The sequence below is a fragment of the Thamnophis elegans genome, chromosome 2 (genome assembly GCF_009769535.1).
Source record: "Thamnophis elegans isolate rThaEle1 chromosome 2, rThaEle1.pri, whole genome shotgun sequence".
NCBI classification, from domain to species: domain Eukaryota; kingdom Metazoa; phylum Chordata; class Lepidosauria; order Squamata; family Colubridae; genus Thamnophis; species Thamnophis elegans.
Genome location: NC_045542.1, coordinates 26,599,942 through 26,672,030, shown reverse-complemented (window position 1 = coordinate 26,672,030; position 72,089 = coordinate 26,599,942). Strand labels below are relative to the sequence as shown.

Below are 72,089 nucleotides of genomic sequence, written 5' to 3'. Positions count from 1 at the left end.
TCCCGACTTCTCAAATTTTAAGGGCCAAAGAGAGGAATAAAATGGCAAGGAATCTCCAATGGACTTCAGTTTAAGTGTGTATTGGTGGGGAAGGGGGGTATTGCTGATTTAGTAACAGTAACAAGAAAATCTCACCCTATTTAGAAAAATCAGTTTTTCAAAGAGGGAATTAGCCCAAAGCTTGTCTGGCCTCTGATACTCCAAAGTATGATCTCTTCTTCAAATCTGAAATGGAACATTCCTCTTCCTTCTTCATTGTAATATAAAGGTTGGCTCTTCTCTATCTCTTTACCAATGGTGGGGTGGGGACAGGAGTGGGGAAATTATATTTCTGCAATGGAGATTGTTCTGCGCATGCGCAGAAGCAAAAGTAAAGATGCCGCTGCCGACAATAGAACCGGTTTGGGTGCGTGGGCAGCCGAGTTACTACCTACTCGGACAAACTGGGCTGAACTGGTAGGAACCCACCTCTGGGTGGGGAAATGCGGGCTTTGGTCAGGTGCAGCTTATAATGGAGAAATGAAATGGAGAACAAGATGGCCCTTGCATTTCTGTCTGGCTGTGCTGGCAATCAAATCTTTCCTGGATGCTGACAGGAAGAAAATGGCCTCCACCATCCTTAATGGCAGCAGGCTAGTTTTAGGAGTGCAACAGAGGGGGGTTCCTACAGGTTTGGCCCGGTTCGGCCGAGTAGATAGTAACTCGGAGGAGATAGAAGAATCTTGTTTCATTAAGTTTGATTGATAAAAATCAAGATGGAGTTCATTTGGATTCTCAGATAACTTTAATATTTAGCCAGAGGATTTCTATCGCAGTGCCACGCACGCATGTCTCACTTTACTTGTGACTGGCACTAGGTGGCACTACAGGTGTGCTTAGAAGTACAAAGGGAATAGAGTTATATTGGAGTCTCTGGCTAGAAATAAACATAAGATAGTCATGCCAGTGTTGACAGGTCTGGGTCTACATGTTCTCTGAATTATTTTTCAGCAAGTGGTGTTTGGTATCATGGATATTTTCTTTAAGAAGACTTGCTTTACTTCACCTCAGTCCCTGGGCTGCAAATATAATCCATGCTTTGTAATCTCACATGTAAGCTCCTTTCCTGTATTTTCATATAAACCTTCTTTCCCAGTTTTTTTTTTTAAATTTTCCTGAAGAAAACAATCCCCTACCAGTCATGGTTATAGTTTGAAAATACCCTCCATGTAGTGGTGGGATTCAAATAATTTAACAACCATTTTTCCTAGGGTCAGTTTGGCTGTTGTGGGAAGCGTGGCCCATCCATGTCCTCCGGCTCTGCCACAGATGTGGGATGAGCCTCCTGCAATGGCCAACCTGACCCTGGGTGAACCGGTTGTTAAATTACAGCCCCCCCCCAATTATCAAAGTGGAGCCTGGATATTGTGCTGCAATGGAGAAATGGGAAACAGAGTGGCCGGTACGAGGGAAGTAGAAGGAGCAGGGAGAAGAAAGAGGGAAAGCGGCCTTCCTCTTCCCTCATGCCAGCTGCTCTGTTGCCCATTTCTCCATTGCAGCCCTGCGCCCAGGATCCACTTTGATAGTGTGTGTGTGTGTGTGGGGGGGAGGGATTTAACAACCAGTTTGCCCGAATGGTGTTAACCACCTGAATCCCACCACTGCCTCCATTGTTAGAAAGTCTTCTGGAGACATGGCCACACAAGAAATACTGAAACCTTGCAGGATAAGATAATTGTATCAGCCTTTTAGCCATTTTATTGGCGTTGAGGTTTACTGATGCCATTCAGGGATGTTGTGGATGCCCTGATCATTGATTCACCATCCCTGCCAATGTTTTCCTATGTGCCATTTGAGACAATAGAAATATGTCTTTCCAAACACCTTTTCTTATTGTGTCCTAATCCTGTTGCTGTCATCTCATCCCTGTTTTATGAAAGAAGCAAACTTAAGATGACCTTAATGATACTGGGCCAAAAGTAATGACTTTTCTCATTCTGATACTATCTAAAGGAGCCTCAGGTTATATAAAATAGGTCCGAGCGGACAATCAACTTCACAGTGCATATATATTACTATACACATAGTACTTATTAGGTATATTTTAAAACAACACTGGTTTTTCATGGAATTCAACCGCTGCCCTGCACAGCTGCTTGCAAATTTTGGGAAAGATGCATATTTGGCTTAGCATATTCCTGACACACTTCAGATCACATTTTGCCCTGTAAATCTGAATTTTTATAAAACTGTAGTATGGAATCTGTCAGGGGGACTGGACTGAATGGGAACAGAGGCATGATTAGAGTTAATTGCATTCTAATGTTGTTTTTTGCTACTCAGTTGATTGCAACAAGAATAGGCTCTGAAATTCTGTAAGAACATCTGCTTTCTAAGTGTCTTCAGCTGGTGTTTCCAGTTCAAAGAATGCTAGGTTATCAGCCATGATATAATTCCCAGAGAAAAACTATCAGAGTGGGTAGTAGTTAGTCAGATAGAAGAATTAATTTGATCTGTGGAGTAGGATGTTGATCATTCTCTTGAGTCTGCCATATTGACTTTTCAACACTTCCTCTTGGATGCCTAAGTCAGAGTTTTAGGTATTGCATGAGATGCCTTATAATCCTTAACTATTTTATTAAATTGCCTTCAGAATACATGATCCCATGGAGTAACACTGAAGTCTTATTTTAGCCTTGAAAAAACACTCAACTGCCTGTTTGGTCACTTTCTGTGTAAAATCATACCATCCTTTTTTTTTTTTTAAACCTCCAGCGAATGAATGTCTTGGGATTTGCCCTGATCGTATGGAAGAATCAAACTTTCCTCTCGCGGCTAAATTTATCTTTCCACAGGACTCCATCTTAGTTTTAACTCATTGAAAGTTTGGGGAATCCTATGCACAGTTGTTTCCCCAATATGCATTTCTTTCCTGCAAAATCCTGCATCGTCCAATGCAGTGCAATAGCTGGAGTGAGAAGAATAAGTTTGGATGAATGAATGAATGAATGAATGAATGAATGAATGAATGAATGAATAAATAAATAAATAAATAAATAAATAAATAAATAAATAAATAAATAAATAAATAAATATGTTTAGTGTGAATCTTTGGAGCTGTCCCACCCATGCCACAACTCCAAAAGATTCTGTCTTTGTTTGATCTGCTGCTGAAGCAGAATTTCTCTCTCCCCACCCTTTGGTCTACAAGGGATGTTATTCAAAGCTTAGTTACTAATCCTTTTGGATTTTTCACGACTCTTTCATTTTGGAATGCAGTTCAGCAATACAAGTCTGGCATTGTTCTTTGTAGAAAGGAAGAGATGTCCCACCTGAACGCTAGGGGGCACTATATACACATGTAAAGGTGTGCTTAGGGATGGTTTTGTCTGCCACACCTTCTCCCACTTGTGGAAGAGGCCAAGAGACAAAATAGTTACTTCAAAGATTATTGAATGCTCCTTTGTTTTCCCCTTGTAATCCTTCCTGGATGTGGCTGTTAGCAAGCAATGGAGAAATCTTTCAATTTTGGTTTGGCTCCATTTCTTGATTTTTCTTTAAACTTGATTACTGAAAAAGGAGAATTCAATTAAATACAATTCAATTTATTAGATTTATAGGCTGCCCAATCCCGGAGGACTCAGGGCGGCTTACACAGAACAAGAAAAGAAAACAAACAAAATAAAAATAAAAAATAAAAAAAATTTAAAAATTCTCCAACACGCATACATTCTGATTGGGGCTGGACCCTACATAATAAGGTCAACAGCCCCAGACCTGCCGGAACAGCCAGGTCTTAACAGCTTTTCTGAAGGCCATGAGGGTGAGTGAGGTCCGGACCTCTGGGGGTAGCTGATTCCACAGGGTCGGAGCAGCCACAGAGAAGCTCTCCTCCGAGGCCCCGCCAGCTGACACTGTCCGGCTGACGGTGTCCTAAGGAGGCCCACCCAGTGGGATCTTATCGGCGGTTGGGAGGTATGTGGCAGTAGGCGGTCTCGCAAATACGCTGGTCCTGAGCCATGTAGGGCTTTAAAGGTAATGACCAACACCTTGAATTGCGTTCGGAGACCAATTGGCAGCCAGTGCAGCTCGCGGAGGATAGGTGAAATATGGGTGTATCTGGGTACACCCAATATCACTCGCGCGGCTGCATTCTGGACTAGCTGTAGTCTCCGAATGCTTTTCAGGGGTAGCCCCATGTAGAGAAGGGGAAACATGTCATCTAGAAATGCCCCTTAAAAATGTCCCTAATTTCTTTATAAGAAATTTCTTTATAACAGCTGAATACTGATTTCCAACATGGGGCCCACACTCCACAGGGAGGGCAATTTGATTTTTAATGGGGGCAATTTGAACCTTGTTTAAACCAAGTTAATGGCCTTTTAGGCTTCCTCTGTGTAAGTAGAGTTCACTTTTTGAGTAAAATAAAAATTATATATCACTGGAGAGGCATCAGGATTTTAGAGATGCTTAGATGGGGCATGGCCAAAAAAAGATTGGGAACCACTAGTCTAATGTTTTGGGTTGCTCGTATAGATTGTTATTTGGCATAAACACTCAATTCAATTGGAGGAGAGCAGTGGTAAAATTCAATTTTTTTTTTACTAACAGTTCTGTGGGTGTGGCTTGGTGGATGTGGCAGGGGAAGGATACTGCAAAATCAACATTCCTTTCCCATTCCTGGAGGAAGGATATTGCAAAATTTCCATTCCCACCCCACTCTGGGGGCAGCCAGAGGTGGTATTTGCCTGTCCTCTGAACTACTCAAATTTTCTGCTACCGGTTCTCCAGAACCTGCTGAATTTCACCACTGGAGGAGAGGAATTATTTTACTTCCCTCCGCTAGTTCCAAGTTTACTGCTTGATTTGACTGCACATAAATAACTAGTAGCCATTCTATTCCCTACATTTTTCCCCTGTATAATTTAGTGAAAGCTTCTGATTTTTGTAGGGTGCAATAAATATTAAGTTTTTGTGTGAGTCTAGGAAATCTTTTTAGGCACAAAATACTATTTGGCATTATTTCTCCTTTGGCTTCTTTTTGTGTGCTTCAGTTCTTTTTCTTTAAATGTGGCCCATTTTGAACAGGACTGGCAAATCTGTGACAAGTTAGTTTCAGACCTTTAAAAAGTTTGCTTTCTTTCACAACCCTCCCTCTGCTGCCTTTCCCCTCCCTCCCCCCAAAATATTACATGTTATCATAAGGTGTTCGTTTGCCTCTCTTGTATTTCCTTTCCAGGAGCTTCCAGGACCCCTGCCTCTTCTTTTCCTCTTCTTGCCTATTGCTTTGAGCATAGTGTGCAGCTCCCACACTGATCCCCACTGTTAAACCCTTTGCAGATTCCACTCTTCAACAGCCATGAGTTTGACACCTCTGACCTAGACCAGAGGTGGGTTGCTGCTGGTTCAGCCAGGATGAGGCGAACTGGTAGTAGCGGTGGCGTGAGGCTTCGCCTACCCACCTGGACACTCCTGTGCATGCACAGAAGCTTCTGCGCATGCGTAGAAATGTTGCACACACGTGCAAGTGTGTGTGAGCACATTCAAATCGGTAGTAAAACAATTGACAACCCACCTCTGACCTAGACATTCACTAGCTCGCAACCAAGGCATTGGTATTTCTTGCCAGGTCTAGGATGGGAACACATTAAAGTAATTATATGGATATTGCCAGTGTAGTTTAATGGAATACCTATTGTTGCTGGTTTTGGTTTCACAACATCAGGAAATTTATATGGTGATTGGGCTTATTCATCTACTTTTTAAAAAATCTCTTGAGTTCCACCCATTGGAACCTGGGACACCCATATAGCACTCAAGAATTCAGAGCTTAGGAATGTATTTTGTATAGCAGAATTGAATGCAGCTCATGAGAATCCACTCATTAATCCATTAATTTTCATTTTCATTTTAGTAATGTAATTGGGGCAACTGGTGAGTGAGCCATACTGTTAGTATTACTTAAACTATTGGGAAGCAAACTGCTCTCCACTATGATTAATTTCTGGTTTTCCCTAGTTTCTTCTGTGTCTGATTTAAAATTATATTGCATTAGGATGTTTTTCAACAGAAGTTTCAATAATGTTATCCAACTCTTTCTCTGGAAGGTATGCTTACCTTTCCTGAATGGAATGCAGCCCATCCAGGTTAAGCTGTTCATTGACTTGAAACCTTTCTCAATCAACAGTGACTGAAATATCGAAGTAACAGCACAGTGTTGCCGGAGCAACATTTCTTTTGTTTGGCTGGTGTTTGCAATCACATAAATAGTAAAGGCAACTTGGGAAAGCAACATAACAAGCACCTAAGTAGTTTTCTGGCAAATCACTTTAAGAGCTTCTTGTACCTTTTATCACACATATCTGGAATATTTTTCCCCAAATTGGAAACACTCCTGCTGCACCCAATATATTATCTATGGAAGAACAGCATGCAACTAGCTTGATGGCTTCATTATGGACAATGGTTTTGCCTAAGTTGAGAAATCCTTGGGCTAAATCCCAGAGACTTTCTATGTAAACGTTGGCCATTCCATGCTTTCTCTCCCTCCTACCTACAAATGTCTCTTTCTCGAGGAGAATAAGTTAGGTAGTCCAGGGTGAAGGAAAGCAGGTTCTCAGATAATTATACCCCACACCCAATAAAAGATTTTCGTTCCTTGGATTTGTGTTTTATTAACTAAAACCATGCCCATTGATGATTACCTCTGGTTTCTTAAAGACAGACAAAAGTGATGTCATTAGTTCGCCACAAAGTGCTATGGCTGCAAAGAAATTGATGTTTTGATTTGTATTGGACTGTATGAGATAATAAATTAGCAAAATGTCCACTATTCTGTGGGGTGATTTGGTATGTAGAGAGGATGGATTTGCATTTGTGGGGGATTCCATGAAGGTTCATGACACTAGTCCTTATCTATGCAGTTCCATTCTGCACTCTGTTTATTGGGGTTATCAGCCTCCAATGAAGGGTGCAAGCTCAGACAAGTGGTTGGGGAGAGAAAATTGGGACACATTATTCCAACCTGAAAGGCAAGGTTTCGAGATGAATGAATGACATTTTTTTCCAGTTATTTTTTTAATTGTTTCCTTTTTAAATAGCTTAAGACTTTATTTAGCACAGCTGTATTTTAATACAATGCACATACACATACACAAGGATATTGCATTCAATGCCATCAAATGAGTTGATTCTCACTGAATGGCTATTTGAGCCACAGAAAGTGAGCAAAATGAACACTATGAGTACAGAAACAGAGAGCTAGGACTTTACTCAGATTTAGTATCTAGTTATTGTGAAGATCTTTGAGATCCCATCTGATAATTGCAGAGAAGCCACCCCCATAGATCAGATGACAATGTAAGTAACAGTGCAGATAATGTCTCATAAATGACTCATTGCTTGTTTCTTTTGTCACTTAGGAACAGCAACACAAAGGCAGTGAAAATTATAATCCTAACACTTCCTACCAAGGGGAGAGGACCTCTGTACTCTCAGTGGTAGAGTCCAGTTTGTTCACCTCCCTGCAATAGTATAATACATTAGCTTGTAAAAGAACCCCACGCAGAAGGCAACCAAATACAGGTGGTTGTCAACGTACAAACACAATTGACCCCCAAATTTCTGTTGCTAAGCAAGAGTGAGTTTTGTCCCATTTTATGATCCTTCTTGCTACGGTTCTTAGCTCAATCACTGCAGTTGTTAAATTAGTAAAACGGTTGTTAAGTGACTCTGGCTTCCTCATTGACTTTGTCAGAAGGTCACATAAGGTGATCACATGGCCCTGGGACACTGCAACGCATCTGAATTTTGATCATAAGGCCATGGGGATGCTGCAACGATCATAAGTGTGGGGAAAAAAATCACTTTTTTCAGTGCTGTTGTAACTTTGAATGGTCACTAAATGAACTGTTATAAGTGGAGGATTACTTGTATTTTTGTTGAAAATGGGGGAAGAAGAAATACGTGGAAGATATTCTCAGCAAACGGAATCATGCCCATCCTCATAATAACCATATTTTTGTAATGGTGAGAACAGCCCGGAAATATCACATGTCCTTTTAAACCATAACTGGAAGGGTTTGTTAACAGAAAACCTCATTGTTTAGAAGTGCCCTTGATTGTTATGGGGATGAAGACCTATTTAATCATCTTATTTTAATAAAACCAGTCACCTGGGCATCTCTAATATTTAAATAACAGTACAGTAGCACGAATGTCTGATCCCAGTGCATAGACATGTTAGCTAAGGCTTTTATTTTAATGCAAGAATGAAAGCATTGTATTTCAGTAAGAGCAAAATAAGGGCTATAAATATATTATTTCGCCAAATGCCACAAATATACTCAGACAATAATTTCTGATTTTTCATTTACTACTTCCTTCTTAGCACAATATCTGATTTTCAATGGCAGTGTTTGCATAGGTGTTAAAACCTTTGCTTTAGAAACGGGTGAACACAACACTATGGATCCTTATAATAAAGGCAACTTTAAACATCCCACTTACTGTTTTCATTATCAAGATCAATGGTTATTTAATAACCATTGTTAGAATAATCACTCAACTGTTTTGGCCTTTTTCTCTCCTAATTTTCCACCTGGCTTTCTGCTTCTTCGGTGTAGTTTCCTGACTTCACGTTGCATAAAGTTACAAGGTAAGTTGCACAAAATGCCCTTCCCTCATCATATTTGTGTCGGAAGCATCCTTCCCCTTCTTTGGCTTGTTTCTGTACTGCATTTTTGTTCAGGGACAAGTTACAGTGAATTCATTTGATCTCTAGGAGTCAAAAACTACTTGACGGCACATAAACAAACAACCAATCAGTCCTATATATCTATGCATTAAATTGCAGTTGCTTGTTATTAGTTCCCATCATTTGATCTAGCTTCATCTATGACATTAGGGCTGTTCAGGTTGTAAAGTTCTGTGTCTCTATTACCCACACCTAATACCGGGAATTGCATTCCCTTCCATGGCACATAAGACAAACTATAGAAAGCGAAGATATCAATTAGAGGTTTGTGGAATTGTAGGAAGAGAATGCTGCTAATTTATAGTAGCAAAAAACTCAGTAGTTGTCAAAGGGCCTAGTGCAAAAGAAGCCAATTATTCAGCCATTTTGTTCAGCAATTGAAACTTTCTCCTTTTCACAGATTCTACATGTTTCCTATTAATTGGCCTTGTTGCAGAGGTGGGTTGCTCCTGGTTTGGCCCGGATCGGCAAAACTGGTAGTGGCAGTGGTGGGAAGCTCCGCCCACCCACCCGGACACTTCTGCACATGCTCAGAAGTGTCACACGCATACGAGCAAACCAGTAGCGTCTTGTTACATTTATTCGAAGCTCCAGTTATCTTCAGGCACCCTTAATCTAACTGTCTGTACTGCATTGGGACACAGCCCCATACTCTCTATAACATCTGACTTTGCCATCTTCATTTTTAAAGATGGTAGTTTGCTCTTAATGATTTTTCTGAAATAGCAATAGCATTTTTAGACTTATATACCACTTCACAATGGTTTACAGCTCTAAGTGATGTACAGAGTCAGCATATTTTCCCCCAAAATCTGGGTCTTCTTTTTACCCAACTCGGAAAGATGGAAGGCTGAGTCAACCTTGAGCCTGGTGAGATTTGAAGTGTCAAATTGCAGTCAGCTGGCAGTCACCAAATGTAGCCTTCAATACTGCACTCTAACCACTGCGCCACTATGGCTCAAAAGAAATGGCCAAAAGGTCATTTAATTCCTGTTCACGTCCGAAATAATGAATGGCTGATTAATTGATGGAGAACAGAGAGACAAATGACATTAATACAGAGAGACAAATGACATTAATACAACACCTGGAATTAAATATAAATATCCTGTTTTGGAAGTGGTGCATTTTCATACTTATCAAATTCAGTCCTACAACTCGGGCCCTTAACTTTTGTACCATCACAGATAGGAATAAGAGAATGAAGATATGTAACTTCTCATCCAACCAGCTCAACCAATTAGTCTATGGTTAAGCTGTACTTTTAATTTCTTATCAATTGTTTTTTTTAGCTCTGATCACCAGATTCCTAATTTCAGTTTTATAATTCTGGTTATAGTTTGAAAATACAAGAAAAGGCATATGCCACTATCTAGGTTTATATAAATATAGAAAAAAAAATTCACCCACCTGTTGCCATGTCCCCAGAATTACAACATGCTAGCATAAACATAATGTGGTTATGTTTTGATAGAGAATATGAGCGAAATTGGGGCAAAGCGTCATTAGCTTGTTTTCAACTATACTTTTCACATTTTCCCTCTCCTCCTTCTTCTGCCTGCAAATTGCTATACAAAACTATGAGTTAAATGATAGTTACTAATATTTCTACCCATTCCTAGCCACAAGTTCACCTCACTGAAAAGCAAGCATTAGATCTATTTTCAATTATCTGCAGCTGAATTGCTGTCTGTTCAAAGGCTTGAGTGAAGATTTAAATTTGAGACTGTGCTCAGAGCTTACAATCAAAGATAAAAGGATGCATGGCATTGGGTTCTACAATGGCCAGGCAATGTACGAAGCCTTTGCATTGTGCTTATCCATCTGCATAGGTGTGCAAATAATAGAAATGAAGCAACCTAAGAGAATGCTGAGGCATACAAAACAAAACAGATTAATAACAGACTCAGCTAAAAACAGCGCCTTTAAGAACTGGCTGGTGAGTTTTCATTAAGCATACCTGTGTCCATTAAGGTTCATGAAAGCCTTCTAAGCAAATGAAAAAATTTTTTTTTTGGCCTTTAAGAATGCAGTGGGTTAACTCAAGAGAGAATTCCTGAAATCAGCCCAAAGATCCCAATGAAGTAGACTAACTGGCTTCCATCTAATATGCTTTCTTGCAAAGCCTCATGCAATTTGCTTTAATGCATATTTAAACTTTGGTATATATGTAAATAACAGAAAAGGTACAACAAACAACATATAGTAAATAATACTGGTTAAAAATTATATACTGTTGGCTTATGTTTTGTAGCAGTTAACATCTGTACTATAACTGCAATATTAGTCCCCTCACCATAAAGTATAGCATTAAAAAATGTTCTGAACATGACTCACAAATTATAATAGGCAAAGAAGATTGGGTAAGCATCTTCAAGCCTGCAGAATTCTGTGTCTTATCGTTATGTTGATAACAGAAACTTTTTTATGGATTCCCCATCCACAATCCATCAGTCTTTAGATGAACTTAAGCTTCTAGAATGTGGAATCTGAGTCCTATTCATGTGTTTGTGAGACACTTACTTTGTGAATGGTTGTAATATAACAACATTTCACCAGAAGAGGTGATACACATCAGAGCAAGGTAATGGGATCTGAGGATGCTGGCCTTTCTCTCATTTCTGTTGTCATGGCTTATACGTGGATTTTTCATTGCAACTTCATCTGCGTTGCTGTAGCTTCTGGAAACTTCAGACTGATTTTCTCTTTCACCACTTTGGCCTATATAAATTCCAGATGGGGAATGCCTTCTGCTTTCAGAACTGGCCGCTTTCTAGAACGTCTTCAGCCTTGCTGCTTTCAGTTCTAGGGTGTGAGGTAACTGCACATTTATAACTGTAGTTTCTAGAAATCATGCCCTCTGTACATTTTTCATTTTCTTTGTCACAACTAGTAGAAATATTGGCCTCTTCGATATCTCTGCTTTCTTCGTTGGAGCTTCTTGATAAGAAATCAGCTGCTTTAAAGCTCCCACTTTCTTCACTGTGACTTCTAGAAAAGCTATGTTCAGCAGTGTCTTCCTTCTTTCTGTGAACCTGAATAGGAGTGGAGGTTTCTACAGGACTTATACTATCATTGAGATTTCTAGAAAAGCTGACTGCTTGTTCATGTTTGATTCTGGAACGACCACACGGTAAGACACCTTCATTTGTCTCATTTGCACTTCTGACATCATAATCTGGACATCTTTTATCCCCATGATTTTCTTTGATTTCTTTACTCTGGTCTTTCATAAGGTCAACATCCAGAAATCCTCCTCTTGTGCTGCTTTGACCTCTGGAGGAATCACCTTCCAAAATGCCTCTGTTGATTCTAGAAACCACAGCTTTGACGAAACCTTCACTTCCATCAGTCAGATTGCTAGAGTAGTCAGTTTTATCTGGAACACTGTGAGGTCTGGCAAAAACACCTTGAGTTAAGCCTCCTTTTCTGTTGGCGTAGTTTTTAGAAAAACCACTCTCTGATTTGCTTTTTCTCCCATACATAAAAAGGCCAGGATTGTTACCTGGGATGTCTCTGTTCTCTGTTGTGTGGAGTCTAGGAAGTTCAGGCAGTGAAAGCTCTTCACTTCTGGGACTAGGATCTCCTGAAATATTACTTTCCAAAGCACTTTTTCTTGCATTACTATGAATTTTTAAATCCATTTCCTCACACAGACCTTCATCTATACTAGTAGGACTTCTGATAAACACACTGTCACTTAATGTTGTACTTCTTATACTTGGGGTTCTAAAGCCACCATCCTTTGAGACAGATTTTTTCTCATCACTAAGACTCTCAGAAACACTACCCTCTACATAGGCTGTGTTACTATTGCTGGGGTAATTATGAAGGTTGCTCTCCTGTGTACCTTCAGTGTGGCCTTGACTAAAGATGGCATCTGTAGAGTCTTGACTTTGATCTCTTTGTATTTTAGAAAAGTCATCCAGTGAACTATTTCTGCTGGCCTTGCTGTTGCTTTCTGAAAGGCCACCTACAGGGACTCCACCATCTTCAGTGCTTCTTCTTCTAGAAAGCATAGGTTCAGCAAATTCTTCAGGGATGTCTCTAGATTCAGGTTCATCGTTCTGGCTTCTAGATAGGCTGACCTGTGAGTTATCCCTGTTTATCTCACTGTGAGTTCCAGAAATGCCACCTTCACAGATCCCATCATCTTCAGCATTTGGTATTGTGGAAACAGGTTCGGCATATCCTTCATTTTCATGAACATTTCTGCATTCATTTTCATTACTCTGGCTTCTAGAAAGCCAGCCTTCTACATAGGATGCGCTAGTCCCACTATAACTTCTAAAAAGGCTGTCTTCTGAGATATCACCACTGAGACTTCTAGGCAAAGCATTCTCTGTAAACTCTCTGCTGCCTTGGCTTTGAGACCGGTAACCAACTGGCACACTTTCTTTTCTGCAACTATGGTACCTACGTCCAGAGGAATTACTGCTTTCCCCACTTTGAGTTCTGGAAAATTCTGCACTTCTAGGACTTGGACTTCCAAAATCAGAGCTCTCTTGGATATTGTCACGCGTCTCACTGGGGGCTCTGGCAAATAGAGTCTCAGTCAGGGCTTCATTTTCATTGTGACTTCTAGAAAGTCCAGTTATCAAACTGCTTCCACTATGGATCATTTTATTTGTCAAATCTTTTGCTCCTGATGCCACATGTGGGACATTTGGGATGCCAGAGTCGGGTAAAACTGCAAAGGCAAAATACAAAACACAGGTTTTTTTTCTACTTTTTAATGTTATTTTCTATCTTACTTTTGCTTTCAATACTCATACACCTGAATTAACATAATTTTGAAGAGCATTCCACAAGTTTTTGATGTTGCATTCCACTAGCTTTGTATAATCTCAACCCATTCAGTTCTTCAACATTTGGGTAAGCAAATGAAATTTGAGCAAATGGTTTGTTTTTTAAATGATCATTTCAAAGAAATATTAAAGAACAAACTTACAGCACTTTGGTCTGGAGTAGATTTTGCTAATGAATGCAGGTGATGGAGACTCCATGCTGTGATTAAAACAAAAACAAATTAGTTTAGTTTACTTTATTGTCATTGCACATTGTACAATGAAATTAAATGCCATCTTCATTGTACATTAAAAAAATAAAAATACAAACACACATCCTTCACATTCTATATAATTAAAATTGAAAACCCAATATTGCATTAATATTGCACTATACTGTAGAATTTAATATAGTAACTGCCCTGGGATAGAAGCTATTTTTCAGCCTATTTGTCCTTGTTTTTATTGTTCTGTACAGATGGTAATAGTGCAAAAAAAAGGGTGCCCAAGATGAGATGGATCTTTAAGAATGTTTTGAACTTTCTTAAGGCAGCGGGAGGTATAAAGCTCTTCCAAGGAGGGGAGAGAGCAACCAATGATCCTCTGGGCAATGACGTTGACCCTCTTGAGTGCTGTCCTATCTGCCACTGTGCAATTGGCAAACCAGACACAGGTGCAATGTATGGTTTGCCAATTATGGTTAGCTCAGTTTTACTATAAAATACCAGTTTTTGGAAGAAGCATATAGCAATATAAGCAAGACTTAAAAATAAGGAACTTAGGAACCTTCTTAAGTTCTTGAAACTTTGAGGATTCTCATTCTAGAAAACTAAACACTTTCTAGAATAACAGAGGCCTGCTGCCAGGATGGAAAACTCTATTTCTTACACCGATATATCCTTAAGAATTGCAGATATATGTAAAGAATATTTGTCACTGGTGCTTCCTCCTTTTTCTTTTTAGCACTTAATAAAATAGGTGATAGTAAATACAAAGGTATTTGCAACTCTTGAATCTTTAGAATTCCAATGAACAGGCATCTCTGGAATTCTAAGCACCAGACGATTCTATGGCATATTTTGTTAATATCTGTTAAATGTGTTAACTATCAAACCTGTGCAAATTCAAAGACCTCTCTTCACACTAAAACCACACAAACTCTAATATTCATCCTTGACTTAGAAGGAACCTGGATTGGATTAGATTGCCATGTGACCTGAAATGGTGGTGAACAGCTTCATTATGTAGATGCCCACACTATGAGTGGGAGCAATGCTGAAGAACAGGGGTCCCCAATTTCTGGTCCACAGCCTGGTGCTGGCCCCTAGCCCATTTGGAACTGAGCCTCAGAAGAAGTGGGTGAGGACGCATGTGCGCATGCACGCTGAAAGCTGCATTTGTGAAAGTGCTGCATGCGTGCACGCAAAACCATCCGCTTTCCTTCCCTCACACCACTGCCACCATGACTGCCTCCATTGGTCCACCGAGCCTAAAAGATTGGAGGCTGCTGCTATGAAAGACATACAATAATAAACATCTGGATATCTTCAAAACATGAAGACAACCAAAGGGGGGGGGATCTGTATTTTGGAAATCAATTTTGAACTAATCTTTGGCTTTAGTGTTAAGCCATGTTAGTCTCTGATAAAAATAAAATAAAAAAACAGTATGGTCAAAGCTTTTCCGACTAACATTTATTACATCTGATCATTTGAGCTATAGCTGCAAATTTTAATTAAAAAAAATAATGTTATTTGGACAAAGTGCTACCAGACTTTAGATTTAGTGACCAAGGATTTTAGGATTCAGAACATTAACTGTATCTAGTGTCAGTATCTAATGCTAGAACATGCAGGATCTAGAATGCAGGATCAGGGGTATCAAACTCGCAATGACACATCATTACGTGACATATCACAACTTTTCCCCCCTTCATTAAAACAGGGGTGGGTGTGGCCAGCACGTGACACATCCAGCCTGCAGGATGCAAGTTTGATACCCCTGATCTAGAATGTTAGTTCTTCAGGCAGAAGTAACTAACTCTACATCGTAGTGTCTGTATCAAAGAAACTATAGTTTTTTTCAGAACAAAAAGTATGGAAATATAAATCTGCTAAATGTTTCAATTTTCCTATTCAAAATCTGAATTTGATGTTTGAAATGCAAAGTTATATTCTGAATAGTTTTTCCTTTAGATTTTGACATTCATGCAGCACAACATTTCCTGATTTTTTAAATTTTATTTTGATGTTGAAAAAAACTTTCCCGGTATGACTTGCTGTAGGCATCAGATGTTTGGAAATGAAATAATTTCTGAAGGAAGTTCAATATCTCTCTTGAACAGATATTTTGGAGGCAAATTAACCTAAGTTCTACTTTCTTTTCAGGCTATATATCCAGAAGCTTCAAATAAACAATCTTACCTGATTTCTTCTCCTTCTACTAGTTTCCTGTAAGTGAGAATCTCAATGTCCAAAGCCAGCTTGGTATTCATCAGCTCTTGGTACTCCTTAACCAGCTGAGCCAAGTCTTGCCTGGCATTATAAAGGGCATCTTCCAATTTTGCAAGTTTTGCTTTGGCATCGTGGAGGGCCGTTTCTCCTTGTAGACCAACATCTTTGATGTTATCTTCTAAATGTAGACACTGGGTAGACAGAACATCACAAGTAAGGAAAACCGCTTGGTGATTTCTCAAGCCCCCTATTTCACCTCCATCTTCCCATTTGAAATAAATACAAAGTTGAACTGGGAAGGAGACAAAAATGTCTGCATGTCAATACTTTTCAATAGTAGATGCAAATTATGGCAAGTCTCCAAGCACACAGACAATCATAGAGAAATGTCTGCTCGTGTATCTTCACCAGCTCATTTTCCTTTACCACTTGCAATTTTCCTTTATTACCCCATAAACTTTAATATACAGGAACAGTTTGGTTGTTGCGATTAGCTTGGATAACCATCATATTTGAATACCTCTAAGCCACACAGGAAAAGGAAAAACATATGTAATTATATTTCTTAATCAGATACTACATCAACCACACCAAGTAAATAAACAAAGCTGAGTGGGCAAATATGGTCAGATGAGCTTCCTGGACTTAAATTCTCCATTAGTAATTTTTCTCTCCTTTGTTCTTTGAGATATTAATATTCAAAACTTCTGTCATAAGTGCAGACATTCCTGCAGACCATCTCTCCCAGCCTGGTTTCTGCCAAATGTTTTGGGCCACATTTCTCTTCAGTTCCAGCACATCTGGCTGGGGATGATGGAAGCTGATAGTTATAATATGTGGCGACTCACTGACGGAGAAGTAAATTTACTAAGACAACAACAAGGTACTTAACTATATCATGGCACTCTCAACATGCATAATGAGATCCACACAAACCCAAATTAAACATATTTATACCTATTCCTATACCTATTTATTTATATTTCATATTTCTGAACCACCCATCTCTCTCAGATATACCTATACTTATACGCATGTGAGCGTACACACAGACACTCTTCTGAGAGCCAGTTTGATCTAGTGGTCAAGACTTCAGACTAGAAGTCAGGAGACTCTTAGTTTCAATCCTGCCTTAGGCACAAAGCCAGCTGGGTGATTTCGGGCCATCCACTCACTCTCACCCCTAGGAAGAAAGCAAGGGCAAGTCACTTCCAAAATCTTGCCCAGAAAATTACAGGGACTGAGCCAGGCCAGGAGTCAACATTGACTTGAAGGAAGTAAAACAACAACAACAAATATATTCTCATGTGATCACAAACACTTTCGTGTTGAAAACTTAAAATGAGATAAAATAACCAGAACCTCATATAATGTATAACATTATAGGATTTTGGTCATGTTTTATTTTATTTTAGGTCTTTTTTTTTTCATACCCCAGACCAGTAGTGGCAAACCTTTTAGGTACACAGTACCCAAACTGGAAGGCGCATGTATTGGAGCGCTGGAAACCCGATGACCAGTTTGGTGAGGTGGAGTGGTGGCATGTGTGCCCACAAAGAGGGCTCTGCATGCCACTTCTGGCACGTGTGGCATAGGTTCGCCATCCTGGCCTTAGACTATTGCCAAGAGCATAGATTTCATTTGTATAATGCATTTGCACATTTCTATGTATTTGGGGAGGATTATGATTTTGCAATATTCTACCAGTCACGTTCTTACCTGGCTTTTCAGAGAGACAATGCAAGACCTCAGTTTTTGGATCTGTATATTTAATTCAGCAATCAACCTCCGATCATTAAGGAGATGGTCCCCATACTTAGCACATAACACTTCCCTTTCATTCAGCTGAAGGCGAGAATTAAAAGAATATTACACACAGTAAGGCTTCCTGCCCCACCCTCTTGCAACACCCACAGCATGGAATATAAAGACACCCCTCCCCACAACTATTACTTTGTTATCCTTAAGGGCCATATTCACTAAAGTCAAAATCTCTCTGCCTCAAACATCTGGAGCTCTAGACTCAACATGCCCAGACCATATACAGCAGTGGTGGGTTGCAGGCAGTATAGGTGTATCGGAGCCTGCCCGGAGCACCGGGTACCGTTCCGGTATGGTGCTCCGGAGGGCCCATCCGCCTGCCTGAGCTCCTTACCTGTCCTTTAAGCCTTTGGCACTTCTGTGCACATGCATAGCATGTACAGCACCTGCGTGATGCTCCGCCGAGCAGCTGGAACATCATGGAGGCTTGCGAAGGCATCGCTGGCAGGTACAACGCATGCACGGACTGCGCATGTGTGTGCGCGCACCTTGCACGTCCATGTGGGCAACACCAGGCCCATTCCAACTGTACCACTTGGAATGGGATCCGGAACCCACCACTGATATACAGTAACATTAGATTTGTGACTAAAACAGTATATTGAAATGCTTTATATCTGAATATTAATCTATTTTCTGCTTTCTTGTTAGCATTCATATGAATTCTCTTATTTTCTTCTCTGTTCCCATTTTTTGCCTCATCACTATATTTGATCCAGATATTTTTTTACACCAGATTTTATTTCTTTCTTGATGTAGTTGAAGCTCATTATCATATTTTCTGTCGACCTCCATTTTCTATTTCTTTGTGCCATGGTTTTAAGTTCAGTTAGGCATGAAGAGCTGTGGCAAAACCAAGGATCTGTAAATTATTCTCCTTTTGCCATGGTATTCATTACAATTAAGGTTCAGAAGAAGCACTTAGGACAATTTTAAATGGTACGTGAATGTATACCTTGAGTCGGGTAAGCGCCTCCAATTCTTCCCAGCTTTTCATAGCCAGATCTTCATACTGAGCTCTCACATCCTCCACAATTTGTTGGGGGTCAGGAATGTATCTGTTGTTGTCAATCCCCAGCACAACTGAAACATCTTTGACCTGGGACATGACTTCCTCAAGCTCCTAGATCAAAAGGACATGGGCTGAGATTAATATGCAAATCATACATTAAATTTACAGTGGTTAAATCTGGCAACTCAGCACTGGAAGCTCAGCTATGAATTGGATATACTGTTAATTAATATTATGCATCCATTTTTTTGTGTTTAGTGTGCCTCATACATTATCATTAGTAATATATGATGGTAGATATGGTAGGTCAGTATTATTACCCAAAAGGCAGGTGTGAAATTCTATAATGGAGATCTACAAAGAAATTATTTTCTGGTTAAGGAAGAAAGCTCAGGAAGAGTAGATTTCCAGCTCATATTCCTACAGCAGCATAAGAAAAGCAAGCAAGCGAATAAAGATCAGATTTAACACAATTTTAAAAGATTACTGCTAGATTGTTTTATTTATTTATTTTTTGAAAACGAAAAACTTCTCCAGAGTGAGCCCTGAAAACAACTTTCCCGAAAGAAAGGAATGGGAATTGAAAAGTGACATGGAATTGGCCATTGTGGTAAGGAGTTTAAAGTCCTAAGTTGGAAAAAAAGGTGGAGAACAATTTGAAGCAGGTTCTATAACTTTGAAGCCACTCTACTCCTGTGACATGAATTATAATACCACAAAACTGACACATATATGACAGCAATGCTTGGAAACTGCAGTCATCCCCCAAGTTATCTTATCAACCATTCTTAGAACAAATAGAACATCATTCAAAATTTATTTATGACCCAAGACTGGTATACAATGCAAAAACTATAAAAAGAAATGCAAATGTATCTTCTTCCCTTGCCTTCCTTCCGTGTTATCTTTTTTTTAAAAACAGAATAAAGCAACTCTCTTATCTCTGGCGGATATTCAGAGTGGCTGATGTTATCACGATAAAGGGGAAAGAGGCTTCAAGGTCACTTCCAAAGAAGGCAGATTTTCCAGCATAGAAGCTTTCACAGGAAATGTCGCAGTGATTAAACCACACAGACACATCCTTGTATCACGAACAGGCAGGCAAGACCCTGCATGAGAGTTCTGAAATCAGAACCCTTTGAATGTTTGGCTAGTCCTAATGTCCTACTTTCTTGAGTTTTTACTTGCCTCCAGTCAAAATTATTTATGATCGCAAAGGTCCACAGGGTTTACACTCCTGATCTCAGGGAAAAGCAAAACAAAGCAGCAACGTTATAACTTTTTTGTAGTGATTCTCAGCCTGCTTGGAATGGCCAAAACTAGGAATGGAAGGCACTGTTTATCATTTGACAACAGCATTCTGGCCACAGGGTTTATTGCCTTTGAAGCAATTAAGATTGTCAACTTTGGGAAGTAGCTGAGGGATGATGTCAAGGCAGAGGCAGGGTAGGTTCATGAGGACGTGTGTTAGAATCTGGTTTATGATGATTGGAGCTGGAAAAGTGGCTTGTCAGCAACTAGGGTATTTATTGCCTAATGTTGTTTACTAAAAGGAATCAGCAAAATGCTTGCTGGGTGATTTGCTGTTGCAAGAGCTATTGGTTACATGACTCAATCATCTCATATGATAAAGGAGAGGAGAAAATGCTTAAAGTTCATAAGCATAATCACAGTTTTACTTAATGACAACTTCACTTAAGGTCCAGGTTGTGGTCACTAAGTGAGGGCTATCTGTACTCAGGCACTCAAGTACTTCATTCCTACAACTAAAAATCTAAGATGTCTATCCCAAAATTTCTTTCCTTTTCCTGATAGATTGAAATTGCTTTTGTTTATTAATTAAGCCCAAAGCAGTAAGTCATAAGGCCCACAAGACACATTACCTGTTGCATTTTATCTATCAAGACTAATTCATCAATCCAGCTGCATCCATTTTAGATGCATGCAACAGAAATACATGCCAGCAATGGAAGTTGATTGACCTCTGGGTGAGATCCTATGGTAGATTAGGTTTTCCCTGCAACCCGGACCAAGATCAGTACCACAAGTGCCATCGTACCAAATTGCAGCCAGCAAATGGGTTCTGGGTGATGAGAATCTCCAGAAGGAAAGAATGATCAGGGGATTGCCCATTTTGACTCTGGATAGCTGCTCCTCACAGGGAGACTACAAGAATTAAGTTTCTTGTGCTCATCCATTAGTTGAGCAGCTTGGGAGTTAAGAGGATATCAATCTGCCCAGAACTACGATGCAGCCTTTATGGATGTATAACTGGCAAGAAACCTCACTTTCTTAAACTCTCTGGATATAATTAATTTACAACCTAAAGGAAATATTCCAAATGGCAGAAAAGAACTAAGACACTCAAGTGAGTTGCATTCTGTTTGGAATTAAGAAAACAATATTATCTTAAAGGATTTAATTTAAAAGTAAAAAGCTTAGTAAGATTTTAATTCAAGAAAGTTTTAAATGGATAAAGAGGATAGTAATTTCAGAAAACAGAAGAATTTTTTTTCAAAGGCATTTCAAAATGCCTTTGAAAACAGTAACATTAATTAAAAGGACCTTAGTGGGAATGCTGATTGCTTATTTTTAAGGAAAGTAGATTGTTGGATTTTACAAAACAAACAGGATAGTATGAGCCAGACTGGGTAATGTAACAACAGAGAGTTAATTGGGACTAAATGGCTAAACAGAGAAAAGCCATGCAGAAAAAAAGGAAAAGCTTATCTTTTGCCTTCACTCTAGTAATTCACATACTTTCACTTTCTCATATAGCAAGTACAAGAAAAGAAGCAAATTTGGAGAATGAAGGAGAGGTTCACTACAGCCCAGTGGTGGGTTACAGGAGGTACGCCCTCATATGGGCGTGCCGGAGCCTGCCCGGAGGACTGGATACCGTTCCGGTACAGTGCTCCAGAAGGCCCACCTGCCTGCCCGAGCTCCTTACCTGTCCTTTAAAGCCTTCAACACTTCCGCGTACGTGTATGGTGCGTACAATGCCTGTGCAACACTCCGCCGAGCAGCTGGAGCATCGCGGAGGCTTGTGGAGGCGTCACTGGCAGATAAAATGCGTGCGCATGTGCTGGGCGCATCTATGTGGGCGACGCCGGGCCTGTTCCAACCATACTGGTTGGAACAGGATCCGGAACCCACCACTGCTACAGCCATACATTTTTGCAGATTTCTTACAGAAAATGTTTGAGGCAAGAAGATAACTGCAATGGATGGATGCCAATTGTTTGGATGTTTTTAAAAAAGGAAACGGGAGAAGGATTTGCAGGAATGAAAGTGGATATGAAAGAGGAAGTTAAGAAGATTGAAGAATCTGTATGACAATTAACTGGAGATCTAAAATAAATTAATGACAAGGTGGAAGATTTGGAAAGTAAAATAAAAGTTATAAATAGAGAGATGGAGAAAGATTTGGACAATTTGGCTTTACTGGAACTAAGAGAAAAAGAATTTAGAGTGCATCCAAAAAAATATTGAGAGGATATCAGAGAAAATATCGATAAGTCCCTGTTTAATTTCCTGTGATGTTGAGGCAGAGATTGGTAAAGTTTTCAGGATTAATACATGATTTGCAAAATTAAGAAATTTTCCATGGGATTCCTTGTCCACTTTGTCAGGACTAGAGAAGAGTTTTGAAATAGTATTTTAAGCTTGAAGAAGCTTATTGGATGAGAAGCAAAATGTCCTCAAAGAAAAAACAGAAAGTCCAGTTGCCTCTTGAAAAAGCACCTTTGGGACAAAGAACTGGATACATTGAGAAAGGACAGCAAATTACCTCTGCCAGTAGTGCTTTTCATTCTAGCAATTGAATTGGATAAGAATAAGGAAACCCTTTAATGCGACATAAAATGGAAAAAAAGAAGGGTTAGAAACAAGTATAGAAGGCAGCCCACATGTACTTCTTAGACAAGCAATCAACCAGCATGCCTCCACCTCTTTCCCTTTATTGTATTTAATACAATAAAGCTTAAGTGAATGGAAATGAGCTCAGAGGCCAAGGCAGGGCAGGTGAGCTATTCTTGACAGAGATAAGAAGGCTGTAAAAATGGGGGATTTCATAACGGCTTGTTTTATGAAGCATATGCTCAAGGCTATGAGAAAGATGAATGCCAGTCTGATTATGTATATGTATCTAGATCAGTGAAGAGGCTGAGCGAGTAGCAGGGGTTTCTTTATTGAACCAGGTGAAAATAATTAGGATGAGTAACAGATGTACGTAATTGCACACTAGGTGCACTCAGGAATGCCCCTGATTGACACAGATTACTGCGTCTGCTTCTTGGGTGCCACCATAACTGCTTCACGTAACCTAGAATTAAGTTAAGATACGTGTACAAGATATTGCAGGTTACAATTGATCTGGCATGCGATGAAGCTAATGATTAGCAGAAAGGAGGACAGCAGTCCAATGTAAACATAATAAAAGAGTGGGAGTTGATTCACTTTGCACATGCTCCAAGGCACAAAGCCTGAGGAGCATTATGCAGATATGAAAGTTTTCAAGTCCATCTCTGAAAATCTGTATAATGGTCACTTTATACTTTGCCTCCTTATTATTTCAGCCATCTTTCCAAGCTTCAAATTTGGTTCAAATATTTATGGTAAGCTGCTTGTGACAGTACAAGAAAGGGAGGAGATAAAATTGGTGTGGGGGCGGGGGGAGAGTAGATCTGCTGTTTAATTTCCCAAGATAGGTCAGTTCCACCTATTTTTAAGCCTGATGTTCCTTGCATCTAGTAATACAAGCATCATCCATGTGCAAACATATATTTGGCCTTCATGAAGTAAATGTCCTTTTCTTTGGGGCACTTCCAAAATTCAAATAAGCAGTAGTAGTCTTTAAATGATGATCATACTAGCTGTTATTAAACGTAGATGTTGGATATTTATTATAAACTAACACCACTGCAGGACATTCCTTCTCTCTCTCTCTCTCTCTCTCTCTCTCTCTCTCCCTCCCTCCCTCCCTCCCTCTCTCTCTCTTTCTCTCTCTCTCTCTCTCCCCTTCCTCCCTCCTCCTCTCTCCTTCTCCCCCTTCCTCCTTCTTCCTCTCCCTCCCTCTCTCTGTCTGTTCCTCCCTCCCTCTCTCTCGGTCTCCCCTCTCTCTCCCCTCTCCCTCCCTCCCTCTCCCTCCTTCTCCTTCTCCCTCTTCCCCCTTCTTCCTCTCCCTCCCTCTCTCTATCTGTCCCTCCCTCCTTCTCTCTCGGTCTCCCCTCTCTCTCCCCTCTCCCTCCCTCCCTCTCTCTCGGTTTCCCCTCTCTCTCCCCTCTCCCTCCCTCCCTCTCCCTCCCTCTCCCTCTTCCCCCTTCTTCCTCTCCCACCCTCTCCCTCCTCTCTCCCCCTCTTTCTGTCTCCTCCCTCTCCCCCTCCCTCTCTCCCCCTCCTTCTCCCTCTCCCTCCCTCCCCATCCCTCACTCTCTTCTCCTCCCTCCCCCCTCTTTCCTACCTGCTCATGGATGGTACTCATTAACTCCACCCAAGCATGAAGTCCACTCAGTTTTGTTTCCAATTCTGTTTTGTGGAGAAAGCCATTGTCCAGGTCCTGTGGATTAACAGAGAAAAAGAGTTTGAGACTTTTCACTTTAATTGGAACTTTTGACACAAATTTCAGTCCCAAGCAAAGGAAGGAGAGATTGTTCTTTGCAGGATTAGCATTCTGCCACTGCCCTTTGAAAATAGCATTTGGTCAGAACTTTTGATTTTAATTCGGAAAAATCTCTGCCAATTTCCCTGAAATATCTTCCCAAAATTTTCCCCGTTGGTGACATGAATCCAGCAATTATACAATTTCGAAACAAAAAAAATAATATAAATGACCCAAGTCTTCTTTTTCTATAATTGACATTCAGGTGACTTAGATATAACTGAGCATGGAATTCTGATCGTAAGTCGTAAGAGGGGTCATCACAAGACCAACCCAATTTTACAAATTTTTGCCGCAGTTGATAAACAAATATGCAGTTGTTAAACAAATCCAGCATTTTTTGTTAGAAATTTGAAGTTAAATACCATAAATTGCAGTCATGTGACCATGGGACACTGCAATTAGTCATATATGCAGCCCATTTGCTGATTGGCAAAAATGCAATCACATGACTGGGGGGGGGGGCTGTTGGAACTTCAAACCATCACTAAACAACTGTCATAAGTCACCACTTATACTGATGTCTGAGAGGTTAGAGGTTGTGGACTGGATTTATTATTATTATTATTCTGATGTTCTGACCTAGGCTTCCCCAAAAAGCCCTTTTATTAAACAAAAACCCCTTTTATTAAACAAAAACCCCTTTTATTAAACAAAAACCCCTTTTATTAAACAAAAACCCCTTTTATTAAACAAATGTGAATTCCTCTCATTCACATTCAGCAAGGCCTAGCAAACAGTCTTTCAAAGGAATATTTATGACTACAGACTTTATCTATCTTGGAAAGCTGCCATGTAAACATTTTCCAAATGAGGTGCTGTGCAAGGAAAGACTGGGCATAGAGTCTCTAAGATTCACGGACAGATCTTCACACTCCTGAAATGAATCTAATGAGCAAATGAAGGTTTCCTGCAAAAGCCCACTTCCCTTTTGTTCTTCTTTATTTCCTATGGGAGGGGCCAATCACCTTCTACCTATGACTTTACTCCCAAGCTTACCCTAATTTCTGAGTTGTTCTTTTCTTCTGGCAGCTCTGCACATGCGTACACTGGGAACAGGCTCTAGCTCAGTGATGGGTTCTGGATCCCATCGCAACCGGTATGGTGCGACGGGGCTGGATGTCCACCACGGGCAAGCCACCCCCCTGTGATGCCCCAGCTGCTCGGCAAGGTCGCGCAGACGCCATACATTGTGCGCGCATATGCAAGTGGCCCATTTCCCTCAAATAGAGGTAAGGAATGCGGGCAGGTTGGTGGGCCCACCAAAACACCGTTCCGGTAAGGCCCTTGTCCAAGTCTTCCCCAGCCTCCAGGACTGGCCCATGCTCCTCCCCAACCTCCTCACTGTTCGACTCTGCTGCTAGCTCTGCTGGCTGCTGGCGGGCCACAACATCTGAATAGTTTCTTGGGGCATATTTGCTAGAGAGATTCTAAGGCATTCCCTACAGCAATTTATTAATACAGTACTTTAATCTGTAAAAATAAATTGTAATTGACAAACACAATAACATTAACAAGGAATAAGCAGCACTTGCTGATGTAATAAAGGAGAAGTGGCACAGATATTGTTCGGCACAATCTTGTTCCTAGTGTATCATTCAGGGGGTGCCTTGTTCAAAAAGGGGCATGATCCCACCCAGATTGTTACCACTAATGCAGTCAGGGTGGAGGGTAAGATTTGTCTGCCTTGCCTTTCTAAGTTTCAAATTTTGGATTCTAGATTTAGGGAATTTAGGGAATTCAGGTTATGCACATCCCTCTACAGATCTCATTTTCTACCATATGTATGATTTCCACAATATTTTAATAACACTGGAAATTAAAAAAGGAATTTGGCTTGGCTCACTAGTCATCCCTTAGTCATAAGTAAAAGACATCAGGGGAATAAACAAGGCAACTATGTTTAATACAGGATGAACACAATTAAAAGAAATTTACAGTTAATAATAGCAGCCTGCCCTAATAAGAATTTTTGATGCCTAAGCACCACATAAATCACCCCAACTAACATTTAGCGCCAGCCTAAGTGAATTTTGTACTGGGACATGGATCTTTAGAAAGTTTAGAATTGGTAATGCTGGAAAATTCTCCATTATATATTAAATATATTCAATATAATTACATGCTTGATTTAAAAAACCATAAGTGAATGCTAGATTATTCCAAACAGGACCTGAATTCCTTTCTTTTAAATTGCTTTTTGGAGGAAAAGTTACAATCAAGCAAAACTTTTTAAGAATTCATGACCAAGGTCCCAAACCAGCACATCTATGATTATTACCTGTAAGGAACACTATAAAAATCATCTAGTATTATTGCTTTCTGGATTACACTTGCTTTCTAAGTGGCAGTGAAAAAGTTGTGGTAACGATAAAAGCTTTTAAAAGGTGAAAATTAAAGCTAAACTTTGAAAATGTAAAAACGGAATTACCAGACAATGTGAATCCAATTCAAACAAAACTACTTTTTTTAAAAATGCGCAATTCTGTATAAAAGCCCAAATCAAACCTACAGATGATTTATCTACCCAGAGCCTTGAACTGCTGTTCTCTGCTTGGATCTGAAGAATGCTTCTCTGCCTACCTTTTTGAGTGTTGTGAAGGTGAATTCCATCCCAGTGCGTTTGTTTATTTCTTCTTCGTATCTAAATGAAAGAGGGTTGGTTGGTATGAATGAAATGCCGAAAAGATATCATTAAAAGAGACTGTATAATTTGTTTTCTACGTTAACTCCCTTTATGTTTAGGAAATAAAATCAGTGATCTCAATGCAGACACACAAACATCCCACAAAAACCCTACACCTGGCCATCTGTTCATGTAATTGTGAATTATTATAACTCTTAGAACAGTGTTTCTCAACCTTGGCAACTTTAAGTCCTGTGGACTTCAACTCCCAGAATTCCCCAGCCACAGGACTTAAAGTCGCCAAGGTTGAGAAACACTGTCTTAGAAACACCAACATATGGTTCTATTATACTAGTTGCTGTGTAGGTGCACACTCAAGAGAGACTAGCTCTACCCTGAAGAGTTACCAAAGCAGCTATACAATGTCTGGGGAAATAATATACAAAATAATAATTTTGGAAATAATAGCAGAAAAAAAGTAATGACCACATAACTAAGTTTAGAACAAACGACAATTAGTGTGACTTCATACTTGACTGCCTCAAGGAACAAAAGACATTTCTTTCCAATAATTTGTCCCATTTCCTTCCCTGGTACACAACATTTGTGATTTGAAAGCCACAGACTGGCCATCTCAATAGAGGTAGTTCTCAACTTACAACTGTTCATTTAGTGACCATTCAAAGTTACAATGGCTCTGAAAAAAAGTGCCTTAAGACCATTTTTCACACTTGTGACAGTTGAAGCATCCCCATAATCAAAATTCAGATGGTTGGCAAGTGGTTCATATTTATGCCAGTTGCTGTTCCTGGGTCAGGTGATCCGCTTTTGCGACCTTCTGACAAGCGAAGTCAATGGGGAAGTCAGATTCACTTAACAACTGTGTTACTAACTTAACAAATGCAATGATTCACTTAACAACTGTGACCAGAAAAGTCTTAAAATGGGGCAAACTCAACAAATGTTTCACTTAGCAACGTAACATTTGGGCTCAATTGTGGTCGTAACTCGAGGACTGCTGTATCATAATTCCGTATGACCCTTAAATCAATTAATATCAGTTGCTCATGTTTTACATACCCACCTGTAGGGATTGCTAGCAGAAGGGACACAGGAATTGCTCATACAATCTAAACAAACTTCATAAAATATTAACATTCTTGGCATTGCTATCAGAGTGACGGGGGAATTGAAGCATGTTTAGCCAGGATATATTGCTGGCTCTTATGCCAATGTTTGCCTTTACAAGGTGCCACTAATGTTGTCATGGAATACACAAATTACATCTGAGGAAATCACAAAGGATTTTTCATTGGATTTGAACAAATAACAAAATGTACATCTGGCTTTTGAAATCATGTCATGGGCACTCTCACAAAATGGCTGTCATATTAGGTAGCCTAATATGAATGATATTATCATTCATCAATTTGCTCCCTGTCCTACAAATCCCCTAAAATGCCTTTACACCCCAGGGGGAGATACACTTCAAGTAAAGCTTTGGGATGCACTCACTCAGCACTTTTTCTAAAAATGCTTATGAGGTCTTTTCATTTTTAAACATTAAGGGATGCTATTTGTCATAACTCATGTTGGCCAGCTTTCTTCTTATGAGTCAATCCCTGCCCAAAGGTTTGGAAATAATAACAATAATTAACAATTCAAGCAGGGCAGCGAAACAACTGTGGGCACAACTGTTACGGACACCCAAATATTTGTAGGGCAGAATAGATGAATTGCTCTATATATGATCATTTCCGTCCAGACCAAATTGCTGCTTTTCCTGATCTCACATAATGTCATTGCCATTATCACAACTTGCCTCCAGAAGTTGTAAATGCTTCAACATTGGAAGTTTTAAAGAAGTGATTGGATAACCATTTGTCTGAAATGGTAGGGGGTTGGACTAGAAGACCTCCAACTCTGTTATTCTGTTCTGTTCTATTCTATTTTTCTATTCTATTCTATTCTATTCTATTCTTACCACTGATGGTAGTGTTTTATACAAGTGTCTTAGCAACAGCAGTCCCAAACTGGACCCTCAACTCAAATATAAATGGTTTTATTACCCCCGCCCCCTTATACCCAAGTTACCCTCAATTTAAGGACCACTAATTTAAACAATATTTACTATAAATATGTATTTGGAAAATAGTGTTTCAAAAATATTTTAATGGGTTTTGACATATTTTTGTCACTATTATCAATCCTGGATAAATTACAGCAAATTCCACAAATTCAGAAGAATAAAAACATAGTCACCAATTAAGATCCTATGAAGCAGGACCCTGATTTTAAATGTGGTCTATGGCACAGATCACACTTGCTCTTTGAATGGCAGGCTGAAAATTCTGCAGAGGATGGGACAACTTTCATCTAATTAAAACCTCATTAAATCCCAATTTAATTAAGTACAATTAAGATATTGCTCTCTGTGTAGTCAATACTTTCCTGTTTCTATCACATTAAAAAAAATTACCTACTTGAAAACAATCTTTGGAGGAGCTGTTGTGGTTTCATGTATTGCTGCCTCTCCCCCACCAAAAAAACCCCACTTTTACTCAGGGGTGGGCTTCAAACATTTTGGCCATGGTGGGTGTGGCCTAGTCGGCCTCCTGCATCAGAGCTGGGTGGGTGGGGTGTTTTTGTCCTCCCCGTGCTCTGGAGGTTTTCCTCAAGCCTCTGGGAGGATGAAAATGGCCTCCCCAGGCCCTTGGGAGGCTGGAAACGGGCCCTGTTTCTGGCATTCTCGAACTTCCAGAGACCTTTTTTTCACCCTCCCCGAGCCTCTACGTGCACCCTGCACTTACCTATATCCAAAACAGGCTGTGTGGGGACTCCTGGGAGGGGCGAGGAGTGGCGGGTGAGGTCGGTGGGGCAAGCTAGGAGTGGGATTTGGGGGTTCTCTGAACTGCACAGAATCTTAGCTAGAGGTTCTCCTGAACCCCTGCAAACCCCCAGCAGCCCACCCCTGGGTAATATGGAAGGAGGAGCTCTAAACTGATTTTCTCCTTTGTGATCTCCCGCGACAGTCTACCTAAATATGGTGAAGATCTAGGCTTCAAATGTGGCTAATAGTGCAGGGCCTTGTTCTACTCTCTGGGGTTTCCTTGGGCATAAAAACGCACATCTTTCTTCCCACCAACACTAAACCAAACAGAAGGCTAAGATTTACCCCTTCCAATGATTTATATATAAATAATTGCCTGAAAACCCTCCAACTGTTCTCGTTTGTCACAGCAGCAACCTTGATCGCTTGCTTCTCAAAGTCCTAATACTGGAAAAACCCTAATATAGCCCCCATTTATAGCATTATAGAATCAATGTTGCCCCGCTTTTGGGATTACACTATCTGGCAAATTTCTCCAAGTCCTGCTTCCTTTTCTAACAGGAGCTTTAAAGATCATTGAGATGACACATTCAGTGACTTAATAGACGACTACATGACAACGGAGAGACTGATGGATGCCAAAATACCTCTGAACCATACATCCTGTGACATGAACTTGTTTTCTCCTGACTGACTCATTTTCCCTGAGTCTGATTTCAGTTTGAATTTGCCACATGCAGACAGACTACTACTTCCTTGTGGAGTGTTATGTTCAATGTGGTAAGGGAAAGGCTGATGACTGTCGGATTCCTGGAGGATGCTGGCCTGTTTAGTTTCTGAAACACCCAACCAAACGTGAGAATATGAATGAAGAATTTATCAGTGCAAAGCAAGTGCCTCTTAAATAAGACATAGTAGCAGCCCACAGGTATTCTCTCAAATGTTCCTCCAATAAGATTCTTCACATTGTAGTAATTCTTCAGGGAGAAGGCGGCTAGTTCTCCAAATGGTTGTAAACTAACTTGATTTGATTTTCTGCTATTTAAGTCACTCCTCCCTAACAACAAGAGTGGGTAGTTTTCTGAAATTACATCCTTTGGTTGTTCCGGTTGTTCCAGCTGTATCCCATATGCCACATATATATTAATTGCTCATGTAGATGAAAACAGTAATCAGCTGTACTTCATTTTGTTTTACATTCTTCATAAGAGGTGTAGCAGAGCATTTTACAGCAAATAAAGAGAGCTGACCTTTATTTCCTATTCCATTTCTTTATTTCCTATTCCATCTAATTCAACCTGTAAGGTAAAAGTACAATATGTGCTAGTCGTTCCCGACTCTAGGGGGCTCATCTCCATTTCAAAGGTGAAGAGCCAGTGCTGTCCAAATGCTATCTGAATACGTCTCTGTGGTCATGTGGCTGGCATGACTAAACACCAAAGGCGCATGGAACACTGTTTCCTTCCCACCAAAGGTGATTCCTATTTTTCTACTTGTATTTTTACATGCTTCCGAACTGCTAGGTTGGCAAAAGCTGGGACAAGTAACGGGAGCTCACTCTGTTAAGCGGTGCTAGGGATTCAAACTGCCGAAGTGTTGACCTTTCTGATCGACAAGCTCAGTATCTTAGCCACTGAGCCACCACATCCCTATTAATTCAATCTGTAAGCATTCCCAATATGTCTAGCAAACAATGAACAGTTCCAGAGGTGATGGAAATGTATACAAGGTGATATCCTCTTATTCCCCAAAGAGGGATTGTCAATACATGTTTAAAGGAGAGGGGCTATTGCTTTGGTGCTTAAGATAGGGTGAGAGTATGACATCCTCACTTGTGATTAATTTTTCTATTAATTAAATGAAACTATATAGCTCCCCAATTCATATGGAGCAAATCCAGGCAGTGACAGCATTAAAAATCCACAATTAAAAATCCACATTTAAAAAAAAAATCCACCCCACACCCTCCACCCATGGCAATAACAGAATCAATCAAGTCACTTGATTTGCTTTGAATGGGGCCCCAAGCTCGCAGACAAAACCAAGGTTTTGCTGAAAAGGAACAAGATGGGGCCACTCTTATCTTTTGGGGAATGCTGTTTCAAAGGGAAGGTGTTATCACAGAGAACTCAAGATAATTAGATGTCAGAGAAATACTGATGGGTTATAATTCTGAAGGAAATCCATTCTACAATCTATTAATGACACAAGAGAGGGTTTTTCCTGGCAAACAGGCCATTACCTATAATCATCCCTACTTTCATGTGAACTGTTAATACCACTTTTTAATGCCTTGGTAAGACCACACTTGGAATATTACATCCAGTTTTGATCACCACAATATAAAAAAGGTGTTGAGACTCTGGAAAAAGTGCAGAGAAGAGCAACAAAGATGATTAGGGGACTGGAGGCTAAAACATATGAATAGTTGCAGGAACTATTCATCTAGTTTAATGAAAAGAACTAGGAATAACATGATAGCAGTGTTCCAAAATCTAAGGGGCTGCCACAAAGAAGAGGGAGTCAACCTATTCTCCAAAGCATCTGAAGGCAGGACAAGAAAACCTAGAACTAAGGAGAAATATCCTGACAGTGTTGGAACGACTTAACTCCAGTAATTATGGGTGCTCCATCACTGGAGGCTTTTAAGAAGAGATTGGACAACCAATTGTCTGAAATGTTATAGGGTTTCTTGCTTGAGCAGGGGTTTGGACTAGAAGATCTCCCTTCTTATTCTGTATTAGTTGTCTATGATAGTCTCATCTTCCATGTCTATTCTTTCAGTTAAATATATCTTCCAGTTCTACGTGGAGTTGCCTAGGATGGAATCTGGAAGATCTACTTTCAAAGCATAAGTTTATCTATGGTGAACCTTCTTCTAATGCTTACAAATTGGTTATAGTCCACAATCACCTAGAGTTACTTGGAATTGGGCAGAATATACATTTAATGTATAGTTGTTGTCTTACTCTATTCATTCACTTTTTATGGATACTTAAGACCATTTTTCTTCCCTATTAGCTGAAAAAACCTGCTTTACTATGTGAGATTATTTTTCTAACATCATGATCTTTTAAAAAGTGGCATTTTTGAAAACGTGTGCATTGATTTATAGAGTGGACAGCTGTGCTGCCAAGCATCTACATCAGGGCTGTCAAAGTCGCGTCATCATAGCGGCGTCACGTGACATATCGGGACTTCCCTTCACTAAACCGGGTGTGGGCGTGGCCAGCACGTGACACATCCAGCCCGCGGGCCGTGAGTTTCACAGCCCTGATCTACATCTACACATCTCTGCACTATTACTTATTCACAAAGAAGGGTAACGTCTAAATAAGCCACAAACAGCCTTACCAGGCTTCAGATCTGAAATAAGAAATTAAGCTAGGTATGGACAGATCTAGAAATGCAATGAGTGTAAAATACTAGCAATAGCAATAGCACTTAGACTTATATACCGCTTCACAGTGCTTTTACAGCCCTCTCCAAGCAGTTTACAGAATCAGCCTCTTGCCCCCAACAATCTGGGTCCTCATTTTACTAACCTTGGAAGGCTAGAAGGCTGAGTCAACCTTAAGCCCCATCAGGACTGAACTCCAGGCTGTGAGCAGTGTTAACCTGCAATACTGTATTCTAACCACTTTGCTCCAGGATTCCTAGGTATGTGCATAAAAAACACAAAATACTAGCTAGTTGTTTAGTCAAAACGAGTGTCCCCTCCCATTATTTGTACCAGGTGTAACCCATTCAGAAACTTCATGCTGTCAATTATTGCAAACTACATTGTCCTTCTAAGCTGGGGAAGGACTCTTGAGGCCTGAATGTGCAGAAAGGCAGGTACTCAGTGTGTGCCAAGTCCCAGCCTCAGAAGTTGGATTCCCAAGCCAAACCTTGAAGACCCTGAGACAGCAGCAAAGATGACATGTTTGCAGCAGCTATAAATGAAAAGGATTCAGCAACAGAAACGCCTGGAGGCTTCAGGAACAGGCCGCTCTTCCAAAGACAAAACAGGTGGTGACAGAACCTTCTCCCCACCCTGGGAGCTACCTATTTCATAAGGCCCATTAGATGTATAATGGCAGAAAGGTTGGTTCTTCTGGTTTTTCTGCCCTTTGGCTGGAATGTTTGATTTGTAGCCAGGCTGTTAGGCTTAATTAGAGCCTGCCTCATCAATATAGCCAGCCAGATTCCTCTTTCCCTCTTCTTTGCAAATGAACTGATACCAGTACTTCCTACTGCCCCAGCCCACCCAGAGAGAGGACTTTCAAGATACCTGAGCTCTCCAAACAAAGCGTGCCAAAGAGTGGTGGGATTCAAATAATTTAACAACCAGTTCTCTGGCCTAATGACCAGGTTCGGTGGTCATGTTACTGGGTGGCCAACTCAACATCACTCATGTCGATGGGCACTTCGCCTTAGCTGTTACAATGTAATAACGGTTAACCGGAGAGTCAGTTTCTGTAAGCAGGGCAAGAACGATTAGGCTAGAAACAACATCAGAATGTTTTCTTCCTGCCTTCCTTACAGGATTAGTCCTGTAAAGTAGAAAAAAAACAAAAGGAGATTTCCTCCAACAACCAGTTCTCGGAACTGCTTAGAAAGTTAACAACTGGTTCAGAGGTGGGTTGCTCCCGGTTCGGCCTGGATCGGGCGAACGGTATTAGCGGTGGTGGGAGGCTCCGCCCACCCACCCATTATGTGTGCACATGAGAGAACCGGTAGTAAAAAAATTAGAAACCCACTACTGAACCAGTTCTCCCGAATATGTGCGAACTGTCTGAATCCCACCACTGGTTTCTGACCAGAACTGGTTGCAGAGGAGTCTGGTATCAAAGATTCAATGGAAATAGAGGCTCCTTCCCAACTCCCAATGTCTGTAGCAGAAGGATAGGCAATTGGGGAGGGGAATATGGCGCCCTGCTAGGTGACAACATGAGATGCACAGACTTGCATCTCATGTACACTGATTTTTCTTCAAGGTTGGCTCTGTGTCTTTTATAAAAAAGAAAGAACATCCTTTAATGTGCTTCAAAATAAACAAATGTAGTGGATACAATAAATGCAAAAGCAAAATTATTCAGGATAATTGAACTGTGATCATTAATAGGTAACCCTAAAACAGGGAGTGAAGAAAGAAGAGATTTAAAAAGTCCTTAGATATAGAAGAATGGTTAGTCCTAACTTGGTACTTCTTATCCTATTGGAAAATTCTGTTATTCAAATCAAATCAAAGCAAGCCCAAGAACCAGCTGCAAATTGTTTAGCATTAGCAAGGAAACATTTAACTATCCTATTATTTTTTTTAAAAAAACAACAACAGTGACATAATGAAACAAAGAGGATTCACAAAGAAATGTGTTGTCCCTGCTTGCTCTTTGCCTGCAGTTGGTCCCCACCTCCTTTGGAAAAGTCAACAGAGTGTAATATGAAAGCCTATTACTTGTCTGGTGGCTAAAAACATTAGAAGATAGGTATCTTTCCAGAGATCTCAAATTGTAACTTGGCACATTGATCTTAGGCAGGTCCCTCGTAATAAAGGAACACTGTGTCAAAATTATGGGAATTTTCCAGATGGCACTTTTGTGTTAGAAAGTAAAGATACATGTAGATTTTAAGTATTTTTCTTTTTAGAGAAAGGATTTGCAGAAAATATTGTAAAATCTCTTCTCCTCTGTCTTCTCCTCCCCTCCTTTCCTTTACCTTAAAAATGGGAACTGGAAAACGAAAGGTTTACAAGCAGAAACATATACAATTACATCAAGGAGATGCTTTACGATGCTCTTGTCAGGTTTTGCACAAGCTTTTCACATGTGTAGCTTTAGCACTTTTCTGCCCAGAAGGCTGATTTAAAATGGGAAAGAAGAGGGAAGGATTCTGCCAGCTCTGGCAGTAGTGAGCACAGTACAGCTTTTCCATGGCTTTTGCTGACAAAGGATTGTGCATGGCCTATATTTTACCAATTTTTATAATTTGGAAGGAAGCAATTTAGCTTGCTCTGTCATCTTACCTATCCCCCGGGCTCCTTTCCAATGTTGCCCTCCAGACCAGGGCCATTCCCTGCCCCATTCCCTTTTCCTCGCAGAGTTGGCTTCCTCCCTTGCAGGGGCAGTCTCCTGTTTCCCCCCCCATCTCCTCCCCAGCCATGACTACTTTTGGACATGGAAAAGCGCTAGTCCATATTATGAGCATTTTCATGCCTGCGACTTGTTTGATGGCTAGCTTGACAGATTGCTAAACCAACCACTACAAATATCTACCTACTCTTGCCCATCCCCATCTCATCCCACATAAAGAAGAGCTGTTGCTTGTTTGCCCCACTGGTAGGTGACACTTTGTGTGTGTGTGTGGGGAAATGTTGGTGGGTAGCTATCACTTTTCTTTACTTGTCCCACATTAAGCAGGAAGGACAGCTCCACTCCCCAGCCTCATGATGGAGGTTGCATAGGAACCATCAATAAGGGCAATGCAATTTATACCATCATATTTTTCCACTGGTTGACACATTGGAGAGCAGCCCTTTAATATGGCCAACTAGTTGCATACAATATTGAAGCGTGCAATGCCATTTTAAGAGACCATGGGTTTAGACGTGGAGAAACATAAAATAAAAAAGAGGAGGAACTGGACAAATAAACCTTTTGACGTCTCCAGTGTCAGACTGCTTTCAAGGTGATTCTGAAACTTGGGGCAAGAAAAACAGTGGCATCATTCATTCCTTGGCCAAGGATCAGCCACAAAAACTACTTCGGAAAAAGGTGCGGGCTGAGTTGTCATATTGCTGGACAACTGCATGTCCCTTTAAAAGTTTTTCATTGTGCAACTTCTTGCTTAATTCTCAGATGCTTCCACTGGTAACCTTCCCATATTTTCCCCCACACAGTTTCTTTTGATAAAAATGAGAGTGTGAAGGGTAGAATAGCTAGAAACCCATCTGAAAAACTGCTTAAAAGCTAATTTTTAGGAATACTTATTTTATCAAATAAAATATGATGAGAATCAGGTCTAAATAAATGCTAGAGAAAAGACACTATTCATAAGCAGCTTCATGTAACTCAAGTCAAATCTAGCCAAGCCAAAACAAAGGAATGTACATTCTGGAATGTGGTTGGATGTTAATCCTCCCCTAAAACCCCTAGATATCAATCTAGACATCATGGTTGTGTCTGTACAAGGTACCTATTTTAATTTTAATTTAATCCAGGGGAACAGCATATGTGAAGAATATGGTTCATGGTAAATTGGATATATTTCTGCTGCTAAAAAATAAATAAATCTGAACATTAAATGTGATAAGAATTAACCTATTCTAGTTTCAGCTTTATTTCTGTATTCTTTATTTCAGCTTTAAATTGCATGCAGCATTTGTTAAATTAGAAATGAATAAATGAACTTGATCATCAAATTAGATTTATTTTGGTTTGTTTTAGACAAATATACCTTTTTGCTTTCTATCATCAATTTTATCCACTAATCTTTCAAGCAATCCACTCATTTAAGTTCACCTTGAGAACACTTCATTGTTGAATTAGACTTATAATTCAGATGGCTGCAAACTGCATTCATATAACTTTTTAAAGAGTCTATTTATGGATATGCATGTGGTGGCTCAGTGGCTAAGATGCTGAATTTGTCGATCAGAAAGGTCGGCAGTTTGGCAGTTTGAATCCCTAGCGCCGTGTAATGGAGTGTGCTCCCATTACTTGTCCCAGCTTCTGCCAACCTAGCAGTTTGAAAGCATATAAAAATGCAAGTAGAAAAAAAGGAACCACCTTTGGTGAGAAAGTAACAGTGTTCTATGCGCCTTCGGCATTTAGTCATGCCGGCCATATGACCACAGAGACATCTTTGGATAATACTGGCTCTTCGGCTTTGAAAAGGAGATGAGCACTGCCTCCTAGAGTCGGGAACGATTAGCACATATGTGCAAGGGGAACTTTTACCTTTTTACCTTTACATTATTATTTATAAAAACAGGCATAATTATGCTATGTGTAAAAATATTAAATATAGAAAGTTGAAGAGAGGCATTGCTTGCATATATAGGAATACAAAAGAAAAAAAATAAGGGAGATAATTCAGTAAAGTAGTACTTCTTAAAACATTTTAGATGTGGATTTGGCAATAGAAAAAGTAAAACATGCTCGCAGATAGAGAGGAAGAAAAGAAGGATGGGGGGGGGGGGAGAATAACCATGTTTTGATCCTGAACTCAAGAAGGAGGTTGTCATTTGAAGAAAGTAGGACACAGAAAGAAAAGAAAGGTTGAGAATTGAGACACTGGAGAAGGGCATATTATATTTATACATAATTACATGTTTATCTCCTCTCGCATTTCTTTTCTTTTTGATTGGATTTCAGGCACCGGCTTTTCAACCAGTGTACAATATCCATCAAACCACGTTGAGGTTAAAAACATTATTCATCAACTAAACTCTACAATTATGGGGTTGGTCTTTGTCTGAAAAGGGAATAACCTTTCATACAGGCCCCATAATGTCAAGAATGTGGCTATGTGTAACTTAATATTTCCTTAGAATCTATTCACATGTCTAATGAATGAGGAATCAAGAAAGTCCATTTTGGCATTACGGGAAAGCTCACTCTGATACTCATAGCACTCACAATACTGAATTAGAAGCAGGGCTTCTTCTAACCCTTTTGGCTGAGCAACCAACTTCAGTGTTTCAGGAGTGAAGAATAAGACAGAATCGGAGAGGGTTATATGGTGGGTATGGCCACAAAAATCCATCAGGAAAAAGAAGTTTCTGCACCACAGAACAGAGGTGGTATTCAGCAGGTTCTGACCAGTTCTGGAGAACAGGTAGTGGATATTTTGAGTAGTTCGGAGAACTGGTAAATACCACCTCTGACTGGCCCCGCCTTCATCTATTCTCTGCCTCCCCAGGCCCAGCTGATTGGGAGGAAATGGAGATTTCGCAGTAACCTTCCCCTGGAGTGGGGAAGGGATGTAGATTTTACAGTATCCTCCTCTGCCCCGCCCACCAAGCCATGCCACACCCACCAAGCCACGCCCACAGAATGGGTAGTAAAAAAAATTGAATCCCACCACTGCCACAGAAGTTAGTGATTGCCTTTCCTATTTCAAGATCACTAGGAACTTTGCATTACATGATAACAAAAGCTTCACCACAGAGGCCTTTTGGCATACTTTCATTTATGCAGTATCTAGGAATGCAATTATTAAAATGCATAGAAAAATAGAAAAGTTTTATAGGTATGTTCAACAAACCTGTGAAGGGCAAAAAGAAAAAGAGAAAAGAGACTCACTTGTTTCGGAAGGAATCCATAGAAACTAGCACTTCATCAATTTCTGAGTCCAGCTGTTCTTTTTCCGCATCTATAGATCGCATTTCGAGATTCAGTTTATTCATGTACCGGTCATAGAGAAGCTTGATGTCGAAATCAGAAAGGGAATTGTCTTGTTCTTTCAAAAAGTTCCATCTTGTGGCCAGAACTTGGTTGTGTTGTTCCAGACTTTGCACCTGTGTATTATGAATAGGTGGAGAAGACTATAAGGATCTTCTTCATTCAGCTGCTGCCACAACATAAACATTGCCATATTGAAAGGATAAGAGAATATTTTGCCCTCTCCCCAAAATTATCTGTGAATAAGTACCCTGTTTCCCTGAAAATAAGACCTCCCCAGATAATAAACCCAATTGGACTTTTGAGTGCATACGCTAAATTAAGCCCTCCCCCCAAAATAATCCCTCCCCTAAAATATTGAAAAGCATGCACAGCCGGTCCCTGCCATTTCCTGGGGGGGGAACATGCCCCACATGCCACGCATGCACCTGCTATCCACATGGAATGGCCTCGCAGAGGCTGCTTCCTCAAACCCTAGCTATTGTGCCCCTTCTCTTAGTGGCAGCCGCAAAAAGAACGGCAGGCCCAACAATGCTACAGCTGGCAAGAATGTGCCAGAAACAAAGACAGAACTTCCGGCGCTCTCTGTATCAGCTGATCTGCGGGCTGTGGGTTGAGGTTAAGCGGCCTCCTGCACCTCAAAAATAGTAAGACCTCCCTGAAAATAAGGCCAAGCGCTTATTTCGGGGGTCAAAAGAAAATAAGACTCTGTTTTATTTTCAGAGAAATAAATTGGGGGGGGGGGAGCAACCTGATTGTAATCAGCTAAAAAGCCCACATGCTTTTGAATGTGGCTACTGCTTGGGAGGGGTTGTTTTGTCTAGAACAGTGTTTCTCAACCTTGATGACTTTAAGTCCTGTGGACTTCAACTCCCAGAATTCCCCAGCCAGCTATGCTGGCTGGGGGATTCTGGGAATTGAAGTCCATAGGACTTAAAGTCACCAAGGTTGAGAAACACTGGTCTAGAATGTAACCCTTTGCACAATGTCTAGACAATTCTTTCCCTTCTTTTTTGTTATTCCTATTAGAAGGAAGGAATTTTCTTTTTTTAGTTTATGAAAGAGAGTGGTTGGTATGTGCAGATGAGGATCAGTTAATTTGGGAAATAGGGTTCCTCATTTTATAAGCAAATATTTTTAATTGACAGTTATTAATTAAATTAATATGCATTTATATTTCTGGCCTGGCCCAGCCCTTTCTAGTGAGTGTGGCTTCTGCTGGGTCTATATATCCATTTATTCACACACCCACACAAACGTGAGTCACATGTACACATATATTAGACAAGATGTGGGATGGGGGGGGGTGGAGAATCTTCAGGATTAGTTTCGGCCAGAGGCATCTGCAGTATCAGATACATTAATCAAAATGAAAAGCAGCAACATTAGGTGATAAACATTCTGCTCCTTTCATAGGTGTGCACCACAACAAGACATTAATTTCATCATCTTCCCTCTACCAATCCCCTTGCAGATTTTTCTAGTTTCAGCTTTTGGCAACCATCATTTGTGGATGTGAAAAAGCTGGACATTATACAGGATGTTTTTTTGGTTTTTTTTGCTGTGATAATAACTATTTTCTGTTTATTCTTCCTTTTGGGACCATCTTGTATTCAAGATTATCTTCCTTTTGGATAAGTGGAGTAGCATCTCAAATATGCATGTTAAATTTTCCCTTCCCCATAGCATTGCAACTAATTATTATTTATTTATTTAAATTAGTTAATTAATTTAAAACATTTATATAACTGCTCATCTTCCAGACAACTCTGGGCTGCTTCCAATGAAATCTAATTATTATGACAACATAAATCAATTCCCACACTTTTAGTATCAACTTTCTAAAAGCAATGTTCTTTGATAGATGGGTTTCTCTATAAACTAAACAGTTCCTTTTTGTACATAATTATTGATTCTGTTCACCTAACGATGTGCTAACAACCATTTTTTTAAAAAAATGCAAACTTTAAAAGGCCAATGGCTATTACAATGTGGGTCTTTAAAAAGCAGTTTGATAGAGAAGATAATGTGATTCTGATTGACTTCAAGAAGCATCCTTAGCCTGAATCTCATAAGATGGAGAAGAGCCTAAGGCTGGGAAAGACTGAGGGCAAAAGAAGAAGGGGACAACAGAGAATGAGATGGCTGGATGGAGTAACCGAATCAGTAGGCGTGAGCTTAAGTGGACTCCAGAGGATGGTAGAGGGCAGGAAGGCCTGGATGAATGTTGTCCATGGGAATGTAATGGGTTGGACACGACTTTGCAACTAATAACAACATAAGGTGGATAGTATGAATCTAAGATTTTATACCTTGGTTGTCTGGTGGATTATTTTAGGCTACTTTATGTGACAATCTCAACAAGGTGCAGCACCTGGCTAATTTTATTTGGCTTGCGAGGCCAAGCAACTTCAGATTTTAATTAGTACAGGTAGTCCTCGATTTATGGTAGTTCATTTAGTGAACATTCAAAGTTACAATGACGCTGAAAAAAGTGACTACTTATTACTACTTTTCACATGATCATTGAATCATCCAATGGTCACGTGATCAAAATTCAGCTTGACAACTGACTCATATTTATGAGGGTTGCAGTGTCCCGGGATCATGTGATCACCTTTTGCGACCTTCTGGCAAACAAAATAAACGGGGAAACCAGATTCACTTAACAACCGTGTTACTAACTTAACAACTGCAGTGATTCACTTAACAACTGTGGCAAGAAAGGTCATAAAATGGGGGCACAACTCACTTAACAAATGTCTCGCTTAGCAACATAAAGTTTGGGCTCCATTTTGGTCATAAGTTGAGGACTACCTGTATGGACAAAGAAATAACAGGGCCGTAGACAAGAGTGGGGAAATTTTAGAAGTATCTGAAAAGAAGGCCAGGGCACATCATTTATCTACTGTGGCTAAGAAAACTGCACACTTGTTTCCATGTGATCTCTAGACAGTAAGCTTGATTCCTAAGCATCTTTCCCTTTACACTTGCCAGAAATTGTGAAACTGCAGAACAACATCTGTCACTTAAGGAGTCCACTGAATTGTCTCCTTATAAGGGCAGGAGCAGCATCAATATGGCATATTTCCTTAATACGTCCTACTTGCTTAGCATACTTTTAAGAAGGGAATCGGAAAAAGACAGGGAAAGAGAAAACATATGCACACACACACAAAATCTATCTAGGTTGCAGGTTTACAGGGCAATCCAATCCACACTTACTTGCAGATCAGAACTGATACAACTGGTGTAATCAAGCATCTTTCTCTCTCCACCCTTCCACAGAGGTTTAATCTATTCTTCATGAAACAGCCGTCATCTGTTTTTGTTTTGGTTGTTTTTGTGCGTGCGCGCATGTGTATACAGGTAATATTTTTAGCCTTCTGATTTGTTTGCAGAGTAAATACTATGTCACCACATAAAAACTTTATGAGGGAGCCCTGAATGTTGATTTATCATAACACTGATTACATTCCCTTGAAGAGTTCCTGCTTGTAGGTTACTGCTATATCACATTTACGCACTGCTGTTACATCTCAAGAGCATTTATTTATATCTACAGTACTCCCATGATTTCTCCAACTTAACCCTACCCCCTCCATATAGTTGCCTCCCAGTCATCTTACCCAGGGGTGGGATTCAGCCAGTTTGCACCTATTTGGGAGAACCGGTTGTTAACTTTCTAAGCAGTTTGGAGAACTGGTTATTGGAAGAAATCTCATTTTGGTTTTTTTTCACTGTATAGGGCTAATCCTGTAAGGAAGGCAGGAAGGAAACATTCTGGTGTTGTTTCTAGCCTAATCTTTATTGCCCTACTTACAGAAACTGCCTCTCAGGTTAACCATTATTACATTGTAACAGCTAAGGCGAAGCGCCCATCGATGTGAGTGAGGTTGAGTTGGCCACGCCCACCTAGTCACATGACTACCAAGCCCTGCCTACCCAGCTGGTCATTAAGGAAGAGAACCGGTTGTTAAATTATTTGAATGCCACCAATGGTCTTACCTAGCTCTCTCTCTCTCTTTTAACAGAGCATCAGACAAATGATACGGTTGAAAAGCTGGGTAGCACATTATTCTACTTTTGTGGAGAAAGGTGACATTATATTTGTTAAATCCTACTGGCTAGCATGAACAACTCTTGATGCATCCCCATTCTCTGCAAATGCTAGCATAGTTCAGAAAACCTGAAATACAGCTTGAAAATGTCCTGCTTCATATGGAAACACAATGCAGAAACTTAAGAAATTGAAGCTTGGAAATCTGAAACCTAATGGCAGAACTACAGAAAGTGCAAAAATAAGGTGATCATTATGAAGATGTTGATTCAATAATTAGTATGTGGACAAAATTAGTTCATACTTAAATTTGCTCTTTCACTGGTTTTTAAACAAAATGATTAATATCGATCAGTTGTTCAGAATGCCTTTGTTCCCCTGCCTATATTGTTTTATCACTCTGCACTCATATCTCTTCTGGTCAATGGTAAGTTAGGGCAGAAACGTATCTTGGCAGTGATATTCTAGGATTATGCTTCTTGTTCTGATACTGCCATTTAAATAAATGAAAATACAGTATGTCATATTATAGTATCTGCTATTATAAATTGCTATCTGCAGCAGGGTAAAACACGGCTTAAAAAAGAAAGAAAGCTATGATGCTTATATTCACAGAAGTCCCCCAGAGATAACACATTCCTCCTTACAATGATCATTGTAATAACCTAGAGATCAGATGACAGGTTTGATATACTTGAAAAGGAGCTAAGAGAGAAAGTAGATAAATAAACTAAAGCAAATCAACTCCAACTGTGCCTAAGAAAACAAATCATATGCTATCATCCCTGTTCCTCAAGAAGGATTCATTGTTGAAATTAAAACAGATAACAATGGGAGAGGCGAAACAGAGATGATAACTTTCTTATTCTAATTATGTGTTTTGTAATTTCATTAAAGATTTAAATTAAAAAAGCAACAGCACCAAACTTTTAAAATAGTGATAACTAAGGAGGCATCCAAATAAGACAGGTATTGCCAGAATAATTCATTTAAGATAAATATACCGATAAATGGAAATTTCACACAACCCTTGAAAAAGCTATACTAAAACACAACTTACTTGTAGAAAATGGTGTCTTTATATCTACATCACTTGTCTCAAATATATAACTCAATAAATAAGTAGCTTTCTGGTATGGTATTTTTTGGGATGAAGAGAATCAAAATGGGATTAACAGACATGGGCTGAAGAAGCTTCTGGATGAGAAGCAAAACGTCTTCAAAGAAAAACCCCAAAGTCCCATTGCCTCTTGAAAAAAAATCAACTATGGGATAACTATGACCCTTATGTTCTCCATCATTTTCAGTCTCAGGATCATAAAGATATGATCCATCACTTTTCTTCCTGATTTTCATGAAGCTGGACTCAAACTATGAATTCTAAAAGTGAAGGACAGATCCTTTCACAAAGCTTTTCCTAACCAAAATGTCATTCACAATTGTTGAATTCAGTTTCATGAACCTTTGACTAGGACACAGTCATAGTAATTGAGGTTCCAACCATGTTAACTGGAGGGTTACAGGAGATGAACTATCTGGAGGGCACTAAGTTGGGGTAATATTCATTACATATTCTCCCATTTGTCTATTAATGATTGATTTGAGCATCTTTCTCAATAACTGCAGATGTAACTCCCATGATGGAAGCTGTGCCAACTCTCCAAACGCAATGGTTTCAATAGATGTGAGTAGCATCTTAGTAAAGAGAGTAATACTGAAAGTTGATTTTTGCGCTAATGACCTCAGTGAATGAGGGGATATTTTGATTTCCATCCTTGTGGGAGACATTGGCTCAAAAGCCTATATAGAAGCCTCAAATATCATTCTCTTGGTGAGGAGCTTCACCATACCCCTTGAAACATCTCTGCCAGAATCCCAAAGGTGCTTTTTAAGGAAGCAACTGGACTTTGTTTTTTTCTTCAAAGACGTTTCACTTCTCATCCAAGAAGCTTCTTCTTCAGCTCTGACTGGATGGTGAGGAATGGAAGGATTTATACTCCTTGTAGACAACTGGACATTTGCATTCTTTTAGTGAGTGATTAAGGCCATCTGAAACATCTTCAAGGAAAAAACAGAAAGTCCAATTGCCTCTTGAAAAATCACCTTTGGGACAACCTTGACCTGAATGACTGAGAATCTCCACAGAAATATTTGTCAGCTTTCAAACTTGAAATATACATGTGGAAATATCATGCAGTAGGGAAGTGGGAGATATCAGAAATATGATAAAGAATCAATCTCTTGTCACTTTAAATGTTTTTCTTTGTTTTTCTTAACTATTCCTACTTAGAAAATTATAGACTAGAAAAAATTCAGGAAACCAAAAATAGATACTAAAGCTAAAAATATTTACTAGTAAAAGCCAGTCATTTGTGGCAACAAGCCATACATTGATACGAGCATTGTTGCATCCTTTTATCAGAAATACCTGATAATTGTGATCATAAGTAAACTATACCTCACATTCCAATGCAGCTGGATGTTATAGCTGAATAAGGGTAAAATGTTATCTTTGTTTAGCTACCACAATTGGGACTGGCAACTCAGTCATTAAGTGAAGTGATCCCTAGGTTAAACTGCAACTGTACTTATGATTTTACTTTGAGTTTCCTTTATTTTACAGGTTTGTGAAGAAATATGATATTTGATCACAAAGTTAGTATTTGATAATCATACTTGTGAATAGTTGCTAAATGATGACTATCTGTACTGAGTTTGTAAGTAGCTAATACACCACAATCTGTGCCTTGATCCACATGATGTCAAGAAGCAAACTGCTAGAGTGTAGGTAAAAGGAAGAAAAAAACTTTCATTCCATGAATCTCAACTTTTTAGAGAAGAGAATGGATTGCAAATAAATATTTCTTACTAATGAGCTACAGGATCATAGCTAATTGACTCCAAAACATAAACTCTATAATTATTGAACAAAGGAAAAAGGTATAAGTCAATATATATTTCTTCACATGATAGAGGACAATCATCTACAATGAACTTTGCATAATAGCACAGCCCAACTGATTCTCACAGATATTCTTTGCTCACAGATGACATAATATTTCGTTACCCATGGATTCCTGCTGTTATTCTTTCATTTTATCACAGATAATCTCTAAGGAAGAAAAGCTAAAATAGCTGCTCAGTGTCTTTTGAGTTTTCCATTTAAACCATCCTACACCTTACTTACTTGGGTTTTGTGCCAAAGTTTGGATTAGGTTTTTGTGTTTGCTTTTTTAAAAAAAGACTCTCTCCTACAAATGTCACAATAGAGATATGAAGATTGTAGTCGCATGCCCCAAATACAAATAAATAACAAGAATTACTCTCACAGTCGATTATGTTGTCAAAGATTTCATGAAAAGGCAGAAAGACTTGTCTCCTTCCAAGCTTTTCACAACTGCTGGAGGGTTTGGGAGAGGTAGAATTTTCTCTGACTCACACTTGTTTGATAAAATGAAGAAACATCTAGAGAGACCAGTTGGTGGTGGTTGTTTTTTTTTGTGTGTGTGTGATTTCCAACCTCTGTGCAAATGAAAGAAACCCTAGCTCTCACAGAAGTCACTTACACATATGTGACCATGAGGGGATAGTGCTGAGGAATTGATAACCAGAGCAAACAGAAATATAGAAAGCCAGTGTTATATTTGTAGACCTCTTTTGAAGAGATCTTCTGCCATTATCATGCTATAGCCTATTTTTGTTAAAACTTCATAAACTTTCATTACTGTAGATTCAGATTAAGTAGAATCTTTGAGTAAAGAGTCATGGAACTAGAGAATGAATGAGTTGGAAGGGTTTATAACTCTCTACTCCACTTCCCTGTACAGTGCAGAAGTCTATTAGTAACAGTAACAGAGTTGGAAGGGACCTTGGAGGTCATCTAGTCCAACCCCCTCACGCAGGAGACCTATACTAGGGATTTGAACCGCCGAACTGTCAACCTTTCAGCTGATCCCTGATTGATGGCCATCAAGCACTTGTCTCATACCATCCAGAAAGGAGAGCATACTGCTGTTCCAAGCAGACTGTTCCTCTGTTAACTGCACCTACTCATACGGAATGCCTCTTAATCTCTAGCATAAACTTTCTTTTAATTTCAGCTCATTGGTCATTGTCCTACTCTTTCAACAGAAAACAGGTCTGTCCCTTTAACAGCTGTTATTGGTAGATGCTCATAGTGTCTGCTCTTTCTCCTTTGCACACCAAACACAGCCAACTCTTTTAACTATACTTCACAGGGCTTCATTTCCAGACCTGCTATCATCTATGTAACTTTTCTCTGAACCTGTTCTAAATGCTGTTGGTTTTGTCCCTTTATAAAAGTGATGCCTTTGGCTGGACCAGATATTCCAGATGCAGTTCAGCCAAAGCCGAATACAATGGAAATATTACGACTCCATTTTTACAGAGTTGAGCTATCAGTTTGTATTCATTCCTCTTTAATTAATTTTCAATGTGTTTCCATTTCTTAAGTATCTTCTTTTCTCTTCCCAGTTTGTCACCATTATTGGTATTCATCTCTATAATCCTGTTAAAGCTCCCCCCCCCATTTCTCTTTCTCACAAAGATGATTTGTGACAATACATTCACTATTTTTTTTCCCAAGTCTTCCTTCCATCTTCTTCTCTATTATTTAGGATTTCAAATTGTGGTATAAATAATCCTCATAATTTGTAGTTCAAGCAAGACATCTTTCAACTTCCCCTTGTCTAGTTTTCTTCAACATGGCGTGGTCACTTTTCCTGAAGGTGCCTGACATTTTCTTTTATTAGCCAGTTCCTGTCTGTGGATTAAGATTAGATCCAAGATAACTGATCTCTTTGTTTACTATCTGAAAATTACAGTTGTCAGATAGAAATTAGAAGTCTAAGGGACCCCATTCTTTGTTAGTTTCCCAGAAGATATTTGGATCATTGAAGTCTCCCACTATCTCTCCATTCTTCTAAACACATTTATTCCCATCTTTATGAGATACAGTCCCTTCCTAAGCATCTCTTACACTGGTGTTTGTAGCAGGACATCCATGTTTACTCTATGGTGGCAAAAAAACAGAAAGTGTCTATATTTTTCCAGTGGAAAGTTTTGATTTAGTTGATCTTTGTGAAAGATCTGGAAATAATGTTGTATGGTGTCTTCTGTAAATTTTAGTGCAAACCCCTTCATAGATTAATGGCTTTAGTTCAAAGTGCCATGATAATGTGCTTGCTAACCCATGTTTAGGGTATTATCTCTTTAAAGGGCATCTGTTTCCCTTTATCTGTGACAAAGGAGTCAGCCCCCTCCTTTGGTCTCCTCTTCCTAAGCATAATTATCACTATTAGTTCACACTTTATGTTTGTTTGAACCTATGGGGATATTTTTGAGAAATTCCTTCCTGTATCCTTTATTATATACAATCTGGAGACTTTGAATAAGAATAATTACCCTGCTGGGCAATTACCTTTGCAGAACCATAGGAAAAATATCTTTTCCCAAACAAGAGGCTTCCAGATGAGGCATCTATTGTAAAACTCCACTGGCTCACTGACAAAATTTATAGATGCTTAAGAGGCCATCATTTTCTTTTAGGAATAAATCTGCAAAGGCCAAAAAAAAAAAAAGAAGTACGCTTATGCATACTTTTGATTTTGATTGGCAATGCCATAAGCCATGCACTTGAAAGACCATAATTTGGAAGAATTTGAGATACCTCCAAGAGCTACAGGTATATGAGTAATTAAAAAGAGAAGCAGACATCTTAAAAGCCTATAGCTCCAACTGAATTGAATTGTCTGAGCAGAAAGACACGCTCACCGAACTGGTTGTTAAACTAGCAGGATCCCACCACTGCTTCCATTCAATACTTATTGCACAAGAAATTATATGAATTGACTTCTAGAGAGAAAGATAGAATGATTAGAAAAATGATAAGCACAATTACATCATATCACCTAGTCCTATGGCTGCTGGAAAGATACAGGATTTAAATAATTAACTGTTATCTTGGTTCTAGGTTTAAGCCCAGTCCTCTATTTCTTATTAGATCAATTTTTTTTAAAGAACTTTTTTTGCTACTCCTAGTGACTACTTTCCATGCAGACATTTCTGTTGAGGAATATTGGTATATCTGTTAAGCAAACACATATGTTTCAGGGGATTTGGGGGAAGGTTGTAGAAATTGATGGCCAGGCCTGCTGTCCCTTCTGTCCTTCAGAAATGGGGGAAATAATCTACACATTCCCTTGTGACTTTAAATCCAAGGCAATATTTGTAGTAGTTGTTAAATGGTTCTTTTAAAGGAAATAATTCATTATTATGTGTCACCATTGAGAAAACATTAATTTTCCATAGAAACTATTTAAAAAAATTCCACATTGTGCTGCCATAACAAATTGGCTCCTAATGTGTTTTTCATTCAGGCAGAGAATGCACCGCACTTAAAATATGTACAGGTAGGTTTCTTAAATGCTTCTTAGCATTTCCAAAGCTCAACATCAGGCCTCATTCCAAAGCACTGGAAGTCATGCCTGCTTATTTATCTATGCTCTAAACACAAGAATAGTGTTCATGTACCTGAGAAACAAATGGAGCTTCTTAGCATTAAACTACATAGATATCGTTCTGAGCTGTGTGTGAATGTACATATTTTGTATGTGTGAGTTTTGAAGACTGGCATTTCCAGCCTATGTTAGTGAAGCAATACTTTAGATTAACATCTGTTTGTAGAGCATGAGGGCTTTGCAGTAACCTGCCTTGAAGAGCCAAAACTATTTTTCTTTGAAAACAATCTTCTATGTTCATTGTTCACTACATAAACAACTTTCCAGTAAGAGAGAGAAGAGAGCGAAAGAAATAAAGAAAAACCCTAAGCTCACTGCAGCTTCATTCCTCCCACCCCACCCCCCAATTTCTAAAGGCTAATAATTCTGTAAAACTTTAATGCCGTTTTGGATGATAGGCTCACTTAAACTGATGAACAAAATAGGTTCTTCAATTAAGTCTTTGCAAGCCAGATGAGGCCCTGTTATAATCTTACTAATATACTTCTGTTTCATCAGTTTTATTTTAGACACTGGAATCGGTAAGGAACAAGGTAAAATCTGGCATGAATCCTCTGAGCTCATAACATTCCATCTCTGCCCTCATAAATTACCAATAAATCATTATTGTTTTTCTTTTTAAATGTAGCAGAGATATAAACTTGCTGCTTCGTGAAGACATGGTTGCTTCCCGAGAAGTAGCATCACTCCCACCAATGACCAAGCTTTATAGCCATTGCACTTATTACATCTCAAGAGGTACCCTACAGTGGGCGGGGACAAGATCTCGGACAAGGTAGACAGTTTGGGAGATTTTAAAATAGGTCCTTAATCTTGCAGAAGGCAAATATTTTGACCCTTAATATCCCAATATCCAAAAATAAAAACATGCACATATGACCATTCAAAAAGTTGAAAATTTTAGCCTTGCCTATTTTAGAGGGTCTTGGAAAAGTTGTTGGCAAACTACATTTTGTATGCCAGTACTGTAGGAAATGATATGAAAGACTAAGACAATAGTATTTTGAAAAGCTCAACTCCTGCCAATTTTGTTTGTTGTTGTTAGTTGCAAAGTCATGTCCGACCCATCATGACCCCATGGACAACGTTCCTCCAGACCTTCCTGTCCTCTACCATCCTCTGGAGTCAATTTAAGCTCACACCGACTGCTTTGGTGACTCCATCCAGCCACCCCATTCTCTGTCATCCCCTTCTTCTTTTGCCCTCAATCGTTCCCAGCATTAGGCTCTTCTCCCATGAGTATTTTTGTTTAAAGGCCTCTAAAGCCTTACTCAGCCCACACTTTTAACATTTGAAAGGCCTGTTTCTACTACCTAAACTTGCCCATTAAGAATGATTAAGGGGGATTTCTCCACTTCTTGCCACCTTTTGACATGGACAATAGGGCTTTACTTGAGGTGGCTGTTACATCATAGAACTGTTTGTAGGGGCTTCCACTACTTCCTTTTGTCACCACATTAAAGCATTTGGTTCTCCTTGCCTTAAACACCATCAGTTTGCTTTTATGAGTAGGAATTCTCCTTTTAACAGGATTATTTTACTATTGCCTTTATTTAATCTGAAATCCATTGTTTGTTTTTATGATTGTATTTTTCATTTCCGTTTGATTTTGCAAAATTGCAGAATACACACATCAGAAAAATAACAATAGGGAATTTTGGACTGTAGCCATCAGTGGGCAGGTAGGCATTTTTTTTAATGGTCTGCCCTGCTTCTACCTCAAAAATAATCCCCTTCTTGTAGAAAACTAGAGCATCTAGGAATGAACTTTCCTAAAATGATGTGATGTATTAGGTATGAGAACTTTTGAATTAAGGATGGGTTTAGGAACAGGACAGCTCTCCCCAGTCTGGTACGGCATGTTCTAGAATGCTATTATTATTGTAAATCATCTTATTTATTTGGAGTCTTTCCACAATCAAGTGTAATGTTATTCTGTATGTCATGCATCTTCCTCATCAGCAGTTTATAATAAGGAAACCCATTTAACTTTCATACAGCGCTGTTCAATGGAATGATGCTACACCAGGATTTAAATATAAGTTGCACCCCTGCTATTTTCAAATAGTATAAAGTTAGATCCAGCAATGTTTTCATAAGCCCTAGGCCAAAACAAGGCCAGCTGTGGTGCAAATAATTAGAAATATGAAAGGAAACCAGTTGATTCCCAGTAACATGGCAGCTATCTGCCTTAACCCTTTCAAATTAGGATTTATCTAAATGCATAAAAGTTGCATCCTTACGGGCTAGTATCAGAACTGTGATGCTGTAGTACTGTGTTAGCATTTTCAACAAGCTAAATTTCTCAGAATTCATTGGAGAAGTCATGACAGCTTATTTGGTAAAATAAAACATCTTAAATTGATATTGTGCTCAGACAGTAGCTACTCAGAGACCGGATAGCCTCAGTGTCAGTAGTGAAAATAAAAACCAAGGAAAATAATTTTTCTTCTTGTCTCCATTTTGAATATATCAGTTCCAATTTGATTGTAAGCATGAAGTTTCATTATACCTCTCTTCTATACAGTTCAGGTAGAGGAACATATGTTCAATCTTTAAAAATATCAGACACTTGCAAGATTATGCTTATTTTCATAAACCTCGGTTAATATTTTCAGAGTACTGTAAATGTTTTCAGTTCTTTGAGCTGCCAACCACATTTTTAAAAAAAATTCAATGAATGAAAGGCTAATCTCTCCATCTCTTCATTCACATGCTTACAGGAGGTTTCCCATCAAAACCCAGACAATTACCTATCGGACGAAATATGACTCTGTTGCTAAGAAGCAGCCCATGTTCTTCTATTATATACTTTTTGGGCTTAATTAAATCTGGCCACTGACAATTTAGCTCCTCAAGTAGGAAATTAATCAGCAACATATTTATAGAAATACAATTCTGAATATCATCACCATCATTCTCAGCATCATCCCTACCATCATCCTCTTATGATGCTCTAGATGTCAGTTGAGTTAGCCTCCCATTTCTTCATGGCACATCATTTCAAGGCTACCCTCTGCTCAAGATAAGGAGCAACTTCATCTTACCTTCCCAATTAAGGCAGCAAATTGGTTATTGAGCATCTTGATATCTTCTTTCTCCTTGGTCTTTATCTCCTGGAGAGCTGGGTCAACATCCAGGTGGATTGGCTCCAAGAGATCTTGGTTGAAAGACACTCTTGGATATGTATAATAGTAGCCATGTCCTGTGAGGCTGGAGGAACTGAAGCTTTTCTTGCTGGCTTCTCCCATGGTAGGACTGCTGCAGGCCCCATCCCTTAAAGAATGAGGAGAATGCGAAGGAGAGCACTCTCTTTCCCAGCTATAAGAGGCTTTGGGAGAAGTAAGGGAGCTGGTACTGAAGTTCCCAGAATGACTTGTCATCCTTATGATGAGGGAAAGCAAAGAAGCACTAGGTCTGCTACGAGGGAGAGAAGTAGCAGGTTGGGGAACAGCAGCGTAGATTAATTCCTGTCTCTGCTGAGCTCAGTTTAGCTAATGAATTACAAACACCTGTTCTCCTAATGTTCATAAAGTCAGGAGGGTGTGACTGTTGATGTAATCCAGATCAACCTGTTGGCTTTGTCTCTCCCTCTTTCTCTTCCTCCTTTCCCTCCCGCCTTTTGTAGTTTTGTTTGTGAGGTGAACACATATGCCCAGACATTTGTAGGAAAAGAGGGAGGAAAAAACAACTCCAAATCAAAATTACCCCCTAGCTTCCTTCGACTTGCTTCCCGAGGAGAGGAGGTTAAGAGGTTTCCTCAGCTTTTAATGGCAAACAAGAGACTTGAACAGAGAGACACTATCTTGGCTGAACCTCAAGATCAGTCAAGAGCAGGAAGCCTTAGAGAGTTTAACATGTCAAAACATTCAGGCCCTGCTTTTTCTCCAATGACTGTACTGCTCATTTCTATTGTAAAATGCTAATTAAATATTTTGCATGCTCAGGTAGTTCAGTTTCCAGGCAGTTTGAATACTGAGACAGATTCCAGGCACTTTTCTGTCTGACTTGTCTAATCAAAGCCTCTTGATTAAGCTCCAAAATACACAAAATTATTTCTATCTATGCTTATAGGAAATGTGGGGATACTAATGTATTTAATCACATGGATTAAATTAGGCTGCAGTGAAAAGACACTTGAATAATTCAGTGTTCACAATTCCTAAGAACTGAAAAAAATCATATTTGCCAAAGAGTTGTTTACCTTAAGCTATCCCTCAGATTTACAAATGGAGTATATTTTTAAGGCAGTCTGACTTCATTAGAAAGATTACATATTTGTGGGTGGAGAAGGCTTAAAAAGTAAACAAAAGAGGAAGCATGATAGAACAAGTAAGCTTATTATTAAGAAAACATAGATCAAAAATAGAATTCATTCCCAAATTTGTCATACAAAGAACAGTTTTGTGTCACTCTTAGACAATGGTATTTGTACTCTTTGTTTTTCATTGGGTGTTGCATATTGCTAGTTAAATAAACTACAGACATTTCAGATGAAGTGCAAGTATTGTAATATACTCCCCAGAGATGTATTTTTTTTTAGTCTTTTATTTTAGACTTGGTCTCAGCTGCTCAAAAAAAGTGGTACCTCAAAAGAATGTTAGGGACTACACAATGCTATACAACTTTTTCAAAGGGAAAATGAAATCATTTCCATCTTGCGCTTGTGTGGCCAATGACATCATTGTGCCGCCTAGAGCACCCATGATTCCTAGAAAGATGTTTAAATCCAAATATGAACCTGATGCACCTTTATGCATGCAAAACAACCCACTGAAAGTAATCTGATTTAAATGTTTTAATTTTAACTGAATTTTGACCCTATTTAAAGATTAGACTTTTAATATACAAAGCCTCTGCTTTCTACATTGTACCAGAGGTGGGTTCCTACCAGTTCGCACCTATTCGGTAGAACCGGTTCGTCAAATCTACCGAACCGGTTAGAAGAGGTTCCACCAGTGGACCCGGAAAGCAGGCCACACCTACAGAAGAGGTTCCAAAATTTTTTGAAACCCACCACTGCATTGTACATTGTACATAGTGCATTGCCTTACATTTGTAATCATCATATAGTTCTCTGCCATTATTCCATCTTTTTTTCCTACCAGCATAGGATTGGTATTATATAGAAGTGTTTATCTGGAAGCATCTAAAGTGACCAGTCTTAAATTCAAATTAAGGTGTTCCAAAGTCAGCATGCCAATAAATCCTAAAGCCTGACTAGAAGTGGCTCAGAAGAGCAGGAAGAATAAATGAAAGGGTGTTCTTCCTGTGTTTTTCATTTAAATTGTCTCTCTATTGCACTTAATGGGAGTAAATTTAGACCAATTTCTGAGCTAATCTATTCTAGACTGATGTGACTGCTTCTGGAATCTTGAAAGTAATCTAGCCGGTTCCTGCCATTCCTTTTGGTATTTTCCGTAGTTGCGATTTCATTATCTTCTAAAAATCTAACTTTTAAAGATCATCTGTACTTCAAAGTCTCAAAGGTGCCTTTCCAAAAGGCAACTGACTTGTTTTTTTTTCCTTGAAAAATATTTTGCTTCTCATCTAAGAAGCTTCTTCAGTTCTGGATGAATGAGAATCTCCATAGACTTGTACCTCAAAGTATTTATTCTCCATCCAAAATGGAGAAGAAACATTAAACAATGGCCTCCATAAAACGAAAATTTCTTGAACATTCTTGAAGGGGGTAGTTGATTATATGGACAGTTAGTTATAGTTTATATGAGAAGTTAACCTGATTTCTATCTAGTCTTTTGTGCTTACATAATATGTAACTCTCTATTTAACTTTACTTAATTACTACGATATATATAGGAGAATATCTGCTAACCCTTATGAAGTGGCTAAAAGAATTTAAGGGGAAAACAACTATTAAATTCTTTGTTGAGGGTAGTGAAATGAAACCTCTTTCTTTGGATTAGTAGACATTAAAAATACTGGTTTAAAATCCACACAGGATGACATTAGTGAGCTTTTGAAAAAAAATAATAGGTCCCCAGCTGCTGTTATAATAAATACATGGTGCTCTTGATAGTAATACACATTTGAAATCTAGTGTCTTATATTGGTAAGAAAGGCTTCATATCTTCTATGAATTCTTTTGCCAGCTGTATTTCACAGTTTTTTAAATCTATATGTTATGGCGGTGCTTCTCAAACTTTCTACTTCATTGCTTACAATTGTTCAATAGAAAGTTGTTTTTACCCAATGTAGGTAAAACTTGTAAGTCAATATAAATGTTCCTGCTGTGGTTTCATGTATTGCTACTCTCCCCCCCCCCCGCGCCCCAAACACTTTTACTCAGGGGTGGGCTTCAAAAATTTTAGCAAGGAGTTCTTTGCCCGGTTGCTGGCTGGGTGTGGCCATGGTGGGAGTGGCCTAGTCAGCCTCTTGCATCACGGTGTGGGGGGGGGGCGCGTTTTTGTCCTCCTGGAGGCTCAAGGGGGCTGGAAACAGGCCCCATTTCTGGCCTTCCCGAACTTCCAATAGGCCTGTTTTTTGCCCTCCCCGAGCCTGTGTGTGCATCCTACACTTACCTGCATCCAAAACAGGCTGCGTGGGAGGGGTGGGCGGGGCCAGCCAGGAGTGAGATTTGGGGGTTCTCCGAACTGCACAGAATCTTAGCTAGAGGTTCTCCTGAACCCCTGTGAACCCTCAGCAGCCCACCTCTGCTTTTACCCAAATTTGGGTAATTTACCTAGGTTTGGGAAGTACTGTAATTATGGAGTGTTATTCTGTATTAACTGACATGGGAAGAAGAACTTCTGCTGGAACCTTAATTGGATATTTATTTATATTCTTTTTAGTTCTGGAAAGGCAATCTGTACCTTCCACTCAAAACTAAGCAATGGGATATTGTAGACTTCACTTCAAGCTTTCCTAAATGCTTCCTGTCCTTACCAGATACCTGAGGCTCTATGGTGATCTTGGCAATTCAATTTTATCAAAATTAGCAAGTTTGTTTTTCTACGCAGTCAAAACAAAATGTTGATCATATTTTTTGTTTTACCAGTCTGAACGTGCCAAATCAGGGAAAGGGATTATCTCTCTCTTAAAAAAAATACATGGCCCAAAGCTGATCTGATTATAATTAATAAATGGTAATTGATATGAAGATGTGGATTGTTTGACGTTTTTACACCAGTCATGGTTAGACCTAAGCTCAAATTTGCTGTTCTGTGGCTTGTCACCATGAAGCATTGCAGAGAGACCTGTAAAGATCAAAGCCACTAGACTGTTCTGGTCAGATGTCTGGTCTGCTAATGATACCTTCAACTGGTTACACCAAGGATAACTGCTCCCTGGTGCAGGAACAATGGTTCAGCTTCTGCTTTTTATTGGTTCAATCTATGAAATTTTACTGGCTTGATGTCATCTGAAATAAGGAGAATGGGATGTTCTCCAAGAAAGGTTTAGAAAAAGAATTATGGCTGGCAAAAGATAGATCACTGAGAGGATTATTACTGAGAAAATGGTTCTAAAATGTTGTTTTAGGCTGCTTTCCCAGGGGAATTTAGGTAAGTTAAAAGATGCTTGATGCTAATGGAGTCAAGCATAATATACAATGTCTCTAGTTTATCAGTAATTTCTGTATCTCTGTGAAATTGCAGCGCAGTGAAATTTAGCGAACTTAAGCTAGTCAAGATTCCAATGTAGATATCCCTTAATTTGAATAACTATTTCTTGTAATTAAAGTGTAAGAAAAATAAAACTGAAATATATATTTAAGAGCAAAAATACTATTAGAGTCGACTGCAAAATCCACTGGGCCTTTGTGAAATGGCTGCTGCATATTCCCTTTTCCTTGACGTGGCAGAAAGTTAACAATTAGTCTTCTGAATTATCAGTAATTTATTAATTATTAGAAGGATGAACATCCAACAACTGAAAAGTGCTGTGCTTAACATGTTGTAGCATGGAGAACCCTTGCCTATAAAGTCACCAAGAATTGGACACGAGTGAACAGTTTAAACTACTACAACTATTTCTGAATTATTAGCCTTCAGAATTAGGTTTTTTTCTTAGTCTCTGGATAACTTATTCTTTCTTTACTCTAAATCAGTGATGGGGAACTCTTGGGCTTGGCATGTCAAAAATTCAGAAAATGCCTAATGTAACTGCTGGCATATCACTTCCTCCAAACAAAAGACAATTGTTTATCTCCCACACCCACTCCATCTAGGCCACTTTGAAGCATGGCACTCAGCAGCACTGCCAAACCTAGGCCTGAAATAGAGGCCCAAGCCTTGACTTCACCCCTAGAGCCAGCACTGCCACTCAAAAAGGGCTGCCTTGTACCATTGCCCAAGGCATACTAGCCTACAGAAAGGTGAAATTGCCCCCGTGGCCCAGCACTCCTCAGGGTCTGCTGTGAAATGCTTATCTTCAGGTGGCCTTCTCTTTCTACTGACAGGCCCCTGAGGCCCAGCTGAGGTTGCTCTGTGTCAAAGCCTTCCTTCTTGAAGCAGCTATGGAAAATGATTTTCTGTAGTTTCTGACAACTGTGCTAAAGCATGCCCTACTCTTATTCGATGTTTGGAGTGAGCAACAGTGGTAGGTTGCTCTTACCGTCGCTACCGGTACGCTGCTTACAAGGCTGCACATCTTGTTCGTGTATGTGCGCTGTGCACGCATGTGCAATCTACCGCCCCTGCAACACACAGCTGCTTATTGGGGCTCGCGCAGGTGCCGCAAGCTGTACGCGGATGTGCAATTGGCTGGTTGCTTTAAAAATAGGTATAGAACGCGAGCAGGGGTGGGTGGGCCAAATGAGCCACCATACCAGTACGCTGTCAGCTGCTTTCAGCTACTACTGGTATGGCCGTACCGTACCTGGAGGAACCTACCACTGGGAAGGTACAGAGACAAGAATGCCCCATTCTTGCATAATTGTAAATATTTTTCACACAAGATGTGTAAACTTCGGAGAATGGTCCTGCATGGCCTTGCACCTGATAGCTATTTCCCTTGTTCTCCATTCTTGATTTTGCTCTTCATTATTTTAACATGCCCTTTTCATTCAGTATAATGATCCAGAAGAAGGTAGGTCCTTCATGTTACAGAATATTGAAATAGGGAAGAAATCAATATTTTCATTGAGATTCCAGCAAGATTATCAAAATGGCAGGTCTTAGATATTTCCAAACCTCATTCAACTAAGGCTGCTCATTTGGTATACCTTAGTGCCATATTTTACTTCCTCTAACTTGGGTATCAAACTCAAGGCCCGTGGGCCGGATCAAGCCCACAGGATGCTTAGATCTGGCCTGCAGGAGTGCCCAGGAAAAGCAAAGGACTGCCCCACAGTGCCTCTGCCAGTGAAAATAGAGCTTGGGAGGGCAGCATGTAGCCGTCCCAAGCTCCGTTTTCTCTGGCAGAGTGTTGCAGGAGGCCTTTGCAGCCGAAAATGGAGTTCGGGAGCCCATTTTCGCAGGTAGAGCGCTCAGGCCACCACAGGTGCCCCAACATGAGTGACATCAAGCTCGACATGTTCACCCTGGCCTCAGTCACCCCCTCCAAGGTCAAACACAACCCTGATGCGGCCCTCAATGAAATCGAGTTTGACACCGCTGCTCCAACTATATGAAGTCCCTCCACCATTTCTTCAAAGAACACTTGCAATGCACCTACTATGTTGAGAAATAAGCACTAATTGACTTATATTCTGTAAGTCAGGTTTTCTGGGTCCCCAGTCAAACCTCTCTGTTGACGCCCTAAATTCAGTGTCAAGTTTCCTTTGGCATTATGAAGGCATTTTTCATCTCCTTCATATTATATTTTATTACCAATGTCACTGCTCTTTTGCTTTATAAATATAAATTATAACCAAATAATAATAAATATTGTGCATAGAGCAAGGAGGGATTTGAAATGTAAATTATATTAGTCCTTCATTGTAGAAAAAAAATGTTAAAAACATATGCATTTTTAAAAACAATATTCCCATAGAATTGCCTCCTATACTCCTGTTTCCAGTCTTCCCATTCTCCTATCAAGACCTTAAGGCAATGATGTAGAGCTGAGATGTCAGAAAAATGATGCAAGTTGACAGGAAGATATAGAATCATACATGTATTTGTAATGAACCTTGCTTATACTTAAGCGAAATATTCTGTGGGAGGAGAAGTGGTTGCATTATGTGTGAGAGACATGGAATTTCCTGCTTTTTTTCCCCTTTTGTTGTGACGGCGTGGGAGTAATAACTTCTTTAAAAGCTGTTTTTCCACCTTTCCTGTTTATACTTTTGTAAACAGGACCTTTCCAAATATCTACTGCAATTTAAAAAGGCAGATTTGCCCCAGCTCTAATTGGCTATAATAACTAAAAGATTGCAGGGACCGGAAGAGAATATACAGTTTCTGCTATGGTGCCAGTGTGCCAAGGAAATCAAAATCTTCCATAAATTTCAGTGAATCCAAATTGCCCTAACTGATTTGGAATCCTGTTAAATTATGTAACATTTTATAGGTAAAATTGTAGACAGCTTTTTAGTAATAATGGTCCTCCAAAATAGTAACAAAATATGTATAGGATCATTTGTTCTCATAAGCATGTGGTACTTTATGATAATGTCTTCAAACGTTATCACAATGAAGGGGGGCATTAAGAATCAGAATAACTCTTCCATTATTCCCAAGTGAATAAGAAATTCATTCAGCTGCATTTTATATGTGAATCAGAACAAAAGTATATTTTTCAAAATTCTCTAATGCAGAATACATCTCCCCCCTCCAATATACTTGGGGAAACTGTGCATTAAACTATTTTATAAAAAAGAATGAGCAACAAATTGTTTGGAAAACTGCACATGTTAGAAAAAGCCCAGAATAAAATGTACGATGTAGAAGAAGCGCATGTGGAAATATTTAATTTTCTTTCTGGAGATTTTAAACAAGTAAATGTGTTCAAATGTAAATGAATAAGTTTGGGGGGAAAAATCAGAACTGAACAAAATTGCTACTAAATCACTAGCTCCATTGAAACAGACAGAACAACTCTAGGCAAAAGTTATCAACAGCCTTATATCTTTTTGACAGATGCCTGAATCTGCCACTAGAAGAAATAATTCTATTAAATAGATAGTAGAAATGTTGACAGTCTAAATAAAAATATAATCCTAATAAATAAGAATATTGTTCAGAGAATCTTTATCATCTTCTATTATGAAATGTTCTATAGTCATTTCTCAATTCAACACAATTTTGATTGTGGAAAATGGTAATTTTCAAGATTCTATGAAACACTATGTATAGAACAAATATTAAGTATTTTTATGTAAAGAAATAGCATCATTTAAAATTCTGAAGACGTCAACATCAATTTGTTTAATCCATTGGCTTTCTGTCCCAGTGGAATGCTTTACACCCATTGTCTTGACATACGTGCTGGATAAATTATGTATAACAAGTGGTATAATTTTCCACATTTTCCAAGTACTAACAGTTGTCCGGTGTGCAGTTTCCAACAACACAACATTGCTTCTGGGGAGGATTTTATAAAAATGTATTGGTGGATGGCAAAGGGAATAAACATACTCAAGAATATATGCTGTTTTGGAGGGGGTATGGGCACAATTGGAATATATTGTATATCTTTTAGTTGTTATAGATGAAGAAATATAAGGGTAAAAAAAGGTCTCCGGGGGGTGGGGATGCACTGTAATATTAGGTTTATTTTCCTTTTCTTTTTTCTTCCTTTTTTTTTGTATTTACTATGTTTGTATTATTTGTATTTAAGTAATAATAAAAACAATTATTTTTAAAAAACTGCTTCTGAAATAGAAGAAACGCTACAGGAATTCTCTTCAACTTTAAAGCCTCTTGTTTATGTTTTATGCAAAGTATACAATGTATACCTTGCTGCAGTTATCCCTTCTTTTACTCGTGTGCTTTTCCCATCCACCCACTACTGTGTAATTGTAATATGGGTTATGAAAAACACAACAAAGCCATTGTTATGCACTCAGTAATTGATGGCATTCTTTAATTAATATGTGGAGATACATCATTAAATCATCTGAGTACGGTTGCACCACAATACTTCTTACCTTTCCCCCCATTAAGTACAGGTCTGTGCAGTATCCTGTCCCAGGTCATGCACTCCCAAAAGATTTAAGGGGTGGATTTGTTCTCTTTACTAAATGAAGCTTGCAAACATACATGCTTGTAGTATAGAGGCAAGTTTCCCCAAAGTTCAGCATAGTTGGTTTACAAAAGTTCCAAATCCAAGTGGCACACAGGAGAGTTTTTAGATGAAGTCCAAGCATCCAAGTTCAAAATCAGGGTTGCGAGGTTCATGAGCCAAGACACCCAGAGTGGGAGTTCACAGGTGATTGTTGTCAATAAAGAGCTTGTGCTTGCTGCTCCGTTTTAATAGAAACGATCCTGGAGTAACTCATTTAGCAAGGTGAGACTCCTTCTGCATGAGCAGTCTTGCAGAGCACTTTTGATTTACTCTCTTTGTAGGCCACTAAGCCTTTATGGTGGGAGGGGACTGCAATTCTTTATCCTCATCTACAGATTGTAGCTGTATTTGCTGGTTGCTGGTATGTCACCTCTCACTGCCCAGGTGGTAATCCATATGGTGGTGCTGGAGCTGGCAGTTAGTCACCTGTTAGGGTCTCTGGAGCTTGCTACTCATTGCTGGTCCGCTCCTTTGACTCCAACTGTGAGCGCATTTTGATATACACTTGAAAATGCTATCCTCTTAAATCTTTAGGCAGCAATATGTTTAGTCCCTCCAAAAAGTCCTCCGGGTAAAAGTTCCCCTCACACACATGTGCTAGCCATTCCCAACTCTAGGGGGCGGTGTTCATCTCCGTTTCAAAGCTGAAGAGTCAACGCTGTCCGAAGTTGTCTCTGTGCTCATGTGGCTGGCATGTCTAAATGCCGAAGGTGCATGAAACGCTGTTACCTTCCCACCAAAGGTGGTTCCTATTTTTCTACTTGTATTTTTACATGCTTTCACACTGTTAGGTTGACAGAAGTTGGGACAAGTAACGGGTGCTCACTCCATTATGTGGCACTAGGGATTCGAACTGCCAAACTACCGACCATTCTGATCGACAAGATCAGCATCTTAGCTGCTGAGCCACCGCGTCTCTATAATAAGACCTGTAGTTAGGCAAAAATGAAATATAGGTAGTCCATATAGGTAGACCGTAATTGATCCCGAAATTTTGATTGCTGTGATTGTGAGTTGAGTCATCATGTGTCCAGGCTCAATTCCACGATCATTTTTATGAGTCATTAAGCAAGTCACCATGGTCATTATGTGAATCACATGATATTTAAACAAATCCCATGATCATAATCCAAATCCATCTTATCCAATGGGTGTTTTTTGCTGGAAAATTGCAAAATCCGAGCACATGACCATGGGATGCTATGCTGTTGCCCTTCAGTGTAATTGTAGTTGTGCTAAGTGATTGATCCTCCTCAGAAGAGTCTTTGATATACAAGATGCTGGCTGGAAGTCAACGCCACAATTCCAAATCCCTAATTGTTACCCACACTGACACTGAACAGCATCAATTTGATTAGAGAAATACAACAATCATTGGCCACACTACCATCCGCCATGCGAGTTTATCAAAGTTTGGCACTCCACAAACAAATCCATCAACAGACACACTGACCTACAACCAGACTATGAACCCCTGAGAATTCAAATCAACTGCACAACCAACCAGCGACAGCACCGTCCTTCAACCAAACCATACAACCTCCCCCACAACCAGCACTTCACCTTCCAATGATCCTAACCTGATGTGACCCACACCTGACCCCTCAGAAGACCCATCACTACACCCATCACAACACCCTCGCTTGACGCATCATAAAGCCTACTGACATTCCCTAAATTCTGCTGAAGATGTTACCTAGTCTGGTAACGAAACATTTGTAAACTTTTTTTTAAAAAAGAAATTGTAGAGTTGAAAATAAAATTAAAGGGCCTGAAAACTGCTTTAAAGAGAAACAAAGAAACATTTGTAAATGTAAACCAACCCTGACACCTGCAAGCTTGAAGAATGAACCGCCACCCTCATAAAAGATGTATTCCTAGTAATATGCACATTATTTCTCTGCAAAAGGGAAGTGTCCTGTGTCATGCCCCTGTCGGAGTCTGAATCTGAGTCAGAAGATGAAGAGCTGACAGAGAGAAGGAGAGTGGCTCCTTTGGCTGTGGAGGAAACTGGGGAAGGGCAAAGTCAGGTAGAGCAGGGGGGAGGTAGAACAAGGGAAAGAGGGGTCAGATGAAGACTAAGCCCCCCCCCCTTTCATCCTAGGGCGTGCAGGGAAGAACACAGGGGAGAGCAATGTGGGTTGTGTGGCTTATGAGGAAGGAAAGGGCCCGATTTCCTTCACAAGGCACACCTGGGGATGGAGTTTAAAGGAGAGGCAGTTGGGAGGGGCATTCAACAAATGCTGAATTCATTTAATGTTGAGAGTTGTGGCCTGCATTCCTGGCATTCCTCCTGACTGTTGGAATTATTGCTGTGTTTCTGTTGCTTATCTTGCCTTGCTGGAATTATTGCCGTGATTTTTTGCTTCTTGGACTCATTATCTTGCCCTACTAGAGTAATTGATTGCAGTCATTCTCCTTACAGCATTTGGACTGGAGTATCTGCAGCCAGAGGCTGCTGCAGATTTGTGGGAGAGCTTTTCTCCAGGCCGGAGAGTAAACGGGATGTTAGGAGCAAAGTTGGAGCCAATAAAGGGAATCATACCAATTCTCTGACTGTGTTGCCTTCATGCCATGCCCCGGGTCACCATATCCTGGCCCTCGCCACAGAGTATATTTTACAATCAAACAAGATACACGTAATGTTTTCAACAGCTAGAGCACCACATATGCACATTATCTGGATGTTAGACTTAGACATGTTAAGTGTTTCTTTCACTAAATCCTAAAATTACTAAACCCTTTTGCAAAGTCTGATCAAAACAGAACGCCCAAATATACTCTCATGAATGTATAACAATCTGTTCTTCCCTTAGGGAATATCAATTATACTGTTGCAAAATATCTGGTTCTCACATCTGGAGGGTACCAGCTTATGGAAGATTACCAAATAGAACTTCAAAGGTAAAACAATTTGGCAAATAGCACAAATGAAGCAATAATGAAAAAGCATTTCACAAATTCAGGCATCAGAAATTAGCATGACCAAATACTTTTTGGAAGCAGTACCACGCAGAACATATTCTTGATGTCCAAATAATATGTTACTAGGTAGACACTATTTTAATCATTTATATCTTCTCCAGGAAGAATATATACAACTTTGAAAATTAATTTAAACATTCAAAACTGGACTGTTAGCCACTGTTATGATTAAGCAATTAGGAGCCATGTCAGATGATGGAAATCTAGATATAAAGAATAATGCCACCAAAAAATTGTTTTATTAATATTAATTCTAACGTTCTGAGGAATTCAATCCAAACTGTACATTGTGAAACTCACACAAGTATGAATCTGTTTTGCATTGAATTTATTTCATTCTGATATATTTGCAATGTGCAGACTTTTGTAATGTCTCATATAATATCTGATCTTAGATTTCATCTTGCTAAAGTTACATCACTGTTGTTAATGATATACTTTACATGCCCATTTCTCATTATTTCCATGTTTATACCAGGTACGTTGAATAAGTGTTACAATGAATGGCATTTTGAGGTTCAATTGATTATGGGTGTAAAGTCCCCATGTTTACGACCGCAGACAATCAGCTGTCAACAGGAAGTTTCTGATTGGTCGAGACGCGGCAAGCTCCGGCGGGAGAAAGAACGCTTGTTGATTGGCTGCCCGTTTGACAGCTATCGTATAAATAGCTGTCTAACGGGCTCTCTGTTGTTCAGTTCTAGTTCTAGTTAGTGTTGATCAATAAAGCTTGTTTTACTTGAACCAGTCGCCTCAGCTGATTATTCATTTAAAAAACATTACAATGTACCATCAAGTTGTTGTTTACTCTTACTGATCATGTATCAACATACTGACAGATCTTATCTATTAGTTGTGTGGACCTTCTTGTAGTTCCCAGGAATAATAATAATAAAAAAAAACATCCTGGATTTTGAAACCTGATCCCAAATCATATTTTAAAATTCACTTAATTTACCGTTGCCACCAAAATCTCAGCTTACAATTTGTGTGTTGTGTTGATCTAACCCAGGGGTGTCCAACTCAAGGCCCAGGAGCTGGACCATGGGGTGTTTAGATCTGGCCCATGGGGCCATCCTGGAAACAGCAAAGCGCTGCCTCTTCCAGAAAAAAAAACAAAGCTCGGGAGGGCCGCATGCAGCCCCTTTTCACTGGGACAAGATTGCAGGAGGCCGTCACAGCCAAAAATGGAGCTCAGAAGCCCGTTTTCACTGGCAGAGCACTCAAACCACCACACCAGGGGTGGGTTCCTGCCAGTTCTAATCTCTTCTATAGAAGAGGTTCCAAAAATCTACTGTGCTGTTTAGAACTGGTTCCAGCTCCCTCCCCCCGCTTGTCCACATCACGCTTGCCCCGCCTGCCGCTCACTGATTGGCTGGCTCACCAATTGTCCTGCCCATCTCTAAGAGTCCTATCTAAACCTTAAAGTCTTAAAGCTGTCAAGTTTGAACATCCCTGGTTTTTTTTCTAAAGGTTTAGGGGTGCAAGGGTCTTGTAACTTGACAGCTTTAAGATCTGCATGCTTCAAATGCCCGAGTTTCTGAGCCAACATTTTGGTTGCTAAGCAAGAGCATTATTAAGTGAGTTTCACCACATTTTACAAGTTGGCTATGCCCACCCAGTCACATGACTGTCAAGACACTCCCACTCGGTCACATGGCTGGCAAGTGACTCCCACCCGGTCACATGGCCGGCAAGCCACTCCCACAAAGCAGGGCACACCTACAGAAGAGGTTCTAAAAAAATTTGAAACCCACCACTGCACCACATGCCCCTCCTGGCCACACCTACCCTGGCCCCCTGACGTCAAACACAACCCTGAAGTGACCCTCAATGAAATTGAGATTGACACCTCTGATCTAACCATTTAACAAATAGAGTAATATTCTTCTAATGGATAGCATCCATAGGCTGCGATGAACCTTTGTTTATGTTTAATTCATGCACTGTTTTGTGTGAGCAGGAAGTTGATCCAGGATGTGGTTGAACTAAAACAAATAGGATCTCCCAAAAGAATCCAAAAAAGAGAAGAAAAAATTGAGACAGCGGCCAAACACATTTCAGGCCCAGACAGTGCTTCATCAGGAACATTCAGAATTCAAATAGTTCAAGACAGCTGTTAAGTGAGTTTTGCTGCATTTACGACCTTTCTTGCCACAGTTGTTAAGTGAATCATTCCAATTTTTAAGTTAATAACACAGTTGTTAAGTGAATCTGGCTTCCCCGTTGGCTTTGCTTGTCAGAAGATCACAGAACAGGATTACATGACCCTGGGATACTGCAACTATCGTATATATGAACCAGTAGCCTGAATTTTGATCATGGGGCCATGGGGATGCTGCAATGCTCATAAGTGCGAAAAATGATTATGTCACTTTTTTTTAGTGCTGTTGTAACTTCAAAGGGTCACTAAATGAATGATTATTGAGAACTACATGTAAATAAGTTTGGGGACTCAATGTGTTGTCTTTTCTATGTTCTGGGCAAGAGCAGAGTTTAATACTTCCAGTCTATCTGTCATAAAATGGATGGGTGGATGGCCTTCTTCATTTAGCTACAATGGATGATTATGGATCAGTCACTCTTTTTAAATCTTACTTCATTTTAAAATGAGCTCATTTGGGCTTTTTGGGAAGATGTTGAAAGACTGCCCTGAGCTCTTTGAAGGATGTGATGGACTCAGACATTATAACCTGACAATGAGATCCCCAGAGCTTTTTGCATACAATGCAGGCTACAGATGTGTGTCTCAGAGGTGAGTTCCTACCGGTTCAGACTGGTTTGGCTGAATAGATAGTAACTTGGCTGCCCATGCCTCTGAACCGGTTTTATCGGTGGCACCATAGGCACCACCATCTTGTTTTTTGCTTCTGCGCAGGCACAGAAGCAATTTTTCATTACTGCGCATGCACGCGTAGCGCAAATAAAACACTCATGCGCATGCCCAAAGCGTGTCCCTGACTGAACCGGCAGTAAAAGAATCCAGAACCCACCCCCGGTGTGTCTGTGTGTGTGAGAGGGAGGGAGGGAAGAGATAAACAACACACTGACTTGTTGTTCTTTAGTTGACTTTACCCATTTTCCTTTCTGCATTTCAGCAGGCACCACCGATGGATGGTAAAAAGATGATTTTATGTACAAGAAAGGCAAGTCCAGGCAGCCACATCGAGTGCCACCTGGTGTCCTTCTCTGTCAGAGGCACCGTTTCTGTATAATGCAGATCAAATGTGTACTTTTTTGGCAATGCAGATCCATTTTCCCTGAGGGTTTTGGACAGGGCTGATGCCCTATTTTTAAAAAAATGTGTGAGTCAAAACAAACTGGGTCTTGATTGATATGATGCAATCCGCAAATACCTGGGTTACTCATATTACTAAGAGTAATTAAACCTGTATACATGTATACTAAGCCAGGAAACCAAATCGCATCGTGATTGATATGAGGCAATCCACAAATAGCTTGTTCTCTCATATTTCTAAGAATTGAGGCTAACCAAACCGGTCTAAATTCATCAACGCCGGAAAAACAGAGGATAATACAGGCTAGCCTTGATTAATTGTTTGCTAAACGATGTGATCATGAAGCGAGACATGACTCCCTCAGACCTATGAACTTTGGCTCGTGTCATTAAGTGAGACATTATAAGATCGTGACGTGAAATTTCAACCCCTCCCTCTTCATTGACTCTGCTGGTCCGAAGCCGTTTGTGAAGCACACAAATTGAGCATGGAACACCACAATGGTTGTAAATATCTGCTGGTTGCAAAGCACCCAAATCTGAATCATGTGATTGTGGGACTGTTGCAATGTGTGCAAGACACATGTGTTAAGTGTGAAGACTAATCATAAAGCTACTTTTTCAGCACTGTCATAACTTCAAACAATTATTAAACTAGGCAGTCATTAAGCAAGGACTACCTGTAGACAGGATTTATTATTGTAATATAATATTTGTTGTTTGACTTAGAAATCATCCTCCCAGGAATAATTTGGTGGAAAAAAAAATCACAAAGGTCACAGAGCCTATTAGAGAGGTATCACTGGGAAGGTCTGTTTCAGCTTCTGTTGACTGAAGGCAGTTTTGACTGAGAGAACTGGCTTCTTGTATCCCCCGCTCCCACATTGGAGATGGAGAATGAAATATCTGCTTGTTCAAAATGGCACATGCCCAATGCATGATCCAAATTCCTTCCACGTCTGTTCTTAAAGGGAGTCAGGCTCTCCAATCTATTTAGCCACACATTATTTATTTTCACATGCACACGAAACAAGAACACACCCTGAATCCTGATAATCATTCTCCTTAAAATGTGTACGCAGGTGTATCCATATCAGCTGGAGCTTATTCCATCTCTGCACCAGTTCACTGCCAGAACTGTGGCTTTCTGAATATTTATGGCATGTACTTTTGGCCTCTGTACTTCAACATTTCAACAGCAGGTCATTTCTACTTTTATTATACATCATATCTGGTTATCCATTAAGCCATGCACAATTTATTTGTGCTGCATTGGGGCCTTGAAGATATTTCATAAATTGTCTGCCTTTACAATCTCAGGTAGCAAAATGAAGAAGTTTATTCAATTTCTAGTGGGCCACCAAACTTGCCATGAAGCCAAGTTTACTCTGAGGGCTCCCTGGTTAACAAAATTTGCTAAATAGGAATGAAACATTAGCACACATGACAACCTTGTTTTTTATCTGTCAATTTCCCATTTGACAGTAAAATCTATTAAAGTTCAAAAGAAACAACTCTGGAGGACAAACTGTGTAACTTTATTCCAACTCAAGAATGAGTTATTTGAAATTAATGAATATATTACATGTATTATATGAGGGGAAAGAAGAGGTGAACGAGAAAAGAGTCTGAAAGATATTCTGTAGGATGGTAGGATTTTTATATTTTTCATAGATGCCCAGACATAATAATGTAGCAGATTGGATAAATGTTCTTGCATTACCAAGAAGAAATGACAGCTAAAAAATGTATTTGCCATTTCTATTTTGACCGTTTCCCTGAGGGCAAATTTTGGAGGATATAACTAATGATGAACTGAGGATAGAGATCCTAGTGCAGAGAAAGTTCCTACTATACAATTTTTCACATTACTACGCTTTACTAAATATAAATATAGAGCAGGGCTGTCAAACTCCCGGCCCACAGGCCAGACGTGTCATATGCTGGCCATACCCATGCCCGGGTTAGTGAAGGGGGAAAAAGCCCCCAACACGTCATATGACGCTGACGTGATGATGTGAGTTTGACACCCCTGATCTAGAGGCAAGTTTCTTCTTTGGTGGAATATCTAAGCATTTCCAGGTGAAAAGCAGAGGGTACAAAATGCTTAATAAAATGTCCCAAGAAGATGGTAATTTTGAAACATTCTGTTACAGTGCAGTTTGTATTTAACAGAACAGACCATTCTTGGAGACTGGTGCTAGTTATACCTTAATCCTGATAAATCAGAATGTACATAATTTGTATCAATCTATGGCTTTTGGATCACACTGAGATGGAAATGAATACAAATGACACTAATACAATACAATAGCAGAATTGGAAGGGACCTTGGAGGTCTTCTAGTCCAACCCCCTGCCTAGGCAGGAAACCCTATACCGTTTCAGACAAATGGCCATCCAACATCTTCTTAAAGACTTCCAGTGCTGGGGCATTCACAACTTCTGGAGGCAAGCTGTTCCACTGATTAATTGTTCTAACTGTCAGGAAATTTCTCCTCAGTCCTAAGTTGCTTCTCTCCTTGATTAGTTTCCACCCATTGCTTCTTGTTCTACCCTCAGGTGCCTTGGAGAATAGTTTGACTCCCTCTTCTTTGTGGCAAGCCCTGAGATATTGGAACACTGCTATCATGTCTCCTCTAGTCCTTCTTCTCATTAAACTAGACATACCCAGTTCCTGCAGCCGTTCTTCATATGTTTTAGTCTCCAGTCCCCTAATCATCTTTGTTGCTCTTCTCTGCATTCTTTCACATTAATTTGCATGCATCTCCTGCACTACTTGAATATGAAGAATATCTTGTTCATTATTTTGAAGGGATTCCAAAAGTACACTTCATTCATTACATCCAATGTCTATTAAATCAACATTTGCTAAACTGATGCTATATAAAAATCTCATCAAACTGCAAAACAGTTTGGAAGATATAACAAAGAATTCCACTTAGTCACTCTACCAATAATTATTATAATACAGACAAGCCTAGTTTTGTTTACTTCCAGAATCTGATTCATCAGTTCTATGCATTTTATAGGCCCTGGAGCTAAATTGATTTTAGGTGGATATTCATGCCTCAAGCACTTCTGCAAACTATGATCGCTGATGGGATTGGGGAGCAAAGAGAATGATTGATTTGAATTTGAATGATGTAAAATGTATAGGGTTATTAATAAATCTAATCTAATTATTTGAGATTGAATTATACTCCCCGTTTCCCAAAGCTGGCAACAGGCAGAGCAAGAAAGCAATGGATTTATTATGGTAAATAGTTTATAGCTCAGAAATAATACAATCGTGGCATTGACTGATGTGAAAGGTAGTAGCTGACTCAATATGTAGAGAGACATAACTTGGACTGTCTTTTACTTTTAAATAGTGGATGGTTGGACTAGAAATGGGTGACTGGGTCCTTTGCCATGGTTGGGTCATGTTGTGGTCTAGGTGAGATTTGTCATTATTTATTGTCTCTGTAAGATAGGTGGATCCATTAAGATGATTTCCCCAATGCACTTAATATATCCAGATGAATTCCCAAAAGTGCTTGAAAAGTTTTCCAACAGAATGGTGGGGACTTGGAACTGAGAGGCAACCAGGATATTTTCTCTTTTGGTCATTCCTAGGGAACTCCTAGATTCACTCAAAACTGCTGGAGATGAAGGAGCGAAGATGACACCTGGTATACTGTAGCAGTGGAGAAAAGTGAAAGGAAAAAACCACCATCTGACCAAGCAAGAGAAAAATTTAGAGCCTACCACAGTAATTACAGCAGTCAA

General features: G+C 39.6%; 1 protein-coding gene across 1 annotated transcript; it reads right to left on the bottom strand.

Annotated features, from left to right (window-relative positions):
- Positions 1 to 15,940: 15,940 nt before the first annotated feature.
- KRT80 (keratin 80) lies at positions 15,941 to 53,158 on the bottom strand. Its single transcript, XM_032211443.1, has 7 exons — positions 52,955 to 53,158; positions 39,210 to 39,424; positions 27,050 to 27,110; positions 24,269 to 24,364; positions 18,751 to 18,918; positions 17,694 to 17,819; positions 15,941 to 16,165 (listed from the first exon to the last, which is right to left on the bottom strand). The coding sequence occupies exons 1-7, from the start codon at positions 53,156 to 53,158 to the stop codon at positions 15,941 to 15,943; spliced, it is 1,095 nt and encodes a 364-aa protein (XP_032067334.1).
- Positions 53,159 to 72,089: the final 18,931 nt, after the last annotated feature.

Excerpts from the sequence above, each read along its gene's own strand:
- KRT80 (XM_032211443.1), bottom strand. The coding sequence starts at position 53,158 with ATGGGAGAAGCCAGCAAGAAAAGCTTCAGTTCCTCCAGCCTCACAGGA. Across the intron at positions 39,425-52,954 it reads TTGCTGCCTTAATTGGGAAG|GTGCAAAGTCTGGAACAACA; the intron begins GTAAGATGAAGT and ends CATAATACACAG. Across the intron at positions 17,820-18,750 it reads AGGCGCTTACCCGACTCAAG|CTGAATGAAAGGGAAGTGTT; the intron begins GTATACATTCAC and ends TCTCGCCTTCAG.